Source organism: Homarus americanus, unplaced genomic scaffold (assembly GCF_018991925.1).
Source record: "Homarus americanus isolate GMGI-L3 unplaced genomic scaffold, GMGI_Hamer_2.0 scaffold22250, whole genome shotgun sequence".
Lineage (NCBI taxonomy): Eukaryota > Metazoa > Arthropoda > Malacostraca > Decapoda > Nephropidae > Homarus > Homarus americanus.
This window is the reverse complement of record NW_024741189.1, coordinates 6,655,229-6,727,317: the sequence shown is the minus strand read 5'-3', so window position 1 is coordinate 6,727,317 and position 72,089 is coordinate 6,655,229. Positions and strand designations below refer to the sequence as shown.

At 42.4% G+C, this 72,089-nt stretch overlaps 2 protein-coding genes across 3 annotated transcripts; both read left to right on the top strand.

The window, feature by feature from the left end:
- Positions 1-19,555: 19,555 nt before the first annotated feature.
- On the top strand, positions 19,556-48,477 carry LOC121875705 (nucleoplasmin-like protein ANO39). Its single transcript, XM_042380343.1, has 4 exons — positions 19,556-19,637; positions 42,485-42,701; positions 44,455-44,566; positions 46,539-48,477. Exons 1-4 carry the CDS (start codon positions 19,620-19,622, stop codon positions 47,191-47,193), a joined length of 1,002 nt encoding a protein of 333 aa, XP_042236277.1. The 5' UTR covers positions 19,556-19,619; the 3' UTR covers positions 47,194-48,477.
- A 14,560-nt stretch (positions 48,478-63,037) lies between these two features.
- On the top strand, positions 63,038-66,945 carry LOC121875756. Of its 2 annotated transcripts, none has more exons than XM_042380440.1 (2): positions 63,038-63,125; positions 65,407-66,945. In XM_042380440.1, the coding sequence occupies exon 2, from the start codon at positions 65,434-65,436 to the stop codon at positions 66,367-66,369; it is 936 nt and encodes a 311-aa protein (XP_042236374.1). In that variant the 5' UTR covers positions 63,038-63,125; positions 65,407-65,433; the 3' UTR covers positions 66,370-66,945. The 2 variants fall into 2 exon arrangements, with proteins under 2 accessions (XP_042236374.1, XP_042236375.1); XM_042380441.1 differs by having other exon boundaries at positions 63,044-63,098.
- Positions 66,946-72,089: the final 5,144 nt, after the last annotated feature.

Genomic DNA, 72,089 nt, shown 5'->3' with positions numbered 1-72,089 from the left:
TTGAGGTGCCTCCTGTATGTGACCCATGTGTCACATACAGTGGGGAGGACCACTGATCGATATACGCGCAATTTTGTCTATAATTTCTATTCCCTATAATTGAAAACACGGTGTACATTTGATCTGATGTTGAATCTCTTCATCGATATCCTCGGTGGTGGACAGGTGGGAGCCGAGATACTGAAAAGAGGGTAGTATGTTAAGCTGGATGGATGATGGAGGTGTGACTGAACCAGGGGCTGGCTGAAAGAGAAGTGTACATACGCATCTGCGTAGATGTTCAGAATATCCTGTAGGTCGCGTTCTGTGTGAGCGACGAGGGTGAGGACGTATGTATACGGAAGTTCAGTGATGGAAGCTGCCAACACCTCTATTTCTGCCTAGAGTCGATTTATGTTGAAGACACCCTACATCCGGTACTGGATGTCTACCCCGCCGGCTAAATTGGCACTGGCACGAGTAAGGAACACAGCCTAGAAGATGGATAAGAGAGTTGGTGCCAGTACGCATCCTTGTTTTACTCCCGTTTGGTTGGGGAAGAACTTAGACTGGGTGCCATTGTGCAAGACATTCCCGTTCATGCCATCATGGAGTTGCCTCACAATGGCTATGAATTTTGGGGGGCAGCTAAAACGACTGAGCGTCCGCCACAAGGCTTCCCTGTTGACCTATTCGAAGGCCTTAGTAAGGTCGATGAAGGTCATGTACAAGTCATCACACACACACACACACACACACACACACACACACACACACACACACACACCTCAGCGAACATGATCTACGTGACCTCCACTGTAAACATTAATCTGTATGTTCACTGTATGTTCCTTTACCTTTCTCTAATGAAGGCTTTTGTTAAACCACCAATGTTAATGCATGTAATAAGTCATTTATGTCCAATGTATATTTTCAGCTTTCGGCCTGCAGAACTTTCTCAATAAACCGTTAATTATTATTATTATTATTATTATTATTTTTACACACACACACACACACACACACACACACACACACACACACACACACACACACACAAATATATATGATTCCTAGTCCAAAATTCAAGGTTTATCATAAGTTAGTTGTCTTGTTCAGAAATTTAAGAACTTGGGGTCCTAAAACTCTTGCTTTAAAGCATATTAAGGCAAGTTAGTTTTTCGGTCCACAGTTCTCTTACTAAAAAGCAAATATACTTGATAATTTTTTCCAGTTTGGTATATCATCTCATTATTATTTTTAATGTTTATTTTATTTCTTATAGCATATTTATTCATAAAAAAATAATAAACAGTTTATTTGAAAGAGCATGGCAGTTACATAATTGGGGAACGGGTCACTTGATTGACAAATAATATACAAGTAACATAAATGATACAAATATGATATTTAATAAGAAAGCGGGGAGAAGGTTATATACTACAGGGAATTTCAACGTAGTAAGATTGGCTGTGTGTGAACACACTGGTTTATTTCGAGTTATTTTTAATTTTTACGTGCTTGTATTGGCTGGCTGCGGTTGTGGTATCCAGCAGCAATTCGCGGCCGAGGGATCTCTGGTGGAAGTAGCAGCCGGTATCGAGGATGGTGCAGAAGCTTCCTACCAAATTTGCAGATGCGGTCGTGGTGATGATCAGGAGAGGTTCAGGTGAGCTTGGGAAGTATGAATGTTGAGTAAGCTCTGAGGAGCTCGGGCGCAGGAACTCCTCGGGACTTAAGTCGGCGGAGAAGGTAGAGACGAAAACTGGAGGATTTGACAACTGTACGGACGTGTGTTTTCCAATTTAGTTTGTTATCTATAGTGACCGACGAGGAGCTTCATGGAGTCCACAATCTGGAGTGTGTTGGTGCCCAAAGTAATGGAGGGAGGTAGGACAAGGTCGGAGGAGTGGTTGATGTGCATAACTATGGTCTTGGTATGGTTGATGGTGACGTGGTTGTTGGTGGCCCAATTTTGAAGACTGTTCCATATATCCTGGAGGGCGGTGTAGTCGGGAGCCGAGTTGTTCACACTGATCCCAATGGTGGAGTCGTTGACATATTTCCAGTGAGCAAAGGTTTCTCTTAGGGCATCATTGATAAGCATGAGGAAGCAGAGCGGTCCCATCTTGGTGCCTTGGGGGATGCCACAGGTGAGTGACTGAAGAGTGGAGACATCCTCTCTGAAGCGTACGGCTTGGCGTCGGTTACTAAGGAAGTCTGTAAACCATAGTATAAGACTTCTTCGAAACCCGAGGTCGATAGCTTTGTTGATGATTAAATTGTGCTCAACTAGGTCAAATACTTTGGTGAATCAATGAAGGCGACAGCCACAGACGTCTTTCGTTTTTCCAGAAGGCGGGAAATGTAGTCGAGAAAGCTGACAAGACAGTGAGTGGTGGAGGAAGTTTTCATTTTGCCAAATGGCTGAGGATCTATGGCGCCTGCAATATAGCATAAGCCCAGTCAAAAACGTCATGGAATGCACCTACTGTCAGGAGCCAGCAGCCAACCCACTTGAACACTATCTCCTCGACTGCGAAATCACACAAAGCCTCCGAAACAGAACTCAAAACTCCCAAGAAGCACACACAACACCAGCGGCCACTCTAACCCGAAAGGCCCAAACAAACCACATTCACCACCTTCTCCGGGTCATCACACGATACCCACCACCCAGATAGCTTAGAAAGTATCCTCTCCCAGCAAGTGCGGACCCCAGTTCGGGGGGCGCGCCACTCCGAAACTGACCACGTCCAAGAGTTGGGGTTGGTGGTAAGCATCCACTGATCGAGGCTACGCTCACACTTGCAACCTGCAATATCCTTCCAAATCTGCAGGTAGGACCACCTCCAATCCCAATCCGGTCTGGCTGCTCCAGGAGCTCTAGCCGGAACCACCAAACGGGCCGCCTATACGCAAAGGCCCGTGTCGGACTACGGTCCGACAATCTCAACAACAACAACAACAATGAAACACTCGCAGATTAATCTGGGTATTGAGTTGATGGCAATGGGTCGTAGCTCATTTAAGGATTGTGGGCTGGTTAACTTGGGCACTGGTGATACATATGAGGTCTTCCAGTCAGCTGGGCATCTTGCTTGGCTGAGGGAAGCATTGGTGATGGAGCAGAGGAATTTAGCTAGTTTCGGGGAGAACTCCTTGTAGAGTTTCATTGGTAAGTCAATGGGGGTGGTGGAGCGCTTTAATTTAAGTTTGTCCAGACGTTTTGCTACTTCAAATTCTTCGACTAAGTCAGTGGGAAAGGGGGCAGGGAGAACGGTTGTGTCAAGTCGTCGTAGCGTCTGGCATATAGTTGCGAAATGGTTGTTTGATTGCTCAGCTGCGTCACCATTAGTGATATCATATCACTTATATAGCCATATCACTGATATGGCGAAGGAAAGGGAGGAGGTGTGTCTTATTGTTTAGTCCATAGAGTTCTTTAAGCTTACCATACCACTGAGTGATGTTGGTCTACTTCTGGTGTTGCAACTTGGTTGGGTAGTGTGACTTCTTTGCAGCGCCTATTTCACGGATGACCTGGTTGCTAAGGGACCTGTAGTGGTTGTGGTCATTGAGATAATAGGCGCTGTCTTTCTGCTGCATAAGTCTTTTGATCCGAGGTGTGATCCAAGGCAAGTCAGCTGAGTGTGATCTAACGGATTTCTCAGGGAAGAAGTGGCGGTGAGCTTCCGTTGTGGTGTAATTTATTAATTTGGTGTCCACGTCATCCACACTAAGTACTTCAGTCCAGGGATGGTGAACTATCCACTGCCCGAAAAAAAGCATTGCAGAGTCAGTAATCGACCTGTAGGTCTTGATATAGGGTGTCTGCACTTGGTTGGTAGTGGGAGCTGGAGACCAGAACACTGATAGGTGTGTGCTACACCCGATAGGAGGACTTGGTTGAGGTAGTTGGTACTGGTCCGCTAAGTCAGTTCAGATAGGGTCAAGGGAAATTTGACCGTGTGTTGGGAAGTTTACAGCTTGTGATAGTAGCAGCTGTTCCTGGATATTAGTGGTGTCAATTTCGTTATAATCCCATCATAGTACCAGCTTGGCACATGGGTACCTAACTCTGAGGTAGTTTGAGGTGGTAATGAGGTGATTGATAAGAATGTCTCTGGTCGGTGAGCGAGGTGACTGGTATGACACACAGTGTATAGGCAGTGTGGCGCAGGTGGGTACGTGGCACAACACGTACCCATAATGCCTCCATGTCACCTGGGACTAAAACATCCAGGCGTGACGGACGTGGTTCATCTTGACAGAAGAGGACAACGCCCCCTCCAAGTCCATGTGAACGAAGATGAAAGAGTTGATATCCCTCAATCTGGCAAATTTCAGGAACAATTTGCCACGTCTGGCAGATGGCAAGGATGTTGGCAGCAACTGGCTGGGCTGTGGTTGCCAGTTCGTCAGATTTATTGGCTGAAGAAGTGACATATAAGAGCAGTAAGGAGGGGAGACCGTACTATATTTGGGGAACTTCAGTGTATTGCTACAGTCTGTCAGGAGTAGGTTTCTCTGGTTTTCCATTGGAGGTGATGGCCGTAATAGGCTTCTGTTTTTGATGTCTCGTCTACGGCTACGAGCATGGAATATGTTCAGTAATTTTAGTAAGGCAATAACACTGCCATCAGGGTATCCGTTGCCTTGCTTTAAACTGTACAAGGTGCGCCTGGAGTATGTCACTGGAGGACATCTGTTGATATCTGTTGCTGTGTACGGACGCAATTGTTTGTCCGCGGTGGCCATAAACTCAATGGCGGCACTTTGAGAGCCACCAACACCGTGATAGTCCTTGCCTCATGTGTGTGTGAGGTGTGTGTTGCTGTTTGCGTGTGTGCATGCCTGTGTGTGTGTGTGTGTGTGTGTGTGCGTGTGTGTGTGTGTGTGTGTTTCTAGATGTAGATTGGTGGGACTGGTCGGGGAAGGCCGAGAACCACCATCGCCGCCGCCGCCGCCGTCACCACCACCACCACCACCTGCTCCTCCTCCTCCTCCTCCTCCTCCTCGAGAACGGGTTTTAGGTGAGAGTGATACCGATAGTGAAAACTTGCATCTCTCAATTGACTTAGCTGTGATGATATCTGTCTTGTGTAGTGTGTCACTAAAGTTCTGGTTATTAAGCTGTTTCAATTGATTTCAACTTTCTTTTGGATAGATAGATAGATAGATAGAATAAGAGAGAGCGGGAAGAATGAAGAGAAGGAGAGAAGAAGAATATCGAAGAGAGAGAGAGAGAGAGAGAGAGAGAGAGAGAGAGAGAGAGAGAGAGAGGTACTAAGGCAAATATTGGAAAAGCGAGAAAGAGAGAGGAAAGACTAATATGGAATGAGACAGACAGACAGACAGAAACAGAGACAGACCGACAGACAGACAAAAACAGAGGCAAAGACAGACAGACAGACAAAAAGAGAGACAAAGATAGACAGACAGAGAGATGAAAGACAAGGACAAAAAAAAAAAAAGATCCTTGAGGCAGATTATGATGAACAATTAACATATCAGTATGGATCAGATCAAAGTGGTTTAGTTCGGTGCCTTAGTGAAGGACGAGGATAACTGTCTGGGCTAAAGAAATATGTTGCTGGAGTTGCTGCAAGGAAAAAATATATGTTCTCGGATGTTTGGGAAAAAAAAAGGAAAAAAGGAAAAAAGTGGATAATCTGGCTTTGAGATGTTGACTTATAATAACACTTCGATATAATACGTAAGAAATAAAACAAAAATTAACAAAACTAACTCTCCCTCTTTATCTATCTGGCTGTGTTTGTCTGTTTGTCTGTGATTATCCGTCCATCCATCCATCCATCCATCCATCCATCCATCCATCCATCCATCCATCCATCCATCCATCTTAAGCACTTACCGACATGAACAGATTCAACCTCCTCCACCTTGACGTTATGTTCCCACCATTAAAATCTCCTTATCATGTTATATCAAATCTCATTATTACCTGTGATTATTACTTGTGTTAACTACTTTTTTCACTCATTATTCTAGAACCTGCTCCCCCCCCAAAAAAAAACCAATACTATTTCTGACAGTGTTATCAACGTGAGATCTGGTATGCAAAGTTAGCCATTGAGGTGATATTGTTTATTTTCATGCGTTGTTGTTTTCACGTTTAAAGTGCGCCACTGGCATTGATGTATCGCTATTTCCACATATTACTACCATACCAAGTTTGAAAGCTAAGGTGAACTGTTTAAAACCTTTTTTTATTATTTATTATTTTTTTATATAAATATATTTTTTTTTTTATACACAATAAACATCGAAGCTTCCTTATGGTATATACCGCCCCGTTTATTACAGTCGTGTTGGCGGTAGAGTGACACTCAACGGATTCGTATCTCGGGAGACGTACTTCAATATTGGGCGGAGACTTAATAACCCTTCCTCCAGCTGTGCTACGTTACCCCAGCTCATACAGCAGCCTGCCTCGCACTCTCCTTCTCACCCGAAGAAGCAATGCAGTTATGATCGTCTCTTGGAGATCTCCTATTTTATTTTATTTTATTTCGTCGTCTGTATGTACGTATTTTCGTATTCTAGGAGGTCGAGTATCCTGGCTGGTTTGGCAGGATTATGTAAATTCGCGGTTATTTTCGCTACTGGGAGTCAAGGAACAGGGTCAGAAGGTTCCCGCTGGGTCTCACGTGTTGTGTATTGTGTCTATTCCGGCCAGAAAATGATCTTTTTATTTTTATTATTATTTTCATAGTGAAACAAAGAAGACATATTATTATTATTATTATTATTATTATTATTATTATTATTATTATTATTATTATTATTATTATTATTGTTGTTATTGTTGTTGATGTTAAGCCATCAAGTATTCGTAGTATTAGGAATAGTATATTTACGATTATTTCCTCAGACTATTCACACTATACGGCTTTAATAATATAACCTTGACAACAGAAAACAATAGACCCAGTGAACACATTAAAAAAAATTTCATAACGACGAAGCCGAATTCCTGTATATGGCAAGAATCAATGATAACCATCCCAACAAGTGTATAAATATTACAGTTTTGGAAATTAAGTATGAAAGTGATTGAAATTTATTTAAAGCTTTTGCAAGGTTTGTGTGGGATGGGGAGGAGGAGGAGGGGTGGGTGGGATGGTCCGTTTAGGTTGAATCTTATTACACACACACACACACACACACACACACACACACACACACACCAAGGTTGGTGAGTTTTGAGGTGACTAAAAAGGCTGATACGGGACAGGTAGGGTCGATCACAGAAGTTGCAAAGGGCTACGTCTAGTGCGGGAGGGGCGGCGGGAGCGTCTTTCTGGCGTTGGCGCTTGTCTGACTCGTTATGCAGTCGGGCTAACTCGAAAGTATTGACATCTTTTCATGTGGGGATCCTCCAAGTGTTACTGTGTGGAGTAATCGTCTCCCAGGCGTGTGGGTCGATTTGGCTATTTTTCAGGTTTGTCTTAAGCCTATCCTTAAACCTTTTCTGTTGCCCGCCAACATTACGTTTCCTATTCGTTAGGTGACTGTAAAGTAGCTGCTTTGGTAGTCTACTGTCGTCCATGCGGGTAACATGGCCAGTCCAACGTAGTTGTTCATGGATAATGGTAGCCTCGATGCTTCTACAGTTGGTGTCAGCAAGAATACTGGCATTTGTTCCCTTGTCTTCCCAACGAAAGCGAAGGATGGAATGTAGACTATGTTGGTGAAAGTTTTCAAGTGCCTTGATGTGCCTCCTGTATGTGACCTATGTCTCGCTGCCATATAGCAAGGTGGGGAGGACCACTGCTCAATGTACGTGTAACTTTGTAGATAATTTCAGCTCCCTACAGCTGAAGACTCGGTTTCGGAGTCTGCCAAAGGCTTGTAATGCACATCTGATCCGATACTGAATCTCTTCTTCGATGTCCGCAGTGGGTAACATTAGTGATGGTAGTATCGTTAGGCTGAGTGGATGGTGGAGGCGTGGCTGAACCAAGGGCAAGCTGAAAGAGAATCTGAGTCTTACGTACATTCACCCCAAGGTCGAAGTGTGCATACGCATGTGCATAGGTGTTCAGGATCTCCTGTAGATCGCGTTCAGTGTGAGCGACATGGGTGAAGTTGTCTGCAAACTGAAGTTCAGTAATGGAAGTTGCCGACACCTTTGTTCTTGCCTGGAGTCGTCTTATGTTGAAAAAACTCTTCATCCGGTAGCGGATGTCCACCTCGCTGGCAAAATTTGCGCTGGCACGAGTCAGGAAGGCAGCCAAGAAAATGGAAAAGAGAATTGGTGCCAGTATGCACCCTTGTTTAACCCCCGTTTGGATGGGCAAGAACTCAGACTGGGTGCCATTGTGCAGGACACTGCCGTTCATGCCATCGTGGAGTTGACTCACAATGGCGATGAATTTTGGTGGGCATCCAAAACGGCTGAGGGTTCACCAGAGGGCTGCCCTGCTGACCGAGTCAAAGGCATTGGTTAGGTCGATGAAAGCCATGTACAGGTCACGACTCTGTTCTCTGCAATTTTCCTCTAACGGACGGGCAGCAAAGTTCATGTCAGTGGTGCCACATGATGGTCTAAAGCCACATTGAGAATCTGGGAGGAAGTTTTCCGCCTCGGGAAGAAGTCTGCTTGGGAGGACTCGGGTGATAATCTTGCTAGCTACGGACAGCAGTGAGATCCCGCTGTAGTTGCCACAGTCCTTTTCCAATATATTCTCCAGGAGAGACCGGATACGGCTGGTAAGCAGAGGTCCTCATGCTTTATACACCTCGGCTGGGATTCTATCAGGCCCTAAGGCTTTGTTATTTTTCATCTGTTTGATAGCAGTAGCTACCCTATCCAGGGATGGGGGATATCTGCGGTGGGTCAGCCATGGATGCTGAGGGACCTGCTAAGTAGTTAGGACCTCCACATCGGTGTTTCGGTTGAGCAGGGAATGGTAGTGCTCTTTCCAGTGTTGAAGGAGGCCTTCATCGTCTTTAATTATGGAATTACCGTCGGATTAGCGGAGGGGGGCTGTGCCACGAGTCATTGGCCCATAAAATGTTTTAGTGGAATTGAAAAATTCGTGCATCTTGTGCCGATCCTCAAATTTTTGTGTTTCACATGCTCTATTTTTAAAGCAGTCGTTCTTTAGATTGCGAAGTTTCCACTTGGCCGTCGCTTTCTTCTTGCAAAACTTATCAGCTTTGGTCCGAGACTGAGGGTTGTTCTACCATTAAGTTAAAGCAGCACGTTCATCATTGATGAGTACATTGATTGCTTGGTCATTTTCACCAATTAGTCCTGGTGTATTCTTTTGATCTGGTCGAGGGACTCTCTACAGGTTTTTGTCATGACAGTGTCGAGAGTGTTCCATTCGGCACTGGGATTTGCGTTGTTTGCTGTTGGGTTGTTTATCATCCCATTTTGGAGCTGCTCTCTGTAAGCATGTGCTATCCCTGGATCCTCCAGATGCTTCATGTTTAAACCTCTTCTGGTGTTTTTTTTGCCTTCTCCGTTTAGGGGCAACGTGAAGTGAGAGCTTGGCTCTGACCAGCTGATGATCATTATCTCACTGGTCTGAGCCACGCATGGAGCTGGTAATGGGGACATCTCGGCAATCTCTTTCTCTGACAATGATGTAGTCAATGAGATGCCAGTGTTTGGAACGTAGGTGTTGCCACGAACCCTTGAACTTGTCTGCCTGCCTAAACAATGTATTGGTGATAGTTAGGTTGTGTGCAGCACACTTGCTGAGAAGGGATTACAGTTGTCTATTCCATTTCTCCCTATGGTTCTCTGCCAAATGTCAGCAATGCTGACAACTCTGCTCTGGCATTGAAGTCACCAAGGAGCACAACCTTGTCTTCTCGAGGGATAGAGGTTAGCACTCTGACGAGGTCGGCATAAAAGGCCTCCTTGATGTCATCCTCTGCCCTCAGTGTTGGGGCGTATGCATCGACGAAAAAGGCATGACGTGAGTGATTCAGTGGGATTCGAAGCGTCATGAGGCTCTCGTTGATCCCAATAGGCATTTTGTTTACCCTGTGTAGGATGCGTTGGCGGATGGCAAAGCCAACTCCATAAATGCGGTTTCTCTTCACAGCAGGCTCACCCTTCCAGATGAAGGTATAGCCAGACCCCTGTTCTGTGAGTTGACTCTCATCAGGGAGCCGGAACTCACTAATGGCTGCTCTGTCGATGTTATATCTATCCAGCTCTTTTGTCACAAGGGCAGTTCTTCTTTCAGGATGCTCATTTGTGCCAGTATCCAAAAGGGTCCTGACATTCCATGCAGCAACCATAAGAGGTTGCATAGTTTGTTTTTAGTTGGCTCTGTGATTTTGATTGTGTTTTCGAACGCATAAGGATGACCTTACTGGGTGCGGTTGCCCAGTCAGGTTGTTCTTTTTTCTTTTTTTTAGGAAGGCAATGTTTAGGGGATCTTTTCCAGCCCCCTCCCCATGTGGGGTTGAGCAGAGTGTCTCCTCGAAAGGGCTGCTCAGTCGCACAGACAGGACCGAATTTTACTGCTGCCTAGATCCCAGTGCATAAACGACTATCTTATCTGTGCCGCCCTTGTGCAGAGTTGTGACTAGAGACTCCTGACAGTCATCTCTGCCTGTCCCTGTTGCCACTCGTCCGTCGCCGTAGGACTTTTGGGGTATAGGGGTTTTGATGATGATGAGTTGTATGATGAACTGGATGATGGCTGTGCGTGAGTTGATTTATGTGGTGAGGCAGGAGCGCAGACTGCAGCCACACATCTTTGCTCTCCCCTTTTCTTATCCAGTGGAGCAAGTGTTGCAATGACTGGGGAGAGGGAGAGTTGCAATGGACTGCTGATAGCCCAGTTTGTTAGGTTTTGCCTTAGTAGCCTGTTCATCATGCATTGCCTTTATCCGCCTGTGTAGTCCTTGGGTTCCCAGTGTGGTCACCTCTTTCGCTTATGTCACCGTTGGGGTCTTGTTGGAGCTCTGTAAGCATGTCTGTCTGATGTGGGGCTCCACCGCAGATTTTTCGTTCAGGGTTTACTCCCGTAGCCTTATACCTACCAAGGTTAATCCGCAAGGCAGCGGGGCAATGGTTGGTAGGAGTCAGAACGTGTCCACATGCCAGTGGGTCTATGTGCTGTCCCTATGGGGCCCAATGCTACTTCGAGATCTCCTGCTGGTCTAACCTGGGCCCACGAGGCACCCAGTCACCTTGTGTTGCCACGAGGAGGCACACACACACACACACACACACACACACACACACACACACTTTAACATCGTACTTATAAACATGATTATTTTAAGCTTTAACTTCTTCAGTCACGTCATTCAATGTTCCTTAAATATCCAACACTTACACACATAAGGATATAATGGTATTCTGTTCATGAGAAGGAAGCGTTTATTAGTCGCTTGTTTACAGTGCTAACACCCTGTCAGTAATGTATTGAACCCGTCTTAGTACAAGATCAATCTTCTGTACAAGTGCTTAACCTTGTGAGTAACATACATAGACCCTTGCGTACGATGCCAACCACCTAAGTAGAATAAATCAGCCTGGTGAGTAAGGTGTGAGTTAATAACACAAAGACACACTCAGTACCCTTCATGCAGATCTGTAATTAGGAAAATTACTGCGTGACCGATTATCTGTATGACGAGAGCCACACCTACCCACACACACGCACACACACACATTTACATTTACACACATGGACACACACACACAGAACGACACATTCGGATATCGACATAAACTTGAATGTCACACAAAACACACACACACACAAACACACACACGTGTACGTACATGGGTATGTGTACCCAACACAACTCCATCACAGACACGCTCAATATCGCGACGTGGTTGAGGCGACCTTGCAGCACTAAAGCACCCACATCCTGTTATACCAGACAATATAATTGGGAATAGCAACTCCACAAAGATAATGACAATAACAACCGTAATAGATGAAATATATATGTAGGCATGCCTATAAAAACACTTGTGGATACATCTGCAGGATTGATATCACTTAGCTAACAGCAGGCGATAAGGTGTTGGCTTCTCTAAGGTCACTGCGTTAAATTTCTCTTGTATAACTGGAGATTTTAGAATGCATCTGACTTATTGATATAATCTAAGACGCTATATCACATTCAAGATGGAATTAAATTTATGATGAGACTCTACCTTATCTGGATATAGTTGAGGGAAACGATTGACTCACTGTATCTTTGTAAAGCACGATTTAGAGGAACATACACACACACACACACACACACACACATACATACACACACACACACACACACACACAGTGATTAACACCTGCATACATGAGTCAAAATTGTCAATTATTTCTATTAAAGTTTTCCTTCTTATACCGTGGAGTACCAGAGAACACATCTAGTTAAGGTAATTTCTTCGGCAGTCATTGTACCGTAGCTCAGATAAAACCAGTTGAGCCTTTTTTATTGATCTTTATTATGTAAAAACACAATACGAATCCCTCATACCTGAGTACTCCAGTAGCAAGAGGTGTGACAGACATCTCATGATTTGTACGTCTGGTGGCATGTGGATCTAGTTAACACCCACTCGCAAAATACCCAAGGCTGACGAGACCTGCTCCTGTAACATTAACCGTGATCTTTCACGAAGGGTCGTTTTTGTTCCTGTCTCTTTATATAATATCTAAAATCTAGGTGTAGTAGATCAAGTCCGGTTAGCCATTTTGTTCACCTGACCAGGGTTTATTGTGTTCTATAGCGCTGGTTCTTACACTGGGGTCCACGGCAAAATGTCAAAGGGTCCCTGGCGGGCTACGATGCTGAGAAATTATCAAGAAAATCTTGGAGAGGTGAAATAAATAATGTTTTATTATTCATTTGGACTTGGCAGGGTAGAATTTACTTTCTTTCTTTTGAATTTTACTTTGTATTTGACTCTAAAAGCACTGTGGTAATGTTATTATAGTTATATAGTTATTAACTGTTGTGCTTTTGGTCTTCACAACAGAAGTGATAAGTAAATATTTTCCTCATCTACCTGATCAGAATCCTTGATTTTTCATCAGGGGGGAATTATATGAAAGAGTGGGAACCATTGATCTATGGTTTGAAATCGAAATTTAATGATATATATATATATATATATATATATATATATATATATATATATATATATATATATATATATATATATATATATATATATATATATATATATATATATATATATATCTATATATATATATATTTACGTTTGCCATATAAATGTATGTAAATCAAATATGATACTGATAGAATTTAATAATTTAGAAGGCAAGCGTTTCTCTCAGTTGAATAAAATCGTCTGGCATTAGCCAGAATAAAATCCCTAAGTACGCAGCTGCCCTCTAAAGGGTTAAAGTATATCAAGAATGCACTCGTATATATTAGTATATATGTATATTGTATTCATGTTTATGTCGGTAATTTTCATACATTAAAAACATATCAAATAACTTGCTTGCTTACTTCCTCTCACTGTTCGGTATGATCAATAAACATAGGGAGTAATCGGCTCCTTTGTGCTCACTGACCGCCATCAACTTGTTTGTGCTCACTGACCGCCATCAACTTGTTTGTGTGCGGTTTCGAGTTTCATACCGAGTCATATGACACCTGGAGGACGCTGGCTACATCTATTTTATTTCCATTCAAAATTGTAAAGCAAATTAATTCCCTGGTAAATTGTTTCTCACTTCGGGATCAATCTCTTTTTAGACTAGACACTATTGTGATCCAATGATCATATTTTTTCCGGATATATTTACTCATTGATGATCTCCTATATCGCATAAGTGTTGAACTTCTATGTACTGTATATTATCACATTTCTATGTTGTTATGTAGCTACGTAAAAATGCACAAATTAAGGTATACAGGTATATGTAGCATATTCAACTACCGTATATCTCATATTTCTCAAGCAGGTGACTCACTTAACATTTTTTTTTAAGTATATTTATTTACCTTTTTGTGTGTACGAGGTACATCTGTATATATGAACGTAAGAGTATAAACAGTCCTGTGTATGTACCATGTTCTTTTATTTCTCAAATTTCTCAAGCAGATACAATAACTTAATTATTTAACTTCTTTTTAATGTATATCCTATTTATTTATTTTTTCATACAATACTTGGAACTCAAGTCTAGAAGGTATAACTCATTCGCGATGTGTTTTACCAGGCTGAGTCAGTCGTAGGTGTGGCTGATAGGGACCTGTTTGCCTCTTGTCCTGATCAACAATGGGGAGAGTTTTTTTGTGTTAGTTAAATGCCAAGGTCTTCCCCTGAACGGTTTCACTTGCATAGTAGCTGCCAGAGGGTACCGGTACTGACTGTCCGGAAGAGAGGCAAAGAATTATGAGGGTAAGGGATGGTGCTTGTGCACACATGTCTCTGTATAGTATATGTATATAACAATAATTATAATATTAATACGAAAAATACTAATAACTTCTCCCTCGGATATTACGAAAGCTCACACAGCAACACAAATACCCAAATATCATATTCAAAACTCTATAATTATCTTCCTTTAGAAGTTTCCTGGGCATTTTTATGACATTAAATATCCGGAAGAATGTGAGCGTGTATGGGTTATATGCTATGTGTTATTTTGTATGTGTGTGTGTGTGTGTGTGTGTGTGTGTGTGTGTGTGTGTGTGTGTGTGTGTGTGTGTCTTATACCCCAACCTCACATCTCGGAAGTAATGAGGACTGACAGTATCACTCTCGCTGATTATTTTTCTCCGCTGCCATCGCCGCCGCCGTCACCACCACCAACAACATTAACATCAACAACAACAACAGCACCACTATCACCACCAACACCACCATCATCACTCTCACCACCATCACTGCCACCACCACTCTAGCTGAAACAAAAGAGATGTGGAACCTCAATTCACTTAATAGTCTTCTCACTCTCACTATTTTTCTATGGGACTCAATATCCCTTTTAATTAATGTACAGGTGATTTCAGCTTTTCATTGAACAGTGAATTCGCGAATCGAAAGCCGTCGACACACCATCCACTTATTACTTTTTATTTACACTTTTATTCCAGTTGAAAGGTCATTTATGGTGTCTGTTAACGAACTGGTAAAAATGGCCACTAAATCCTCCCTCTCTCTCTCTCTCTCTCTCTCTCATCCCTTCCCGGCTTCTGCAACTTTAATCTTCTTTTCCATCCACGTGATTGATGATTGAATTGCTATCCCACTTCCGTATAGTCCAGTCAGGTAAGGAATTCCATTTACTTAGGGATCGTTATTTCAAATCTTAAGTAGGTGCTCTTATTCAATTCGGTATTCACGATTCTAACGTTATTGCATCGGCTTGAAGAGGGGTAACAAGGTTGAAAATCTTATATTATAGACGTTCATTTATATCATATGAGAAGAACGTATAACGGCTCTTTTTAATATAGTTTTCTCGGCACGTCAATAGAATTCCATATTGAGGAAGCAGTGAGGCGGTACATTACTTAATGGAGTGTCTACAGGGTATATGTGTACTCTTTATATAGGGAAATGGGCTGTTAGGCTGAGTGATTGGTGTGTGTCGGTTGGAAGATCTGTCTATATTTGTGATAATTGGTCTTGAAAAGCATATATCTCAGTCAATTATATTCGCTACTAATTTGATTTGCTTAAAGGATTTATAAATTTAGATTTTTTTTATTATTGATAACTAGTGTACGTACTAACCAAGACTACATACAATTCTTAAAGTTTTATTTGTTAAAGTATAGTAATACATTATAACCTACAGTTGGTTATTGTATGATATTGATGTGTTTATTCCTGTCTATTTATTCATCTACCATTTTCATAACTGAAATGATATATAACATTATTTTTTCTTGTTATTGTCTCTCTCTCTCTCTCTCTCTCTCTTCTCCATCGTTTACTACTACTATTTCATCAAGGCGTCTCTATCTGTGTATCTGTCCTATGCATCTATGTCTCTTCTACCCAGCAAACTCGATTGATTTGGCCATAGAGATTTAAAATGAAATATAATACAGCTTATAACTTCATCACAATGGGTAAATATGTAAAAATAATAATATATGGAGATTTTACTCGTTCGTCACTACAACAGGATCCAGAATATTTCCCTTTTTTTCTGATAATTTATCTTGGAATATTGTAGAAGTGTTCTTGGCATTAGATATCGAAGACTGCACAAATATATTTTAGCCCGTAGTCCCCCACCATTTGATCAGCTGCGGTAAAAGATTCAGTAAAGACAGTTTTTCGTCATAATTGCTCCACAGTAAAGTTAATAAGTTCAAAAGCAAAGGAGTTAATTGCAAGAAGTGCGTGTGTGAAGAGAGATATGTTTATTCTGTGGCGACCTGTGGTGTAATGGTCAGTATGCTCGCCTCGCAAGCAAGCGGACCCGGGTTCGATCTCCAGGCAGGGTGAAACAATGGGGAAATTTCTTTGCGCCATTTGCCTCTGTCTACCCAGCAGTAATTGGGGACCGGATGTTAATCGATCTGCGAATCGTGTTCCGGGGTAATGGCTAGCCAGAGCAGTTGACGAGTTGTCCGGTCTTCTCGGACTATTCCTTGACACTGGGTCACGTAACTCGTTAACTTAGGGTGTGGTTGCTGTGTTGGCGACAGCTTCTACACCTTAAACAAGCTCACGACAAGGTGGCCCTTGGGCCGGTCATCCTCGTTACACGAGGGGCAACCCGCTGGTAGATGTCTCTTGAGTAAAGTTTGTTTTAGAAATTTAATCTGCGTTGTATCATCGCCCAGACCTACACAGCCTCAGATGACACTCAGTGAAGATGTTTACAGTTTCATCAACCAGTTAAGTTCAAGGTTGAGTGTAAGTACCACCTCACCCTGTGCCCTTCTCCTCTCCCACCCTTCTTCGGGCAGCGTCCTGCACTCTTGCCCTTCTCTTAGTAACATCATGCTGTGACCCTTTACCTATTACCACCTGGTGTAGCCACCTCGTCGCCGCTCGTTGGGTGGAGCAAAAACAATTATCCTCATTAGTTCTACCTAAGCAACAAGAGAAGGTAACTCGTAGGAGATGCCTAAAAAGTTTCCATGGGCACTTAAGCCATAGGTAGAAACCAGTTTGGTTCTAGGTGACGTTGATTACCCTGTTACCTGCTCAAGCTGAAAGGCCGGGAAGGTTTGGTTGCTGTGATGCTACCCTGGTGTTCATATTGGGTTAGTAAATATGTGTACTTCATCTACACGGTATTCCAGAAATCATATTTAACTAACAATTTTTATGTGGTTCCAGGTTTTTAGGAAAATATTTCAGGATTCGAGGCGTCAACTTACCAGCTCAACTCCTCTTTTTGTGTCTCTAGCCAACACACCGTCGATTTCCATCTTTTTACTCTGAAAATTCATCTAAGTTCAATCTTAAACTCTTTGTGTTTCCAAGCTAATGAGTGTATAGTGGTCTGGCCATATAGGTGTGTCGCCACAATAAGTGTGTTGCTACACTATTTATGTGGCCACAACAAGTGTATGGCTACAATACGTAGGTATGTAGTCACAATATGTGTTTGGCTACTATAGGTGTGTAGCCACAATTGGTGTGTGGCTATAATATTTATGTAGCCTCAACAAATGTGTGGCTACAATAGGTGTGTGGCTACAGTATGTATGTGGCCATAAAAGTGTATGACTACATTAGGTAAGTGGCCACAATAGGTGTGTGGCTACAATAGATGTGTGGTTACTAGAGATGTGTGGCCAAAATAGGTTTGTGGCGAGAAAATGTCTGAGGCCAACAAAAGTATGTGACCACGATAGGATGTGGCCATAAAAAGTGTGTCCACAATATGTGTGAGGCCTCAATAGATATGCGGCCACAATAGACGAGTGACCAAAATAGGTATGTTTCAACAATAAGTGTTTGGCCACAATAATTATGTGGCCACAATTTGTGTAGCCACAATATATGTGAGGCCACAATAGGTGTGTGACCACAATAAGCGTTGGTAATAATAGGTGTGTGGCTACAATAGATGTGCGGCCACAATAGGTGTGTGGCCACAATAGGTGTGTGGCCACAATAGGTGCGTGGCCAGAAAAGGTTTGTGGCCACAAAAGGAGTGTGGGCACAATAGAGATGTGAGCACAATAGGTGTCTGGCTACAATAGGTGTGGTCACTATAGGTGTGTGGCTACAATAGATGTGTGGCCACAGTAGATGTATGGCCACAATAGATGTGTGGCCACAATAGATGTGTGGCGACAATCGGTTTGTGGTCACAATAGGTGTGTGACCACAAATGGAGTGTGGCCACAATAGGTGTGTGGTTGCAATAGATGTGTGGCCACAATAAATGTGTGGCCATAATAGGTGTGTGGCTACAATAGGTGTGTGGATACAATAGGTGTGTGGTTACAATAGGTGTGTGGCTACAATAAGTGTGTGGCTACAATAGGTGTGAGGCCACAATAAGTGTGTGGCCATAATAGGTGTGTGGCTACAATAGGTGTGTGGCCATAATAGGTGTGTGGCTACAATAGGTGTGTGGCCATAATAGGTGTGTGGCTACAATAAGTGTGTGGCCATAATAGGTGTGTGGCTACAATAGGTGTATGGCTACAATAGGTGTGTGGCTACAATAAGTGTGTGGCCACAATAAGTGTGTGGCCATAACAGGTGTGAGGCTACACTAGGTATGTGGCCATAATAGGTGTGAAACTACAGTGTGTGGCCGAGTAAACATGTGATCGTATTATACTTATACCAATATTACTGTACACTGTTAGGACCCGTGACCAAATAAGACGTTTATCCATAGCAGACAAGTGGCCGTCGTCGACATATGGCCAGTGATAGGGTGTGGTCAGTGAAGGTCGCCGTGGGAAGGAGGGACACTACCCTTCATCCTCGGGCTAACACTACAAAAACTGAAAGGTAAGGCAAAGGTGTTTTTTTTATCTCATTAATGACCTTGGTATCGTAGTTGCGTAATTTCGGGGTCTAGAGATACGGGAAATAAAGTTTGATTTGGAAAAGTTTTTGGAATTCGTTCAAGTATAGTTGTATGTTTACGATCAAATTCTTCAATGTGAGTTATAATAATTGTTTTTGAATATAAATAGTTTCATTTCTTATAGACGAAACGACGATGGTATAAATTTAATCTGAAGTCTTATGATCAAAATTCTTTCTTGTAGAATTCCTAATTTGCTAAATCTGACGTAAATTATATTCAGAGTGATTGAATAGAAAATAAAAGCTGATGTATATTGTAAATGTTTCAACAATCTTATGCATAATGTGAATGAGACTGAGAGTAAATGATTCGTTCCATACCCGAGCGAAAACATGTGACAGACACTGCCTCACCCTCTTACTATCGGACAAACGAAAGTGAAACTTGACCAGAATCCCTTTGGGCAGCGGTCACCTGTTCCGCTCACGGTCGTACGCACGCGATCACACCTGGCTACCCTGCACGGACACACGCACGCACGTACACACACACACACACACACACACACACACACACACACACACACACACACACCCCGTCCCGTCCACGCCATTTAAGCAGTAAGGGCGGGAGAGAGTTTCGTAGTGTCTCGCTCCCCTCCTGACTGAAGACATGCGTCGTGCTCTGCAAGTAAGTCGCCCGAAACACCATGACGAGCCCCTCCCACCACCACCACCTCTATGTGGCTCCTGGTGTTCATCTATGGATTTTCATGGTGGTGGTGGTTGTGGTGGTGGAATTAATGGAAAACTAACTTGTGTTTATAGATTGTGTTTGTCTTAGGTGTGGAGACTAAACGTGATGTGGAGTGGTGAGGTGTTTGTGTGTGTGTGTTTGTGTTTTGGTGGTGTTCAGTGCTCAGCGATGATAAGTAGTGATCTTAGATTTGATGTGTGACTTCAGAATAATTATTGATCGAGTAACATTACTGACAGGATTACGTTATGTAAGATTTACGATATTCAGCCTATTTCAGTAAATTATAGTATTGATTTTATTGATTACTTTTGTTAATATTATAATACTTGACGAGGCACATATAGGATAGGAATCGAAGGAGTCTTATATCTCGATGACAAACAAACCTGATAATATATGTGTGTTTGAAATATCTTAACAAGAGCAGATTTGATACGAAATTAGATTACTGTAGACATGGTGAAATGCATGAAACTAAAAACAGAGATGTGTGTTAAGATAGTCACTTATAGGTAATTTACGTACAAGTAAACATACATTCACGTAAAAATACAGACACACACACACACACACACACACACACATACATTAAAGGGATCACACACATACTGTACATAAACACGCACAAGGGATCACACACATACATACATACGCACTACGGATTACACATATATACACACACATACATGTGCATACACTCACAAGGGATCACACATACACATACACACACACTAGGGATCACGCATACACAAGCACAAAGGATCGCACATACATACACATTCACAAAAGATCACACATATACATATACACGCACATTAGATCACACACACACACACACACACACACACACCTCCAGATATCTTAATGCGGCACCTGTCTTATTTATATGGTTTAGGAATGTTTCCTGGGCCACCGCACCCAACAACGTGGACGACGGGGCCTTCACTTACTGCCTAACACTTACTTACTTACTTACCTACAAGGCACAGTTATACACACACACACACACACACACACACACACACACACGCACACATACACACCATGTACCCTGCAATTGTTCCGTACAAACACTAAAGCGGAAGCAAATGAACACAGATTCCAGTATGATAAATGAGTATAGAGAAGACTAATGAGTTCCCAGAAAGAAGTACTTGACATAGATAATCAATTAGGTGCATAAATAGGACGAGGACAATAGTTCTACAATTCATTCAATACGGAAGCTGAGTCAATCACGAGTTCTATTGTCCTTTCCCCACCGTAAGTGGCTGTATCTGACGTGTGTGTAATAATAATAATAATAATAATAATAATAATGTGTGTGTGTGTGTGTGTATGTGTGTGTATGCGTGTGTGTCTGTGATTCAGGTAAATAGGTTACAATTCATTACAGTCAAGGTAACTCCCATTAACTGGTAGCTGTGCGTTCTAAAACACCTTTTTTGTTTATAATTGAATTCTTACATCAAATTCTGTTTTTACACTTTCAATTTCCTTACTGGAATCTAAACCATTGGCTTCTGTTCTCGTAACATCTAATAATAACCAGATCGAGTCACTTGATAGACACGTACAGTTTTTCCAAGAATGTTGCTAAAATAATGGTCTTTACCGCCCAGCTGTCATCAGGCACAAAGGCATCTATTTCCCTTACACGAAGTTCCTTGTATTAAATTATTTCATTCTGTGAGAAACTGAGGAAAATTAGTGGTATTTTTTTATTATTATTATATTTTGTTTTTGCCAAGACACAATACAAAGAATGTAAAGCTAAAATCGTGATTATATTTTTGGGGGCGTAGGTCACTGGATTGCCTTCTGTAACACTATGCTGTATCTAGTGATATGTAGTCCCATTACTCACTGTAACCTTTAACCTTTGCTGATGGTGGGCACTGTACCCACTAGACACAATCTTTATCACAGTCCTCCCTGATAAACTCTCTTTGTGGCCTCTGGTTAGTGCTGGATTACTGTGTAAGGTCAGTGAGTCAATCTTGTGTCCGTAACCTCATCTCGTTTCTTCCAAGGCTGTGCCTTGAGTATGTCTTGAGTGTGTCTTGAGTATGTTTTGAGTGCGTGTTATTGACCGAAGTGGATAAAGCTTTTATACCTGTCTAATTTGTCTTCATTTGTTTATTTTCGTATCTCTATCATATTAGGTAGATAAAAGACGAAATAGATACAGTAAATGTTGTCTAACTGGATGGATGTAAGAATATCATACACACACACATATATAGCTGAGGAAAAGTTTAGTTCACTTAAGCAATATGATGTATACAACAAAATATCTCCTCCCTGAAAAAAAGAGAAATCCATTAAGCTATGAATTCCACACAAAATCTTCCAATAAAAAAAAAATACTTGATATAATTAAGCTACGAGATACAACGATACATAAATAGTTATCTTTTCCCCTTGTAAAGTACATACCATTTCAGCTAAGCTATAAAGTACAAATATACAAAAAAAATATTTGACCACACCCTCAAAAGAACATTATATGGTTAAGCTATGAAGTGTATCAGCAACAGACAGACAGACAGACAGACAGACAGACACTCCCTCGGGCGTCCTGATCTGTAGAGGTAAGATACAGTCACTGGGAAGGTGTTAGGGGCTTAAATGTCAAGGTAGTGAGCTGGCCTTTCCCCCCCTGCTGGTGAGGAGTGTGGGGGGGGGGTGTGGCCGGAGGGAGGGAGTGAGTGTAGGAGGGTGGTTGAAGGGAGGGAGGTTGGCCGGAGGGAGGGAGAGACTATGACAGGAAGGAGGGAGCTGAGCAAATTCCCCCAGCTTCGTTGCTACCCAAGTAGTAATGTGTAAACATACCCGATGGTTGAAATTGTGGTTGTGATTGTTGTTATAAGCTCTTGGTTGTGGTAATAATTACAAGTCACTGAAGCATATTTTGAGGTTGTGTTTTGTTGTACGTCGTTGTGGTAATTCTATAAGTAGGTGTGAACTGTTATTGGTGTTATTGGGGTCATCTACATTTATTTGCTGTTGTTGTAGGCTAATTGGGACATGTGTTTATCAATACAGAAGCATTTCTATCGTTTTTACTCTCATGGTAACATCAGAAACACTCCATGTTAACATATTAATCACCAAACTGAAAGAGTGTTTGATGCCAGCGACCAGGAAATAATGTTACGAGTCTATAATTCTATTACTTTTTTACAGTTTTTTCAAAGTTCATTACTGCATTTCAACATCAAAAGACCAAAAGACAGTGAATATATACCATCGCATATATATATATATATATATATATATATATATATATATATATATATATATATATATATATATATATATATATATATATATATATATATATATATATATAAAATACACGCGTAATAACTATATATTGAAAATATATATGTAGCATCATCGAGGAATAATAACCCGATTTTAAATGGTTAAATAACAAACTCTGGATTCTAATTCGTTCACCCTTTACATTTTTCCAGACAAATATTTCAGTCAAATTCAATAATTAACTTTGATTATAGAAATAAACAGAACATTTCCGTCCATGATTTATTTCTGTTTCTAATTAATTCTTTTTATGAACAGGAAAGATAATTTTAAACTTTCAATTCAATGAAATAAATAGATTGAATAAATTCCTTTAATAAAACTACGCGATAATAATGTATTCAAGACGACACCTTTCTGAAATACTGAGAATATTTAGTATAATTATGATTTTGAGGGATATTTCTAGCAGGAGGTTACAGAGGCGCTAGTCCAATTAGTGTGGGATGAGAGGTGACTTCCCAAGCCCCCTGTACAGGTTCCTTGATTACGAGGAATTCCCCAGGATTTTCTTGGGAGGAGAGTGAGGAGTATACGTGACCAGGGCGATGTATAATGTAACAGAGGGAGACAGAGAGACAGACAAATAGACAGACAGACAGACAGACAGACTGACAGACAGACAGACAGACAGACAGACAAACAGATAGATAGATAGATAGATAGATAGATAAGTAAAAAATAAATGACAATAGCTGATCAAGAAAAGGTGAAAATAAAGGAAGAGAAGAAAGAAAAAGGAAAAAAAAGGAGAAGGAGATAAAAGGTAAACGATTATGAAAAGGCGCACCAAGAAGGGGAAATGAAGAAGGGAGACGGAGGAGAAGTAGGAGTAGGAAGTAGTAATAGAAGAAGAAGGGAATAAGAATAATAACTGATGGACCACAAGGATACAAATCGTGGCCCATAAACAACATCAGCGAGTCTATGTTTCTGACGTTAACTTGCATCATGTAACTCAGCACCACTACCTCCTGCCTGTCACCTCTCCTTAACTCTCATTGCTTAAGACCTATATATAGTGTGTGTGTGTTCTGGATAACGTCAGACCGAGTAAATTGACTTATCAACAATTTCTGACATTAAACCGGACATAGATACATACATACATGCATACATACAGTACATACATACATACATACATACATACATACATACATACATACGTACATACATACATACTTGATAAATTTCAGTAGTGGTGATGGTAAAGAGAGAATGCCCGAGGAGATTAAATTTTTGAGATGAAAGAAGAAGAATGAGGAATTTCATGAGAGGTAAAAGTTTTGACCTGACCTTCGAGTGGTAAAAAAATGAAGCAGAAAGCAAAGAAGAGAAATGACAGAAATGGAATAGAAGTAGGAGAATGAGAAGAGGACAAAGTGGAGGATAAGGAGAAGAGGACAAAGTGGAGGATAAGGAGGGGACAGAGGAGGAGGAGGACAAAATGGGGGAAAAGTAGAAAGAGCAGGAAAGGAAGTTTTAGTTTAACAAATTTATTGGCAGAGCTTGTAGTACAGTTTGCCTATTCTGAGTAATTCAGTCAGGTCTTGACACTGAGGGTGGTATCACTTCTCACTACCACGCAGGACAGAGGTTCATACACAAAGAAATACATCATATTCATTAACAGCTATAAATGTAGAGAGGTCAGATTCATATGGGTAATGTCACTGTTCACTGCCATGCAGGACAGAGGTTCGTACACAAAGAGATGCATCATATTCATTGACAGTACATATACATATATGTACACACACACACACACACATATACATACATATACATATATACATACACACATACATGTACAAATATATACCCACACAGACGGCGGAGTTGAAGGAGAAAGAGAAAGAAGAAGGTGGGAGAGAAGTAAGAAATAGATGAGGACAGTTGCCTCGTAAAGGTCAAAACTCAGTAATGACTACATTTATCCATTGGGTAATACCTTCATTCCACCTTATATTACGACGTGTAAAGTTAACTCCCAAAAAAGTAGCCACCAGCGTCGTGAGGCTGGTGTAGAGTTATCCCACGACCCGCCTCTCCCGACCAGTCTTTATCCCGACTCTCTTCAAGGAAACAGACGATGAATTACTCTCGTTTTGTTTGATCTAAGTTAATGTGTTGTGGGTGAGGTAATCTATTATTAAGCTTAAATGTCTTTCTTGTTTCCTCCTCTTCCTCCTCCTCCTACTCCTCTTCCTCCTCCTCCTACTCCTCCTCCTTCTTCTTACTCGTCCCTGTCCATTGTTTCTCTTTTCCTTTCTTCTTCACTTCATCATCTCATTTTCTTCCCTTCTTTTCCTTCCTGTTATTCACTCTATACAAGTGAGCAATAAATAGTTTGAGATTTGCAGGAGAATTACATATGTGATATACCACTTACCGTCACACATGTCAAATTAACTCTCTCTCTCTCTCTCTCTCTCTCTCTCTCTCTCTCTCTCTCTCTCCCCCTCCAAACACACACACACACACACAAAAATACAAACACGACGAGGTACACTGAGTCCAGCAGGTAAACAAATTCCTTTTATCATGTTAACCTTTGATGACTCAATAACACTGAAGAGAGAGTGATCTCAGGTGTTGCAATGTGTGGAACAGGTGTGTGGAACAGGTGTATGGGCACTATGAAATAAAACAGCTTATAGAGATGTGATGGGGGTAGTTATAGCGATAATTAACCTGTTTTTGATGATGAGTTTTACCTTGCGTTGGTTAATTTCAAGGCAGTGTGCATTTGCCATTGAACTAATCTGGATCACGTCTGTCTGTCTCTATGTCTCTCTGCATACACATATACAACATTGAATGGTTCGACCGCATTGTTTCTAAATTTCCTTCGTATTTACTCCTGATCAGAACACAACAAAACACGACGTTAACCTCCAGATCATGGTGACGTAGTGAACACAAGGTAAATAATTAACGTCACAACCTTCACACTAAAATATCTTCAAGACGGAATTAGTTTTTTCGAAGGATTCAAGAAAACAATCATTAATTTCCTTGTTATTGAGACAATCCACGCAACCCATGTACTACACCCCCCCCCCTCATGCGTCCTGACAAGCACATTCTCGCTTACGTACAGTAGACTACAAGGAGATAAAATATATGTCATTATCCACAGTCTTCTATTTATTCATATTCTTCTATGTGTAATTGTTTATTGAATAGCCATATTTGTCTGCAGCTAGTTGGTCTAATACCCGCTGTTTCTTGCTGACTCAACTGGTCGATACAATTAGGTGTGAGGGATTTATTGCTGAAGTACAGCTTAGGGCGGTTAATCAATCAATTCTTGACTACTCACGCGTGTGTGTGTTTGCATTCCTGTGATATTTATATTTAATCATGGCAACACCGCCGGGACCGTAAGAGCTCAAACACGAAATTAAAATTAAGTCTTAAAACGCGACCTTCATACCCACAATCACGAAATCGTTCTAAAGGGAAAACAAAAAACAAACAAACAAGAAGGGTGGAAGAGAAAAAAACACACACACACCAAACAGTAAACACTGTAGAAATATCTAGCGTTTCTTGTGGTGTTGGCGGTATTTTCCAGCAGTGAGTCTGACACGAGTTGATATTGGTGGCGAGTTTTTGTCCTGTTTTGTAAAGGTTAAGGAAGGCGACCCAGGGTGATGAAGGAGGGAGGTAGGCGGGCGTGGTCAGGGTGGGTCGGTGGCTGGCTGGGTGGTTGTTTCGGGTCTTGTCTGATTGCTGTGAACTGCTTACCTAATTATTAGTCTAATTTTGTACGGGGTCACGGATGATAAAGAAGGGGCATGAAAAAGATGAAAAGAAAGAATAAAGAGAGAGGAAGAAAGGGAGTGAGGGAGGAGGGGATATTTACTTGGCTCTAAGATTCTTTTGTTATGGGATCAAAATTAAGTATTAATTAATGTGTAGACAACAAAGAGAGAGAGAGAGAGAGAGAGAGAGAGAGATAATTACTAGAAGGGTGTGGTTCTAATGGTTACTGTGGCTTTCTCATCTACAAAAAATACTTTACCTTCGTGAGTTTCATTACAAAATACAAAATGGTTGGGTGTGGTTGCGGTTACCTCTGTTCTTATTACTAATACCCTTGTCCACTTAAAATTAAGTATAATGAGCATACAAATAGACAGACGACTTATGGCCACAAAATATTACTAGGAGAGAACAACAACATGTAATTTTTAACATTGTATCGTAAGGATAAACACACACACACACACACACACACACACACACACACACACACACACACTCTTACTTTACTCGAGGTTACAGGCGGTAGTGAGATGATTACCACATAGGGAAGGACCTCGGAGATGTATCGACCAACACATGTTAAGGTGCACTTCTCCATTTAACAGGGAGCCTACAGTTAAATACTTCATTATAACCTCGAGTGACAAAAAAAATCGACGTGTAAGTTGTTTTACAGAATACAGTGTCTACAGTTCATATGAGATTTCGCAGAAGGACACAAAATATTTCAATTAATGTCTTTCTTTGTGAAATTTGACAAGTTTGATCATTTAAAGGGGATTTGTTATGCATTGTAATTTCTTTGTGTGAAAACTTTGCTTCATATCTTTAATTGTAATCTTTAGGAAGAATTTGTTTACATCAATTTTGTATTTAAGACAGACTTTTTTTAATAACAGTATGATAAATTAATGTAATTTAATATTCAAAAGGAACGTAGACATGCAGAGAATCAGGAACCACTGTATATGAAGCCAAAGTGAGACGTGTTGTGGTGGCTGGTTAGTGTGTCATACAGCGGGGCAGTAGTGTTGGCTTCCCTGCTTTGATGCGTCATACATGATAATGTGGTTATAGGAAGCCCAAGGTCCTCCTCACATTTCCTCCTCTTTTTCCTTCGTCCTTTGGCTGCCAGGGTTTTATTTTGTATTACTTCTACGTTTCTTTCCTTCTCTCTCCCTCTTTATACCCATAAGTTTTTGTACTCTCCTCGTCATTTTCAGTGACAGAATATTATGCTGTCTTTATCCGTTCAACCATATGGACTTCATTTCCGAAATATATATGTCTAAATAACTTTAGAAAAATTCCTTGAACTTAAATTAGATTTGTTATGCAGCTTTCAATAATGAATATCTAAGTCGAGTTCGATAATCAAATCTTACATATATTACTTACCGGAGTTAAGTTTTCCCTTAATTGTAAATTCCCTCTCACCTTTCTTGTTCGTTTGACACAATTTTGACATCATATAACTTGAGAAACGGTGGGCAGATCAACATGAAACTTGATATACAGGTTTCTGTCTTAAATCTCTATGACGAGGTCAATTATCAGCATTTTTTATCGTTATTTACCAGAGTTATGGGTAATCTTGGACTCTGACATTTTGGTTGAGGCAAAAATTACCCCCATTGATTGTCCAGATTTGGGTTGTGTTTCTCTTGAATCCTTTCTTATCAATAATTAATTTCATCTTCTCTCTCTCTCTCTCTCTCTCTCTCTCTCTCTCTCTCTCTCTCTCTCTCTCTCTCGTCTTCTGTCTGTTTTTATCCTCCTCCTCTCCTTCTAATCCTTCTCCTCTTCCTCCTCGTTTTCCATCTCATTCCCCATCTTTTTCTCTCTCATCTCTCTCCTCTCATTTCTCTCCTCACCTTCTTATCCTCATCCTCTCATCTTTCCCTCATCCTCATATCCTCCTCCTCCCATCTCTTTCCTCTTCCTCTTATCCCTCTTCTCTCACCCCTATGTCCGTCATGTTCCGCACCCTTGCGACATCGGAACAGCGGGGTAGAGGTCTTCAAGGGTCAGGGCCTGATGAGGGGGGGTGAAGGTTGGTGAGGGAGGGGCACCGTGCACGCCACACCTAGTCTGGACGAACACGGGTCAGGGGCTGGACAGGGTGTGGGTGAGGGTAGGGGCTGGACAAGGTGTGAGTGTGGGCAGAGGAGGACAGGGTGTGGATCAAGAAACACTCACAAGTCGAAGGAGTTAAGAGTTTAAGTTATCTTGCGTCTGTTATTTCTTCATCTTTTACCCAGTCATTTTACCCAGGCACGAGCTTTCCAGTAGGTAGTTTGTGGGCTGTGGTTCGTGTCTGAGGGAAAAAAATTTAAATGTAAATCGAGACAAAAAAATATACTTAAAGAATGTTGTATTTATTTTTCGTGAGACATAAAGTTATAACACGTCGAGATAATAAGGTAATTTACCCCAGGATGAAATAATTCTTTTGACACGATTAGGTGATAAAAAACACACCTTGTAATGGGTTTTTACTCTTAGGAACGGAACTCCAGAAGGAGGTGTTCCTCTTAGTGGCCATGATATTCAGAATTAAATGGGTTGCTGTACTTGGCTGTCCGTATAAGATTTTCAGTTAAATTGCAGGATTTACCTTTTGAAGCCATTGAGAACACGCAGGTAAATGCTAAGTTTAACAATGACACTTCAGGTGTGTGTGTGTATGTGTGTGTGTGTCTTTTTTTTTGTATGCGTTGTGACTGTGTGTCGGTAAAGTTCAGGGTTTAAGCGGAACATGATCGCCTCTGGCTACCTTACGTGTGTGTGTGTGTATGTGTGACGAGATGACCGCCTCATGAACGTGGTATGCGTGTTTACAGACACACACACGCTACACATGAACGAAAGCACGGAAGCACGCACAGATACAACAATACCCACAGGTTCAAGGCACACACACACACACACACACACACACACACACCTTCAATCTAAGAAAAAGCAACACAAGTGAGGTATTCCTATAATTTTGTGTTTTTTTTTCCTTATTATTATATTACTTCCATCAATTCAATTATAAGTAACTTTTATTGTTTTGTGTGTTGGGGGGGGGGGGCATTTCCTGTGACCTTGTTTAATACCCACAACCATTTCCTCTCATCCATCCTCTGTTTACACTCTTATTGTTATGTTTATTTATAGCTTTGTTCTTCCTATATCTATCTATCTATCTATCTATCTATCTATCTATCTATCCATCTATCTATCTATCTATCTATCTATCTATCTATCTGCCTATGTATCAACCTCTATATATGCTACCTCTATGTTGATCTACCTGCTTATCTATATTATGTCCATCTATAATCCATATACACACACACACACACACACACACACACACACACACACACACCTGTCTCCTCACACCACTTCCTGTCTCACTCACCACTTCACCTGTCTCACTCACGCTTACCTGTCTCCTCACCACTTTACCTGTCTCCTCACTTCACACACTTCACCTGTCTCACTCACCACTTCACCTGTCTCACTCACCACTTCACCTGTCTCACTCACCACTTCACCTGTCTCACTCACCACTTCACCTGTCTCACTCACCACTTCACCTGTCTCACTCACCACTTTACCTGTCTCACTCACCACTTCACCTACCCCTGTCTCCTCACCACTTCACCCCTGTTTCTCACCCTTTACCTGTCTCCCTCCTGTTTCACCTGTCTCCCTCACCCTTTACCTGTCTCCTCACCACACCCCTGTCTCTCCTCACCACTTACCTGTCTCCTCTCCCTTCACCTGTCTCCTCCCACCACTTCACCTGTCTCCTCACCACTTCACCTGTTTCACTCACCGCACCTGTCTCACTCACCACTTTACCTGGCCCACTCACCATTCACCTGTCTCTCCTCACACCCCACTTCACCTAATCTCCTCCTCGCCACCTGTTTCACTCACTTCCCTTTACCATCTCCTCACCACTTCACCTGTCTCCTCACCACTTCGCCTGTCTCCTCACCACATCCACCCTGTTTCACTCACCCTTTGCCTGTCTCCACTCCTGCCCACCCTGTCTCTCACCACTTCACCCTGTCTCCTCCACCACACTTCACCTGTTTCCTCACTACTTTACCTGTCTCCTCACCACTTTACCTGTCTCACTCACCATTTCACCTGTCTCACTCACCACATACCCTGTCTCACTCACTACTACCTGTTTCACTCCGCCACTTTACCTGTCTCCTCACCACTTCACCTGTCTCCTCACCCACTTTACCTGTCTCACTCACCACTTTACCTGTCACACTCACCACTTCACCTGTCTCACTCACCACGTCACCTGTTTCACTCACCACTTTACCTGTCTCACTCACCACTTCACCTTCCCACTCACCACTAACCTCTCTCACTTGCCACCTCATCACTCTCACTTACTACAGCGCCACTTGCACTCTTACTCCGTCCCCACTACCTTCCAATCTCTTCCACCTCCTCTTCCCCTCCTCCACTCCCCCTTCCTCCTCCTCCTCCTCCACCTCCCCCTCCTCCACCTCCCCCTCCTCTCCTGCATCTTCCCCCCTCACCTACCTCTTACCATGGTTAGAGGCCATGATAAATACCCTAAAAATCTGTTGCTACCCGCAGGCGTCCTTGTCGCTGCTTCGTCATCCCTGTTCAACGATGTTCCCTCGGGGGGTACCGGATTCGGGTCGCTAGCCGGAAAAAAAAAACCGTTCCCCGGCTCAACCCGTTATCCGCTCGGTCGGTCCACCACGCCCTATTCGGATTTTCAGAGACTGTGTTCAAGCGTCACTCTCGTTTTCTGTTGGGCGGGGCAGGCTAGCGTATCCTGCCCCATCCACCCCCCCCCCTTTCCTGCTTCCCTCCCTTTTCGAAACAACGTCATGTGAGGCGATATGTGAAGGAAGAAAGGAAGAGGAGGAGAAGGAGGAGGTGATTGTGGAGGTGTGGTAACGGCGTCGGGAAGGGTGAGTGTGAGGGAGGAGTAAGGTGTAAGGAAAGGATAAGGTGTGAGGGAGGGGTGCAAGGAAGGGGTAAGGTGTGAGGGAGGGGTGGGTGGAAGGGAGGAGTTAGGTGTAAGGAAAGGATAAGGTGTGAGGGAGGGCACATGGGGACTCAGTTAATGGCAGACTTCCCCTCGAGTACGTGATGTAAGTGAGTGTGGTGTTATCTGCTCTCAAGGACACCCCACAGCTACCTTCCACTTGTCCCTTCTCCGACACTATTACCACCATCTGCCCTTTTTCCTATCACCATATTTCCCTCTCCTCACCATCACCTGTCTCTCTCCTCACCATACCTGCCTGTCTCCTCACCACACCTGTCTCTCTCAGCATCATTATCTGTCCCTCTCCTCACTATCATCTTTCCCTCTCCTTACCATCACCTGTCCCTCTCCTTACCATCACCTGTCCCTCTCAGCATCACCTGTCCCTCTCCTTACCATCACCTGTCCCTCTCAGCATCACCTGTCCCACTCCTCACCACACCTGTCTCTCTCAGCATCATTATCTGTCCCTCTCCTCACTATAATCTTTCCCTCTCCTTACCATCACCTGTCCCTCTCCTTACCATCACCTGTCCCTCTCAGCATCACCTGTCCCACTCCTCACCACACCTGTCTCTCAGCATCATTACCTGTCCCTCTCCTCAATATCACCTGTCCCACTCCTCACCATCACCTGTCCCTCTCAGAATCACCTATCCCTCTCCTCACCACACCTGTCCCTCCCCTCAACACGAGAGAAAAACTCACCTGTTCCTCTTCTTGCTGCCAGTATACCAATTAAGCTTCTCGATACACAATAATTGGCGTCTCAAGCAATAAGTTTCTAGTTTCTTGTACCATCAGTTCGACGAGTTGTTGCCTGAACACAAAGAGGCAGTTCAGAGAAAGAGGATATTGGTTAATGTATGTCCGAGAGTGTGAGACGACCTCGATAAGTTACGATTAGGTGTTTAATTCCTTGTATTCATCCAATAGTGTAATATTATGGAGTGTTTGTTTTGTTCCTGTTGCTTATGGACGTGTGTGTGTGTGTGTGTGTGTGTGTGTGTGTGTGAGTGTGTGTGTATTTTACCAAGAAGTATCTTTAATTAACATAATAAACTGAGACATGATATCCTTGGGTAGCCTGGCCACCTTTCACCTTCACTCCTCTATCTTAATTTCCATGTTTTCCATCAACTGCGTATCACCATGACACATACTCTGAATGCCCACACCTTCCATTACTTTGTCATTTTGGAGTGGAGGGAAAAGCCAGACACTGTTGATTGCTCGTGGTGGAGTTGCAATTTGTATGGTAGAATCCTAGACTGGATTAATTGACTCGAGGCCTAAAATTACTTGAAGCTCTTAGACATTGTAAATACCTTTAGCACTCATGTCATATTTATTTACTTACCTGGTAAAGAATAATTGGAACCGGTAAACAGCAATCAACAAAATTAGGTCTCGATGTTGTGTTTAGAGTTTGGGAATGGCTGTAAATGACGGGAGTTAATTTCAGAGTTTAACCCTAATACACACTGAATGAGTTTTAGGACGGCAGGCACCAATCAATGCTTTTAGAACCTTCAACGCCAAAGCCAAGTTGTGTAAATTGAGTTGGATTAACAGATATAAAAAAAGTCTTGTTGGTGAGAGAGAAGTAAAACAAAAGCTTACAGGGATATTGTCTCTTTATACCGCCAGAGGTAAAGTGTTTAATGGTGCAGTCATGTTAGAGTTATCCTTTCTGTTTATATTTCCTTCTTCATTATCAGTAGTATCATAGTGATCACTTCATCATCATCATTATCATCATCATCATCATTATTATCATCACTTTCGTCAGCACTCTCACTATCATTATACCTCCATCACTGCCACCACCACTGCCTGCCTAAATCAACACCACTATACCACTCTCCACCACCATCCTACCACTACCACCACCAACACAACCATCACTACAGTCCCACCACCAACACAACCATCATCACCACCACCACAACCATCTCCACCACCACTACTACCACGACAGTCTCTTCACAATCTCTACCAAATCCAACACAACCACCAGCATCCCCATCACCAGCACCATCCCCACCTCCCCCATCACCAGCACCATCCCCACCACCCCATCACCAACATCGTCTCATCCTCTATCTTAGTGTTAATTGCACAAGTTGCCAGATGCTAAAGACACTATGCTGGCATATTGAGCAATAAACTTCAACTTATTTCATTATTGACCATCTCTCCCTTCCCTTTCTTCCTTCTCCTTGATTTGCCTTTCCTTCCTCCCCTTCTCGTTTCTTCCCTTTTCCTCCCTCTCCTTCTCTTCCCTTTCCTCCCCTCCCTCTACTCACTTCTCCTTTCCTTCTCCTTCTCTTCCCTTCCCTTCCTTTCACACCCCTTTCCTCATTCCTCCTCCACTCATTCTCTCCCTTTTCCTCCCTCTCCTCACTTCTCCTTTGCTTCTCTTCCCTTCACATTTCCCATTTTCTCACCCCTTCTCTCCCCTGTCACCTTTCCTCATTCCTCCTCTCCTTCTTTTCCCTTCATATTTCCTTATTTCTTCACTCCTCCTCCTCTTCATGTTCCCCCTTCACATTTCCCCATTTCCTTACTCCTCCTCCTTCTTCCGCTTCACCTTCCGTCCTTCCCTGATGTGGTTCAAGGAAAAATGGATTAGGTAATGGCCTCAGTTTACGAAGACTTTCGTGGATCAATAAGCCAAACTTGACGTCGGAAATGCTCACCCAAACTCATTTCTCAGCACCTTCGGGACCTTGGCCTTTGGTGACCGCCACTGGGGGAAGGGAAAGGAAAGGCAGGGCGGAAGGAGAAGGAATGGTGAAAGTTTGCCGTCAGGAAGGAGAGGGAGGGAAGGAGGGAGAGTAGAGAGAGGAGAGAATTCCAAGAGGTAAGGGTAAGGGTGAAAGGCAAGAGAGAGAGAGAGGGAGGGGGATATCCAAGAGGACAAAGACGGGAAAAGAAAGAACAGTGAAAAGGAAAAAAAAAGGAGGAAGGAGGGAGATAAAATTTTGAGGTTGCAAATCAGAGACAAATTAATATACATAATATTAAAGACAGAGAAAGAGGGACATAGGGAGGCAAGATTAACTAACAAGGCAGAGGAGTTGTTTTGTTTTCTCTTTGTGGCCAACTTGTGTTCAGAAATAGCGAAAGTTATACATGGCGAGGATCGTAAGTTATGTCAAAGAGAAAGTTTTAGAGACAATATTAACATTAGACTTTGTAGTTTATGTAATTATAATACTGCTTATCACCCCTGGTAGGATAATCATACGCGTTATCAAACTGGATCCTGTTCATCTCACAAGTATAATAACTGTTAAACCTGGGCCGTAATACATCAACAAGCAATAACACGTAACAGAAGACATTACAGGGTTTTTTTATATCACTTCATCACAGAGAGGAAAATATTGCCAAGAAAATTGTACTGCATAATGTATGACTATTTATTAGTTTATATAATATGAAGACAAATATTCAGAGCCCGAGTCGACAAATGGTTTCATAGAAAACTGAAAACAATCTAGAAAACATATTTTATCACCTATTGGTTCTTGTGTCCCCGGGTAATGCTTGATGGTGGTGGAGGAGAGTGAGACTTCTGGTTAATCTCGGCCATTCTTACGTCTGGTTAATGTGTGGTGGTCATTCTTCTGGTTAATGTGTGGTGGTCAAACCTACCAAAAGTCGCCCTGTCCTCATCACGCTGAATCAGAGTATTTAGAAAGCTTAAAAGACTCTGTATAATACTTCAACAAGTCCCATTTTCCCCACTTGAACCAGATTTTCTGATCCAGATTGTCACCATGACAGGGTATTACCGCGCCTCCTGGGGAGGTAAAGAGGAAAAAATCACCGAATAAGCACAAACCATCTTGGAATCACAGAACCCTAATAAATCTTTAATTGAAGGGTGAGATAAGTGAGGGAAGAAATAACCTCCCCACCCTCAACCCCTTCCCACCCTCTCCACTCACCCTCTCCTTTTCATCCCAACTTGCCTCCCCCACCCTCACCACCACCCTCACCCTCCACTCTTATCTTCCACTCCTACCCTCATCCTCCACCCCACTCAACCCCTTTAATCCTCTCCCCTCTCAACTTCCACCCCATCATCACCCCCTCCACCTCCACCATCTATTACACCACCTCCTCACTCTCAAATTGCACCCCTCTCACCCTCCACCCTTCCCCCTCCCCTCCTCTCTCCTTTCTTCTCCACTCTCACCCTATTCCCTCCATCCCTCTTTTTTGCACTGTATATTAAGGTGCTGACAATAATGACAAGCCTTTTGCAAGTCTCCAACACCATCTTGATCCCCCATGTTGCAATATATTATTGGTTTGCAAGTAGTTAAGACCTCAACAAGAAGGACATTAGGAAAAAGTCTTAGCAAGAAGTGACCTAGTTGTCCTTCACCACATCCAGCCCAGACCTGTTGCTAAGGTTCTAAATCTACACACTGATCCCAACTCTCGTTTTCTTTACCCAGAATGATGGTAAAAAATGACCCCACACACACACGGAGTTAAGACTGCTATCGCTGTCAGTAGTCCTTGAGCGCGACCTCCGTGACTAGGAATGTTTTTTTTTTTTCTTTACCTTTCGGTGTTGTCTGTGATTAATTTGTGTCGTCTATTAGTCTGTTGCTTGTGAGGAATGTTTACGTTAGTTCTGTATCACTTCATGGCTGTTAAGGTATCAAAACTCTCCGATGAATGTCTTGAGTGACTAATATTCTTAAGATTAACAAATGAGGCCAAAATACATGCACACTGTAAAGTAAAATTTTTACGTGACTGCAAAAATACATACGTCAGCCTGTTAGCTAAGTCTGCTCTTGTTTTAACAGCGAAGTGCAAATATTTCACAAGGGTCGATTATTAAGTTTAAGAGCCTCTATGTTGACAGGAGCTCACACAAATACAATATCATCGTCACCGTGGCGGCCACACCCAGGTCTTATATAGTCTGTCCACGACTTTCGTTTTCCTTGCGGTGTTTGTAGCTCAGCAAAAAACTGTCTGAGATGCCAACTGTTCTCTTACGCTTCAGTTCACCTGTGTCAACCAATCTTGCTGTGTGTTTTTGATTCGTATCAACAATGGCGTTTATCATTCGTCATTTACAAAGAGGAATGTTGTCGTATTTAAGGGTGAATACTCAGTTATCCAGAGGGTTACTTGTTCTCGTCCTATCTTGTTTCTTCCATCAGTGGGGGAACGAGTTCTCACAAGGATATGGACTTATATACGTGACGACATTAACTGATCCCGTTCATTCAGAAATATCACTAGTTGTGGAAATTTAATAGACGTATTTTTTTTAACTGCTTACTAACTTGGAAACAACATGGGGTAATTTGTAAATGATTTTATAAGTCACTTAGTCACAGAAGAGGATTATTGTTCCTGCCTGAGTACCTGATCTTAATCATCTCGCTACCTGCCCCTCCCCGCCTCACTCACTCATGACCTTCCACACTTCCTCTCACTTCAGTCCACCCTCCAGTCATGACTTTCTGCCCTCCAATCGTGTGGGTCCAGATTACCTCCTCCCCCACCTCCTACCTTCCCCACGCCCACTCTCCTCCCCACTCCTATCACGCCATCACAACTAATCCCTTTGAAGCATTTAGAAGTTATTATAATTGTTTTTTGCACGATGTTAAGACTAGTAATCGGTGATCCATTACCCTGGTTGTTGAAACACCAAACTATAAGATACCAACAACCATCTCTAGTCTTACCACCCCCATTTTTTGTCCTGTCCCTCTCTCTCCCACCTCCCTTCCTCTCCTGTGTAATTGCCTTCCTACCCCCCCTTCCCACCTTCACTCTCAATACCCCTTTACCAGCCTCCTTGCTCCATCACGTGACACGTCTTCCTCCGGTATTGCCCTCATTCCTCTCCAACCCACTCTTCCACCCTCACCTTCTTCCTCCCACATCCTTCCCCCCTTTCTCTCCTATCTCCGTTAACCCCACCACACTGTTCTCACCTACCCGCCTGACCTTCTTATTCTACCTCCTTCTCCTTTCTCCCTCGTCCTTGTTCTACCTGCGCCATCCCACCCCCTCGACCGTTCTCACTCTTTCTCTCTGCCACAACTAAACCTCCACCACCTCTCGCCCTTTCTCCATCCCAGCCTTTCTCCCTGACACACCCCCACCTGGGTGATCACCTCGCCTCCCGCACAGTGCTGGGGGTGACAAGTGGGTGATTCAGCTTCAGCAAAAAAAAGTAATGAACAGATGTTCTCAAATAATCATATTTACATAACAGAATAATGAATATATGCATGACGCGCATTTATATTTGCAAATATGACTACTTATTTGCATATTTATTTATGCACCTGAAGAAACTAACCCGATATCTAAACGTGCACATGTGTATTTTTCATAAGAGTACATATACACACTTCACTCACGCACACATGGCCTTCTTGCACATGACTGCATACATGATATTATACGTATATGTTTGATATGTACACAACATATAATTATGCATATATATATATATATATATATATATATATATATATATATATATATATATATATATATATATATGATTACTTTATGACCTATATGATGGTAATGTGTCATCTCACCTTGGTGTTGACATCAAATGGTAGGTGTTGTCATCTGGTGTCATTGATGTTGTTATTGGGAGCATAAGTGAGTTACGTCATGGAAGAGATTATGTAGTAAATGTTTCAAATGAGAGTGTTCCGGTTGTGTGTTTTATTCATAATTAATTTCCTCCACTTGCTTCCATTGTACACCGGGATTTCTCATTGTTAGTTTTTCCCGTCATATCTACTTAAAATCCTGTTTTTCCCCTAGCCCCCCCCCCTCATCCCTACACACATTAACTCTTGGCCTTATTTTTTCCTGAATTTTTTCCCTACCATCTCATGTTTTTAAGATTTTTTATTTATTTTTTCTATTCCCAATTACCCTCGACTTGTTGCTCTGTCGACTAGGCAACACGATCTCTTAGCTGAACACACCACAAACTTCTCCGTCACACACCTGTTACCCTCCACCACCATCAACACCACACACATCATACTGCCCTCCACCACCACACACTACCTGTACTACCTTCCTCCACCACCACCATACACACCTGTACTGCCCTTCACCACCACCACACACACCCTGTACTACTTTCCACCACCACCACCACCATACACATCCTGTATTGTCCTCCACACACACACCCTGTACTGCCCTTCACCACCACACACACCACCACCACACACACCCCTGACCTTCCCTTCCACCACCACCACACACATACTGCCCTCCACCACCACACACTACCTGTACCTTCCTCCACCACCACACACACCCCTGTACTGCTCTTCACCACCACCACACACTACCTGTCACCACCACCACCACACACCTGTACCTTCCACCACCACCACCACACACCCTTACCCACCCCACCACCACACACACCCTGTACGACCTTCCACCACCACCACACACATCCTGTACTACCTTCCACCACCACCACCACCACACATCCAGTACTGCCCTTCACCATCACCACCACCACCACCACACACACACCCTGTCAGACCTTCCTCCACCACCACACAAACCCTGTACGACCTTCCACCACCACCACACACATCCTGTACCACCTTCCTCCACCACCACCACCCACACACATCCAGTACTGCCCTCACCACCACCCCACATACCCTGTACTGCCCTTCACCACCACCACACACACCCCAGCTTGTCCTCCACCACACACACCCTGTACTACCTTCCTCCACCACCACACACCCTGTAATGACCTTCCTCCACCACCACACACACACCCTGTAATGACCTTCCACCACCACCACACACACCCTGTACGACCTTCCTCCACCACCACACCACATCATACCTCCACCACCACCACACACACCCTGTACGACCTTCCTCCACCACCACCACACACACCCCTGTACTGCTCTTCACCACCACCACCACACACACCCTGTACTACCTTCCTCCACCACCACCACACACACCCTGTACTGCTCTTCACCACCACCACCACCACCACACACACCCTGTACTACGTTCCTCCACCACCACCACACACACCCTGTATTGTCCTCCACCACACACACCCTGTAACTGCCCTTCCTCTACCACACCACACACACCCTGCATGACTTTCCCACCACCACCACCACACACACCCTGTACTGCCCTTCACCACCACCACACACACACCTGTACTTCCCTCCACCACCACCACACACATCCTGTATGACCTTCCCACACACCACACACACCCTGTTCTGCCCTCCACCACCACCACTACCACAAGCACCCTTTAATGCCCCGTCCCCCTCACAGCCTGCCCTCACCCCTCACAGCCTAACCTCTCCACTCACAGCCTCTACTTGACTCCTCATAGCCTGCTCTCATCACTCACAACTTGCCCTCACCTCTCACAGCGTACTCTTCCCCTTCACAACCTTTCCTCACCCCTCACAGCCTATTCTCACCCCTCACAGCCTATCTCCCCTCACAGAATATCCTTACCCCTCATAGCTTACCCTCACCCCTCACAGCCTACAATTACCCCTCACGCCTACCCTCTCTCACAGCCTCCCTCCCATCCTCACAGCCTACCCTCCCCACAGCCTACCTCCCCTCACAGCCTACCCTCCCCTCCAGCCCATCCTCCCCTCACAGCCTCCCTCCTCCCACAGCGTACCTCCCCACAGCCTCCACCCTCACAGCCCATATCCTCCCCTGCACAGCCCACCTCCCTCACACAGCCTCACCACTCCATCTCGCCAGGCTCCGCAGGTCTCTGGTCAACTTACCACTTACATCGCTGACAAAACCCATGACCCTTCAGGCTTTTACGTCCTTAATGCATGAGTCATAAAGGCACACATGAACTCCGCATGCTTCCCAGATGGGCGCTGTAAACGCTTCTGCGCTTCACCTTGCACAGGATGTAAAGGGGTGCCCAATAAACCTGCCCCCTCCCCTCGTGGGCAATCTAAAAATCTAAAAAATCTGATTTAACTCAGCATATGGCCACGTTTCCTCTTCCTTGTAAGTCCTGTCGACACTTAAGCCTCCCCTCAACTTCCTCCTTGCTTCCCGCTGATAGAAAAACTGGGCCACACCCATCCAGACTCACAATAAAAGCTCGTTTACCTTCAACGAGAGTGGCGGCGTGGTCCGTCTTGGGTACCGCTCATGGCTTGTAATATCTTGTTATGTCATAATATATATATATATATATATATATATATATATATATATATATATATATATATATATATATACACACACACTAAAAGAAATGGGTAATATGAACACACATCCGTACTACATAATCGCACTATAAGTTTACATAGTGTGTGTGTGTGTGTGTGTGTGTGTGTGTGTGTGTGTGTGTGTGTGTGTGTGTGTGTGTGTGTGTGTGTGTGAAAGAGAGAGCGAATTAAATGACTGTTGTCTGAAAACGTGAAATTAACTGAAGCAGAAATGTTAGATTCTGAATTCCACAATATCTGTTCTCCCTCGGTCTGACCATGACCGTGTCAACCAACACTACATTAAACTAATGCTGTCCACCAGCTCAACACTATGTAATGGGACTACTATAGACTCTTCAATTCACTGTTCTTCCTACTTGTACCAAATCTAGTGCAGTATTAGGGAGATGAGGAACTACGATTAAGTTATATGTTTCGTCAATACTTTTTTCGAACTTTAATATCGTTCCAAATTTCAGACTTCTGAGTTTCACAGTTCAGAATTTCACAAGTCCTGAGTTTTATCTTCGCAGTCCTTCAGGTTAGATCTTAGCTAAACCTATTTTTCCCTCAAGTCTTCAATTCAGGACTGAAAACACTCACTCATTCTGAGGGAGAAACACGTCAAAGCCTTTTACATAACGACTTACAGTAGTGAACAATTTCAAAACAAGTAATATATATTACACAAAGGCCAGAGAGCGAGTAATGCCCTCTGTACATCTCTGCGACCTTCCTCGACCACCTACCTAAGATTACTAGCGTCCTTCTCAAGGTTAACCACCCCCCCACGCACAGGGAGGGTCTCTTTAGGTGATTGCTTCTACGTGTATTTGCACTGTTATATGGGAGGGGAGGAGGAAGGTGGAGGGAGGGGGTTGATGTACAAAAGCGAAATGAGGTTTCAATAGGTATGGGGTGAACGATCATATTCAATCATATCTTATCTTCGTATTATCAACTCAGACTACATCGTTTCCTTCCATCTCATAGTTGAAGTAGTCTCAGATATTTTATACTTCACGATTGTGTTACGATATGGGAGGCAATTGTCCTCTGTCCAAAGCCTATGGTGAAGGTTCAGTGTTAAGAACTATCTCATCACTTACCTGTGTGCAAGAGCTTGATACTGTGACCTGTGCGCTCAGATACAAATACAATTAGGAATATTTCATATATCGTAGAGGAAAGCACTTGTGAAATGAAAACCTGTAAGATATATATTTCAAAATCTAGATCAAACAGGTATTGGTTATATCGGTATATAAAGTATGTGAATGTGTTAGTGGTTCATTTGTCACACCATCACAGACTAACTCTTCCATCTCTCACTTCTTCAGGTACTGTTGGTGGCTACGGCGGCGGTGTTGGTGCTGGAGAATGGACGACTGGTGGCAGAGGCAGCGCCTAGAGGCACGTATTCTTACTCCAACGTTCACAAGACCGTGCCGAGCGCTGCTTACTCCTTCTCCACCATACACAGGTCTAGCTCCAGGGGCAGCAACGCCGTAGCATCGCCCACAGTACAGAGAACAGCAGCAGACACATACAGGCAAGGTGAGTCACGTACGGGTATTTCTTGGCTACGTACAGGTATGTCTTTGGTACTTACAGGTAAGATGAGTCACGTACATGCATTTCTTGGTAATGTACAGACAATACGAGTCAAAAACGGGTAGTTTTTTGGGTACGTACAGGTAAGATTAGTCACGTCCGGATATATATAGGGTACGTACAGGTAAAAACTGGATTTTACACACAAGACTTAACACACATCAGTAAGATAATATAACCGAGGTGAGGTGAATCTGTTTATTATGCTGCCTCACATACACCAGGACCCAAGAGCCCCAAACACTCTACGAAACGTTACCTTGATTTATTAAATTTTCCAATTCGCTTTTGTTGTACTTACCAACGAACCAATCGTATAGCAGTCGATACTCTTGGTTATTTTGAATTTCTAATGTAATGTGAAATTTTGAATTTGATTAAGTTTATCATATTATCTCAGTAAGAGGTATAAAATTATGAGCTATATTCATTCGGTGCGTCACTGAGCTTACTGAGGTCACGAACAAACTAGGTCGTCTAGATATATGGCACTAGAGGCATTAAGTCCATATCATAAATACAACGCCAGTACGGGCATTCATCCGCCAGGCACTGTGTTATCTGTTGCCCCTCAGCTTCTACCAATGACAGGTATATGAATTAATAAACAAATAAATCAATAAATATGTATAAACTAAGTATATTCTAGTTTGTACATGTATTGCCATGAGATTAATATACGAAGGGTTTCATTTCATATTTTTATCAGTGGTAATATTAGACACTAAGTATCAACGTGGACCTGACACATCTGCCAGGAGATCAAAGGCATTTAGACAATAATACATATTTTTCAGTGCATGGCGCCACACCCAGCTTTCTGCCCCGCTTCACCCCCATAAACTTCTGTGAACTATTGATTCCGAGTAACGTAGGCGCCCGCGCGCGCGCGAGTATGTGTGTGTGTGTGTGTGTGTAGTAATAATAATAATAATAATACTAATAATACACGGTTTATTAATAGAGTTGCAGCCGGTGGCTGAAAATATACAGACTTACATTTGATTTAGACATAATGATATATGTGTGTGTGTGTGTGTGTGTGTGTGTGTGTGTGTGTGTGTGTGTGTGTGTGTGTGTCGGGCTAAAATTGGTATACACGACACAATAATTAATGACTAAAGCTGAAGTGTCATTCCGAGGGACGTCAACTGTAACCAAATGCGCCACGAGGCGGATATAGACAGTAAGGGGAGGGGCAAAGAATGTGTACCAGGAGACTGTAGAATGATGAGAGTTATGAGACACAATAGGGATAGGAAATGGCAAGGACAGATACAGAAGGATGTGTGTTGAAGTCATTCCAGAGAAGCATGAGAATTGATGGTGTATTATGAGCTAAATAATCCTATCGAAGAAAATAAAAAGTCAACTGAATAATTTAAATAGAGAAATATATCAAGTATAACGTTTAAAGGTTCATCAGTTTGACAACACTTGCTGCTTGCGAAGGCATCAAAAATTTTTTATTTCTGTTTATATATTTTTCTGAGTTGATGTTTACAGTTTTCCGTTTTCTATTGTTAGTTATAAAATCTTACGAATTTTAAACATTGTGTAATTATCTTATTCCTATTGAGTCATAAAACTACGAAAATACATATTAATAGTTCATAAATAAATTAACCAAATATTCATTATAAACCTCATAGTTTGTAATGTATTGACGGAGTTGTGTTTTTGTTTTCATTTACAGCAGGTCGTCAGCAGGTAACCGACCATAGGCAATACTTGGTTCCCGTCCAGAACACCCCGGAGGTGAAGAAGGCCCGCCAGGAGTTCTTCAGGCTCTACGCAAAGCAAGCCAGGTGAGTCTCAGGTGTTTTCCACTAATTAAGAAACTTTATAGTGTTTTAGTTTGTTTGTTTGCGCGGGGGGGGGGGTTCCCTTCATCCCCCCACGGACACATTCATTCCCCCCTGTTTGTCCTCTCATCCCCAGGGCTACCATCTTCTTCCCCTTCAATTTGTCCCCACGCAATCATGGTCACTCTTCTTCCCCCATTTACTCTCCCCCACGTTCTCAGAGGCCACACAAAGATTCCCTTTACCACTATCATAAAATTACTACCGACGCAAATGCATAAAATTCAGTTATTTAAATCCACGGGAACTGGTTTGTTTGTAATGGGCTTCACGATTCACCCACGAGTGACCAGGACGGAGTGAAAGAGTCCCTTTGACCAGTTGCAAATGGACAGCCAGAGACAAACACTGATAGACACCGACTCTAATAATAATAAATTTTCATATCCAAGTTCTTCCTTACACAACAAAATGTAACTTTAGAGGTGTACTAGTCTCTCTCTCTCTCTCTCTCTCTCTCTCTCTCTCTCTCTCTCTCTCTCTCTCTCTCTCTCTCTCTCTCTCTCTCTCTCTCTCTCTCTCTCGTATCTAATAAAGAAAGAGAATATTGTCACTATGATCATGAACCTCAGGGTCGTGAGCTAGAGGGAAAAACATCAGTACTTTTAACTTTATGATTAGCTTGCAATACTTATGTCTTTCAGTGCCTATTTACAGTGTATCTATTTACCCCGTCTTATACAGTATATATCGGGTAATTATGACAACTGTACAGTAGACATCATTACGGTACATATTATAGTGTATAAGCAAGAAGAGGAAGGTTGCAATCCATTTTGATTTTTTTGCAATAGTAATTCAATACTTAATTTTTAGTTAATTTTGTTGTCTTTGGGGAGTTTTCTGGAGTATACTGTATATGGATCCTTGAAGCTTTTTAAGGAGGAGTGTTAAAGTTTCTTCTCATAGAAGTCTCTTACTTTATCAAGGGTATTGACTCTTTTCTATTCTGTACATAAAACATACTTGAGTTTTGATTTACAGTAAAAGTCTCACAAAGACGTTTTCACATGTCACAACTTTTGGCTCCTCTCCAGGATAGTTCACCTTAACTGTACGCCTAAAGGTATACTCGTACAGAGAGGTGTACTTCCTTCTCGTGCTATTATTTACGATTTTGTTTAATATTTCAAAAACAAAAACAAATTATAAACTGTTTTGGAAGGTTAAATAAATAGGCTATGACTTGATGTGGTATACAATGTTCTCTCAAATAAGACTATTAAGCTCCAGAGATATTGGACAACACGGGAGTGAGCCCTAAGAATGTCTATTCTCATAATGTATCGTCCAATTTCAGCTTAACATCATCCTTCTCCCATCCCTTACTTAATTTTCTTAATTTTCTCTAAATATAAACTTTTTTAATTAAGGGTCTAATATAAAAAAAAACTATAACACCAATTTACCACAAGAGGTTATTAAGTATCCGTAACTTAAAGACATGCCAGGCAGTCTATCCTTCAGCTCGTATGTCCAGTTTAAAATTAGAAAAACGACAGAATTCTTTGATAACTTGATTAAGGCAGCCCCTCGTAGCTCATTAAGATCGGCTCAATAAGATAAATTTAGCATGTTCCTTTCGTAGGTAAAGTAGGTCATAGTCTCAGTGTCTCGACCCAGGGCTCACAGTGACCAGCTCAGAGGGATCGATCAAAGAGTTGCTTATGGACGACGTGTGTGGTGCGTAATGATCAGGAACCAAGGACCACAGGTTTCAAGTGGCTATATGGCACTCTTATATCTTATTGCGTCGTGTAAGTCCGTATTTCAGGACACTTAGGAATGAATATTAAGGATTTATCAAGTGCATAGTACAAGAAGCCTACGATATTCAAGAAGATAAATAATAGGGTTTATAGATTTGAGTTCCTGTGATTTAAGTGTTGATTTTGGTTTTGTTTATCTCCGACAGGTTGGCCGCCGAAGCGCCTGATACTGATGTGGTCGGCAGCCAGAGATACACGCAGGCGATGATCGGGAGCCGAGCCTATAGCGACGACGACCAGACCAACGTCCTTTACCGATACTCCACTGACGACTCCGAAGAGGAGGAGGAGACCGAAGAAGGTGACGGAGAAGATGAAGAGGAGGAAGAGAGAGAGGAAGAGGAGGATGATGAAGAGGAGGACGAGGAGGAAGAGGGTGATGATGAATATTCTGACGAAGAGGATTCCAGTGACGAAAGCGAGGATTCCAGTGACGAAGGCGAGGATTCCAGCGAAGAAGGTGAGGATTCTTCCTCATCCGAAGAAGATTACTTCGGGGACTCCTCCTCTAGCGAGGAGGATGAAGGAGACGAAGATAGCTCCTCGGAGGAAGGTTCTTCCTCGGAGGAGGGTGAAGACTCGTCTTCCTCCTCTGAGGAAGATGGATCCAGGTCCATGATCTGGGGTAGGAACGGGTGGGAGTACGAGAACAGAATGGCCAACGCCCTCACCCCGAAGAGACTCAACCTGGTCACTCTAACGCCCGTGACTGACACCCTAGAAGTCCAACTGGCCAAGAAGAAGTTCTTCGAACTTTACAAAGCTCAGGCTGAGCTGGCCCACAACGCTCCCGACCACTGACCTCTGACCCAAGGCGACGAGGACATTGGTGACCCCTGTTAGTGGACTGACCCTTGACTCTTGATTCACCAAACTCGCCTTCCATTATTAACTACAGGAATACCGATAAATACATTACGAGGTGCTAAAAACATTCATCTAAGAGTCCCCAGGATTCTCTCCTCATACTTGCCCCAATAACCAAGCAGTACTCAGTTTCTGCTTGTCATAGTGTAGAAGGCGAGGTATTGTATTGGGTGAACAGGGTACTCAGGCTACTGCAGAAGTCGGTGATGATATTTTTGTAAGCTTAAGGCATTAAGGCTGTTAAGGAAGGGTTTCTTCCCGTTTAGTTTCGTAATAGAAGATTTATATGTCAAAACTAGCGTAGGTTGAAGGCTCACACACATATGGTCTTGTCGGGGAAGTAATTTAAGATGAACAATTTGGGAACAAGTGAACTGGACCACAAAATTTGGCCACAAGCGAAAATCTAAAATTCAATTTACATTTATTGGCTGTGTTTTGTCAGTATTCTGAAATTGGCAGAAAACAATATTTACCGATTATTTTCTCCCTACTCCCCCCGACGCCTCACTGTGAGTTAGCCCAAAGATGCTCTGAAAGTCAAAAGTATATATTTTTAAGTATGATGTGCAGGGTGAATGTGTGACGCTCAGCAGAAACTTCATAATCATCATCGCAAACTTCTCCGCATTATTATCATAGTCTCTCTCTCTCTCTCTCTCTCTCTCTCTCTCTCTCTCTCTCTCTCTCTTTATTTTTCTCTCTTTCTTTTACACACATACAGTCGCTTTTGCCTCTACCGCTGTCCAAAGGAAGAAGTTGAAATGCCAGTCCAACATAGTCTGCATTTTTAAATCTGAGTAAAGTACTGTACTTGGTCAGTTCTTCCTTCACTTCCGTATCAAGTCAATGAATCTTCTCTCAAAACATCTCACGAAATAAAGTATCAAATTATCACAAGTAGAGTTGAAACTTGACTACCACGGCTATGAACTATACGTCATTGACAACAAAGAAAACGGAAGTCCTTGACACTCACGTCCATGGACATCCTTGACAACCACGAACGTTAATCTCAGCTGGTGACTAATTAAAAAATACTTATCGGAATCCTCGTCCTCGTAATGTTGGACAATAAACAGCTGATGCAAAAGTGCCTCTTCCTTTTTTGTACAATAAACATCGGTTATATTGTTGTGTGTATACCTCATATGACAGTTTTATCGCTGCGTAAACTACAATAGATATAACGTGTAATAAAGTTATGTTCTGCAGTAATTTTGGAGTTTAATTTTGTGATGCTATAATTCCTACAAAGAAGTTTCAACATCTTGTAAATTTTTTTTTTTTTTTACAATTTTAATTTTCAACAAATATCTTGCAACAATATTAATTTTACCTCCTCTTTCTATAGGTTATTTTTCTTCATGTTATGTCTGATAAGTCACATCGTGTATAGAACTAAACCGATACCTACCTGAGTTAAAGATGAATCATGGATGTATGTAATAATGATAAACATTTTATTGACAAGTACAACAGCCATAGTCTAAACATATACAGCGACTAGTTTATAGAGCATCCCACACACAACCTGTGAGCAGTAGCGCAAAAGGTTTACAGAGTAGAGGTCACAAAAGGTGCGTATAACAGACCCCAGTGGTCAGGACAATACGTCTTTGAATGTAATAAAGTATTTCAAATATACATGTTTTGTTCTGTACTTATTCGCAACCACGTGAGTACAGCAGTGTGAGGCAATATGTCTGGCCGCGCGCTTTGTTATTCACATTAATTGTGTGAGAGGTACTGGGTGTTAAAAATGGATACAATCTTAATGTCAACTATATCTAACCATTAGAGATAATCAGCCGCTTTCTTAGTCGTTCCGAAAGGCGTTTAAGAAACCCATTCATGTGTGGTGAGCGAGCTCCCGAACGACTAAAAGAACGGCTGAAAGTGCTATGCCAGTATACACAAAGTGTACTTGGACATGTCCCTAAAAAGTTCTATTTTCTCACAGTCAAGGACGTATTGTTCGAGTGTGTGGCCATATGTCTGCCGAGAACGATCCGGTCATTGGTGTGACACATGCAGCTGGTTAGTGATATGGAACGAAAGGAATCAGGATGTCCTGGTTTCGGTATTGGTACAACAATACTTTTGGTCCATGATGTGGGTAGTTGACCTGCGGCATGCATTATATTGTATAATGTGAATAAAAGGTTGCCCGGCACACGCCTGAGTAGTCTAACGATATTGCAGGCGATTCCATTCTTACCAGGGACAGTGGATCTACCCCTGGCGAGGGCGGCGTCAAGCTCCCACTCAGTATATGGAAACATCACACTCATCGTGCTGTTTGCCCAGCATAAAGTTAATGAGATTACTTCTCTCCACAGAGCTCTTGAACACATACACACCCTACAGAATGGTGATAATATCACACAGACCATCTACACCAGGGGTCACCAAACTTTTTTCACAGTGGGCCGGATAACTGAAAGAATGACGAGCGTGGGCCGCATAATCATTCTGTTCAATACTTGCAAGCCAGAACGAAAGCTCTAGGAAAAAAGACGAAAAACTAAGTTTAGCATTCCATGTTAATCATGGGTGAGTGGCGTGCAATGCACAAAAAACAAAGACAACCAACATATTTATTTACTAAAAAGTTATCAAAGAAGGCGACGTTAGCAAAAAGATAGTTACATCAGACCTAGTGTGCACATATCCGAATATCACAAACTAAGCAGCAAAAAAGGTTAGTGAGATTTGTGAAACTGACGTTTCACTGACGTCGGCGGGCCTGATGAACTGACGTCGCGGGGCGGATCCGGCCCGCGGGCCGTAGTTTGGTGACCCCTGATCTACACTGATGGATCTCTTAGCATCGCCTGTGGGAGGGCTGGAAGTTCTATCGTTGTGACTCAACCTAACGGTAATACAATTGAAAAAGGAGTTACAATTAACAACTGGTCCTCCACTCTACAAACTGAAATAGTTGCCATACTCACAGCTATAAAATTTATTTAAACCACTGTCACTGACAGTCTCATCATCACTGATTTTCTGTCCTCACTACTTGCTCTTGACCCCCTTAACTTAAGTTGTCACGCGCTTGTTTCTGAAGCCAGACACAAATATGTGTACCTATTTGACCGGGGTGTATGGATCAAACAGTTGTGGATCCACTCTCACATAGACCTCAAAGGACATGACAGAGTTGATGCCCTCGCCAAACTTGCGTTTAGCAAAAACACTTTTGAATACAACCAGGGTCTGCCAAAAGGAACCCTTAAAACTGTAATTAGAAAGGAACTTACTGATGAATTTAACGGAACCAGACAAATGCAAACAGTCACTAATCGATCCATTATTTACCTTAATGAGATGTATCAAGTGAAATATGTATATAGAGCAAGTAACAAAATCACTAGATTACAAGATGTTGTAACCGCTAGACTAAGGTTAGGATATCAGTACCTCTGGCAGTATATCCCTCAAGCGGTTGTGAACAAAACGAAATGTAAAGTGTCTGGCCAGACATATGGCCACACACTCGAACACTACCTCCTCGACTGTGTGAAGATAGAACCTTTTAGGGACAGGTCCAAGCACACTATGTGTGAAATGACACAACACTTTATCTCTAATGGCAAAATAGCCGACATATTAAGATTGTATGCACTTTTTTTACATTTAGTAGCTATATCAGTTCCCATGTTTAGAACCAAACACACAATATGCTTGAATACCTCTCACGGAAATGAGAATGACAAAGTGTGCGGCTAGACATATTGCCTCACACTCCTGTACTCACGCAGTTCCGAATAAGTTACCCTTTATGTACAGAACTAAACAAATAATTTATTTGAAATACTCTGTAACATTCAATGCCATAATATCCTGACCACCGGGTTAGTTATACAGACCGTTTGTGAACTCTACTCTGTCATCCTTTTGCGCTACCGCTCACAGGATGAGTATGGAGTGCACAATAAACTAGCTGCTGTAAGTGGCAAAATAAAATAAAATAAATTAATTCCCGCGTCGGTGGTCTGGGCTGTGAGGGTCGTCCAGGAGCTTGTCCCACACCTTCTTCCCTAGGCGATGGAACCTGACGTTGAGAGCCCTGTTTTATTTCTCAAGTGGATGGTTTTCACTGTTTCCTGGTAGGGTGGCGCTTGGCTACTGGCGGACCTCAGACACTTGTTTTGGAAACTCTGTAGTTGTTGTAGTCTAGTCTTCCCGAGCGTGACGAGTGGTACGTGTGGGTACTCCAATACGGGCCTCACCAGCGCCTTGTACAGGTGGACTTGTATCTTCTCAGGCATCAGTTTAAAATGTTTTAATTTGGCGGCGGCGACTTTGGCTTTCCTTAGTCAGTCCTTCTCGTGGGAAGTAATGAGGCCAAGCAACCTGCCTTGCTTGGAGTACTCAATCTCTTCGTCGTCGATCATCAGTGAGTCCGCCTTGAATTTGGCTTTGGGAATGACCTCAAATTTTGTTTTGTTTGTTTTATGTTCCTTTTTTTTATACCCCGAGATATCCTGTATTGCCCGAGCAATGAGTCGCGCCATCCTTGCCGTGGACCTTCCTGGGCAGGTGACGATCTGTGTCACATCGTCGGCATACATGACGTACTCGCTGTCGATAATTGGGGGTGGCAGGTCACCAGTGTAGAGCGTGAAAAGGGCTGGTGAGAGACAAGAACCTGAGGCACGCCGCTCGAGAGTAAGAATTCGTCCCCACAATGTTCTTGCATCTTGATTTTGGCTCTGCGGTCAGTAATGAAGTTGCACAGCAGGAGCGTCAGGTTTTCGGGTAGCCCCAGTTGTATGATCTTATACTGCAGCCCCGCGTGCCAAACCTTATCAAACGCCGTGCTGACTCCCCTCAGCATTACGTTGCACTGCAGGTGGTCAGTCATGGCGTTAGCGATCTGCTCGTAGGCCTGAGCTATGGCGGTGGATGTGCCTTGGTTCTGGCGGAACCCGAACTGACGGGGATTATGAACGTCTTTGTCCGGGTGTTTACTATTCTTTCGAGGATTGTGGCTGGTTCAGTTGCGGAAATGTGTTTCTACGCCTCCTGTGATAACCCGTGCCTCCAAACGACGGACGTGATTGGTGGATAGGTTTGCTATAGGTCATATAGGTTGACCGTTTGGAGACACATTTCCGCAACTGTACCTCCAGTAGCGAAATCGTTCGAAAGTTTTCGACTTAGTTTGGAGGCTTCCCTGCTTTTGGTATGAGACGTATAACGGCGATTTTGAACATCTTAAGGAAGTATCCAGAGGCAAGGCAGGCATTGCATATATGAGCAAGCCTCTCTACCATGTTGTCGGGGAGTTGGGCCAGGATCTTTTTGTTAATATAGCTTTGCCAAGATGACTTGTTTTTGAAACCTTTTATGACGGATGACAAATGTGCAGGAACTATGCGCTCTGTCGGGTAGCTGTCGTCAGTCAGTCTAGTGAAATCAGTCCGTGTGAGCGGCTGCAGCAGGTGCTATTGATTCTGCAACTGACCACAAATGTTCTTTCAAACTCCTTGTCGAAGCCCTCGTTCTCCTGTTCACTAATGGTAAACATCATCCGTAAATATCGCCGATGTAATTGTTCTTGGTTTTCCCTCTCGGATACTTTCTCTTTGTTTTGGTCGAGCAGGTAAGGGATCGTTTTAGAGGTGGAACCCATCAGTCGCTTGATCCCCTTACAGAAGGCAGCAGAGTCGCGGTAGTTGTTGGCTTCCTCCCACACCAAGTCGGCTCACTTTTGTTCATGTAGACGTTTGCTCTCATGCTGGATGTCCGTCTGTAGCTCTCAGTACCGGTCTCTCAGCTCTTGCGTCCATCCGCGAATACTGGCTAGCTGCCTCACGTGATCGTACTGGACACTGAGCTGCCTCAGCTAGTGACTAGTGTGAGGGTGGGGAATGGTCTTGTGGGTGGTGGTCGGGATGGTGTTGTCCATATCCATCTTCACATCAGTGTACCATTGCTCGACCGCGTCGTCGATGTCACTGGGGCTGGCCTTTTCCAGGTTCCTCCCCTGTTTGAAGGAGTTCCAGTCTGCCAGTTTGAGATTTGACCCGATTTTGGTGTGGATCATGATGGGTTTGGATGAGAGCGTCACGACGACTGGCAGGTGGTCGCTGGTACTGATGGGACCGGCGGTAACGTGCTTGTTCAGGACGGCCTCGTTATTAGAGAGGATTATGTCGGGTGTTGTTGCACTGGCACGTATGATCAGTCTCGGGAAATCTGGCCCAAGGTGTTGCAGTTTTCCCCTGTTGGTGTTGTCAAACAGTGCCACACCGACGTTGTTCTCATTACTGTGTCCAAGTATGGCGTGGCGCGCAATTATCTTGTAAGTCCCTTAGGATTTATGTTGATTTTCTGTGGCGTAGCAGTTGGTTGAGCTCTTGTTCGGCTAAATAAGGACGTCTGGGAGGTAGGTACATCGTGCATATGATAACGGTCTCCTGGTGGTCTCTACCTGCAGTCCTAGAACTGAATCCGCGAAGTCTAGCAACATTCTGTGACCCAGCCGTGACCTGGTGGCCACAGTGACACTGTTAAGTACCACAGCGCTGACATCTGTTGACAGCTGAGAGTTGACGTCGAGATGAGCGAAATTCCCTTGAGCGTTTTACCTCCCCTCCCAGACTGCGAGTATTTATATCGAGTTTTATCAGTTATATAAATAATTTGAGGTAAATCCAGCCATACAAACTGTAGTACATTACCGATTCTATTATATGTTTGGTACCATTTGTTTCTGTTGGCTTTATGTTTGGTGCAAAACAAATACATAATGAAAAGACTTCATTCAAAAGCGAATTTCATCTTTGACTTTGACCTTTTATGACAAATATTTAAATAAATCTAACATCCTCTCGGAAGTGCTGATGCCTTGAAATCATTTGCATTTTGATAGTCCAGATATTTAACATTATTTTAGAGAATAACAGGTCTGATTATCAATTGTGAACATATTTAGTTTGAATAAATTGACAGCTCACGAACGTTTTATTGGAACCAATCAACTATTTTTATAGAAGAGGGGCGTGGCTAACGGGCCAGGTTAGCTGGAAATACTTATAGTTGGTAACATGTCATGGCTACAGACAAGAGCACCTTTTGTTATTTGCTCATTCTTTTTTCGCAGCTGGTTTTGACCTCTGCGTTTATGACCCTCCAGGCTTTGCTGGGGGGAGTATGTTGATTCAAGCTGTTGACGTATGTCTTCCATGCGTTTTGGCAGAGTTCGTCCACATATTCCCTGTCGACAGCAGGGGAGGATAGATTTCTTTATCTACCTCTCAGTTTGGGGTCATCATAGCACTGCTGTGGTCTGTTCATGTTAAGCTGACAGCGTTTCCTCCTTTTTTTTCTTCTTAGGGACATTGTTCGTCAAGATAAATGTACAATATAATGAAGGCATCAAAAGCGGTTTGATTTTTATTATGCAATACGTGTAGCATTGCGTCATCTAAGTGTATTATATCCTTTAACAAATTTTCATGGCTAACCAAAGCTGATACCCTCCTCAAGAAGAAAGTGACAGCCCAGCGGGAACTTTGCAATCTAAAGAACAATTGGCTTAAAAATAAAGTATGTGAAGCACAAAAAGTTGCAGATCAGCACAAGATGCGCGAATTTTTCATTTTCACAAACACATTTTATGGGCCAGTCATTCATAGCGAAGCACCCCGTCCGCTCATCTGACGGTAACTTCATAATTAAAGACGATGAAGGCCTCCTTCAGCGCTGAAAGAGCTCTACTATTCTTTGCTCAACCGAAATACCGATGTGGATGTCCTGACTACCCAGCAGGTCCCTCACTATCCAGAGCTGACCCACCTCAGCTATCCTCCATCACTGGATGAGGTTGCTACTGCCATCAAACAGCTGAAAAATAGTGAAGCCTCAGGGCCTGATGGAATTCTAGCAGAGGTGTATAAAGCAGGAGGACCAATGCTTACCAGCCGTCTCCACTCTCTCCTGCAGAATATATGGGAAAAGGAGGAAATCCCCCAAGCTCTTAAATACGTCCTCATTGTTAATATTTATAAGAACAAAGGAGACCTGTCAGACTGTGGCAACTACCGTGGGATCTCGCTGCTCTCCGTAGCTGGCAAGATTATCACCTGAGTCCTCCTAAACAGACTTCTTCCTGAGGCGGAAAACTTCATCCCAGAATCTCAATGTGTCTTTAGGCCATCATGTGGCACCACTGACATGATCTTTGCTGCCCGTCAGCAGAGAACAGCGTCGTGACCTGTACATGGCTTTCATCGATCTAACCAAGGCCTTCGACTCGGTCAACAGGGAAACCCTCTGGTGAACCCTCAGCCGTTTTGGCTGCCCACCAAAATTCATGGCCGTTGTGAGTCAACTCCACGATGGCAGGAACAGCAGTGTTCTGCACAATGGCACCCAGTCTGAGTTCTTCCCCATCCAAACGGGGGTTAAACAAGGGTGTGTACTTGCACCAACTCTCTTTTCCATTTTCTTGGCTTGCAGGAGCACCACTCGAGAAGGTGTCAATACTTTCGACTTAGCCTGACTGCATAATGAGGTAGAGAAGCACCAACACCGGAAAGACGCTGCCGCCGCCCATCCCGCACCAAATATAGCCCACCACATGTGCAACATCTATGATCCGTCCTGCCGGTCCCGTATCGGCCTCTTTAGTCGCCTCAGAACTCATCAACCTGGGTGACATCCTTAATAACTCATATCATTGTCTCATAGCTGGACGATCGTCATACTTTATTCCTAGTGACAGCAAAGTAGTAGTAGTAATAGTGTGTGTGTGTGTGTGTGTGTGTGTGTGTGTGTGTGTTTGTGTGTGTGTGTGTGTGTGTATGTTAAGAATGTGAATATGTAAAGGGGGTGAGGTAACGGCCACTCAATATAGATCAGAGAATCGCTCTGTAAAGAAGTGACTGTCAACAGGAAAATCTCATCTCCCGCAACCTTCAATGTCCTCAACAGCACATCACCGGATAAAGTTTGCAGGGTGCAGGACATATTCAGATTATGTTATGGGTGTTTTTCCTCTAAGATAAATGTTATTTTAAGCTTTCCACTTATTACTGAGGATTGTGGCATCACATAAGAGTCTGGTTGTAGAGTTATAGGTTATAGGGTTTTAACCTAACCTAACCTAACTTAACCTAACCTTCAGTCACGTAAGTTTGTATACAGTAAATCTTTAGTACAGTGTTTGCATACAGAAGCTTTATTATAAAAGTTGTTACATAAGTTAGAGTATCACAGAATCTTCACTACAACATATTTTTATTAATTCTCCATCATATAGTCTATAGCAAGTGATGGCGGAGTGAATCTTTATTACGAGTAAGCAAATAGTAAACCATTAGCATCAGTATACAAATGGTAAACCTCCAGTACGTATTTATGCATAATGAAACCTGTCCTGAAATAAGTTTGTACGTATTTAATCTTCAGTACAAATGGTGACCTTTACACAGAATTACATAGAGACGAGGAAGGTGAGAGAACCACAGTAACAGTTAAGAAAAATATATAGTTTTATTAATTCCGTTATTTTTACACTCACGATGGAGGTTTTGTTTAGGTACAGTATATGCTCGAAGACTTATATCAGGACTACAAAGTGTTTTATCTGTTTACCTATCTCCTATTCTCTTTCTGACCAAATTTTGGCCCGGGTAAGAACAAAGGAAACATACAATCCAAGAAAGGAAAGAATGAACATAAAAACATAAAAATGGAGGAGACTACAGCGGACCTATTGACTCATACTGGGTAGTCCCATGTACACCCAACCCCTATTGCTCATATATCCATCCAACCTAAGTTTGAAGCTATCCAGCGTATTGGAGTTAATGATGATGTATGGTAACTTGTTCCACTCATCCACTATTACTATTTCCAAACCAATGTTTACCTATCTCGTGCCTAAATCTAAATTTGTCTATTTTAAAACGATTGCTACGAGTTCGCTCCTGGTTGGATTATTTGAGAACCTTTGTAACGTCACCTTTGTTTAGTCCTGATTTCCATTTATGCACCTCGATCATATCGCCCTCTCACTCTACATTTCTCGAGGGAGTGCAAATTAAGATGCTTTAACCTGTCTCTGTACTCAAGGTTCCTAATGCCCGGGATTAGTCTTGTCATTCTCCTCTGAATTCGTTCTAGGGATTCGAAATCCATTCTGTAGTACGGTGGCCAGAACTGAATTGGGTAATCCAAGTTAGGTCTCACAAGCGCAATATATAGTTTTAGGATTACCTCGCTAGTCTTGTAACTAACACTTCTTTGTATGAGCCCAAGTAACTTGTTAGGGAGATAGATGAAAGTTAAGTATAGAGAATGGCAGGCCAATTCTATAACTACAAGTTTAAATATTCACCAGCTAAAGTTAATTTTACTCAGGAATATCTGCACACACATGACGATTATACTGTATGTACAAGTATATGCGTACTGTACGCGCATACCCAGATACACTTGTGTGTATGAATGTGAAACTAGTTGATATGTTCCTAACTTTGTACAAGGGATTCCGCTTCACAAGTGGAAAATATTTTTTTCGCGAAAAGCTGGATCTTTTTTTACTTGTTTTTCGTTCAGATTTATGGTTTAGTAGTATAGGGTTTTAAATTTTGGAATTCAGAGAGAAAGATTAAAATATTAACGCAACACAATATTTTAAAGTATAATAAAAATGAAAATAGTAGTATTTTGTTCGGCACCTTAGCTTTCGTCTTTATTCAAGACATCTTCAGATCAACTGAATTACACGGACAGAGAGATGCTTAAGTACACATTGTTTCCCTTTGCCCTGTGTGATTTCATCAAGATTTATCTTATCCACGTTTTCATTGTGGATCTACATGATATATATATATATATTTATATATATATATATATATATATATATATATATATATATATATATATATATGGTAAGAATCTATTAAAGGGTTGAGTAACGTAATGGACACCATGTATATGCATGTATATTTTTGTGTATGCTTATACATACGCAAACATAAATACGTATGAGTCGACTACCTCACCCCACTAACGCCCCCCCCCCCTCCCCCGCCCTCCTACCTCCCACACAGTTTCAGTCTTCCTCTGTCGCCATGATTGACTTGACCTTTGTGACAAATCAACTTATTCAGCTCCTGCCCTTCTTGCTCTCAGTAATTATCACCCTAATCATGACGCTGACAGCTTTAGTGAACTGTAATACTTACTAACTACATGTTACCTTTGTGGATCCTACAGATAAAGTGAACTATAAGAACCCAATTAACTGAAACAGTGAAATATTCCTCTGACACAACACGCCTTTATATTTGAGATACCTATTATATAACACGAATTCATGTTTGAGTTATTAAAAATATAACATGAATTTAAAGTACCTAAGATATAACACGTAAATATGCTTGATTTACCTGTAATAAAAGAATTATATGTAGTTACCTAAAATATAACACGTATTTATTCTTGAGTTATTAGAAATATAACACGTATTTATGTTTAAGTTACCCAAAATATAACACGTATTTATATATGAGTTATCGAGGCTACAACTCGTATTTATGGTTGAGTTTATTAGGAATATACTGTAAGTCACACTGGATACTGAGTTATCCTGGATAGTTTGTTAGTGTAATTATAACCAAAAGACGTTACATTAGTCGTAGTATTATTGTTTTGTATTCATTTGGCTGAAATTACATGATAATGATCACTACGGTTGGCCAGATAGAGTGACGATCAACCTCTTAGTGTTTGTGTAGCGACATAATAGTTCAGGGAAAACCTTTGACAACCTTCCAGGGAGTAAACATATGCATGAGACAACATCAGGCTCAAGTGGTCTTCATAAGACTTGACTGACACAGGGAAGACAGTTACTCTCACCCAGCACGTGCACGGCGCCATAGCGAGAAACGCTTTGCAGGGTTTGAAATGCAGTGATCAGGAGTAAGTAGCTGAAGTGATACTCGAAGTTGGAGGAGTAGCTGTGTTTCCTTTTCTACCGAGGAATGGGGTGAGTTTATGCACCAGGGGAGACATAATCATCCATCATCGGGACAAGCCTCCGGAAGTGCCTCCCTTGTCGCTGTCCTCCCGTGTTGAGGGTAACGCAGACTTTGATCTCCGCATGAAGAGAACTCGGGAAAACATCCGTTGGGTACGTTTCGATTTCAAAGCTCTTGTCGCATTTTCGTGTGGAATGAAAATTTTCCCACTAGACGACCCATATGTCCACAACTACAGAGAGAGAACTAGTCTTTTGCTTCATTGAGATCAGCTGATACAGGGATCAATGAGGTACTGTACTAATAACACACTTAAAGCCTGTCATCATTATCATAAACATCATCATCATCGTTATCATCAGCATCATCCTCATCATCATCATCATAACAACAACAATAACAACAATACTACTACTACTACTACTACTACTTCTACTACTACTACTACTTCTACTACTACTACTACTACTTCTACTTTTTTTAAATGGCCTCCATCCTCCCCCTATAGCCACACCTTCGCCGCCATTTTATAACCTTAAAATTAAATATCCTAATACATAAGTAACTATCCTAGCTGTGTTGAGTTAGTTGAGCCAGAAATCTATGCGGCATTCACTGACTGTTGCCTCATAGTCAATATCTGCAACTGTTGTCGGCTTTGGGGCCGATGCTCTCGTTCCCCTGAGGCAGAGCAAAGCCGCCTAAGGAGAGAGAAGGACTGTCGTCATCTCATCCAGGCTGTAACATAACTTCTGGGCTGCTGTTTCTGTTCGGATACTTTTACCTCCTGGTCTGGCGTGAAGCACATCTTGCGCGGATGCATCACCAGAGGTTGTGAACACTAGAAAGTGAAGCTGCCTTGACTGGCGTTCTGTGATTCTCTCATATACATATCTTGTCGTTCTCGTTCCTCTGTGTTGCAGCATCGGGAAACTAAGTTACAGTGACATGCGGCCATGGGATAAAGTCTGATGTCGAAGGGCTCAGCACTGTCCCGTCTGAATCCTCGAGCTTTGCTGACGTCCTTTACGGGCTTCGTTGGATGTGTTTGAAGTCCTATGTTGCAAATTCTGACCCTCCAATGGAAGGGGAGTCGGTTCTACCCTGACATCACGGCAGATTTCCTTCAACATATTTGCTGTGAGATCCCTTACTTCGTCATGCCTCATGCATATGAAGCCCCCTTTCTTGCACACCATGGCGTGATCGCCGTCATAGGAAGAGCCACACACGCATTGGGAGGGCAAACCTTCTACTGGCCTACCGTGCCTTAGAGCATTGGCATCTTGTAAATTCTTGTTTATTGAGACTGAAACCATTTGCCTACTACTTCTTCTACTACTATTATTACTACTACTACTACTACTACTACTACTACTACTACTAATAATAATAATAATAATAATAATAATAATAATAATATACCAATAACAATAATAAGGATGATTATAATAACAAAACATAATTACATATACCTGTATATAAATGAAGAAACAAAATATACAGTACTTCCAAACACCATACAGCAGTTGCCGTGCGTCATGAAAAGACAATTATATTTCCTTTAGGGAAATTCCCCACCTTGTCGAGCTTCTCCCTGTCCTTAATACTCTTAACACACTTTTCTACATGAATATTTATGAAGGTTTGCCGTGCTCGTATTACCCGGCTCGTTTCCCCACCTCACTAAGAACGCATACTGACGCTGGCAGCGGCAAGCAAAGAACCTATTAACATGGACTCAGAAAAGCCCATCAAGGGAAATCGTCAGCGTGGAGGTAATTTGTGTATGTGTGTCAACAGAGTGAGATGTTTAGAAGCATACACGGGGTGGGGCTTACGTAGGAGGACCTTAGTGACGTGGGTGAGGGCTAGCAGGCGCTTCCTACCAGAATGTCTTGCTAGCAGCTTTTAGTTCACGACACTCTCTCTCTCTCTCTCTCTCTCTCTCTCTCTCTCTCTCTCTCTCTCTCTCTCTCTCTCTCTCTCTCATATCTTTATCTTTTTCTTCCTTCTTACTTTTTAAGTCAAGACGCACTTACGACGCACCCTCCTCCATAAAACTTGACAGAGTTGATGCCCTCGCCAAATTCGCGTCTAACAAAGACACCGTTGAATACAATTTGGGTCTGTCAAAAAGAACCCTTAAAACTGTAATTAGGAAAGAACTTATTGATGAATTTGACGCAAGTAGACAAGTGCAAACAGGCACTCGTCGGTCCATAGTTTACTATGATGAGATGTATCAAGTGAAACGTGTATATGGAGCAAGTAAAAAGATCACACGATGTTGTAACCGCTAGATTAAGGTTAGGATATAAGTACCTCTGGCAGTATGTTCCTCAAGCAGATGTAAACAAGACTAAATGTAAAGTGCGTGGCCAGACATATAGCCACACACTTGAACACTACGTCCTCGCCTGTGTGAAAATAGAACCTTTTAGGTACAGGTCCAAGCACACTGTGTGTGAAATGGCACGAAACACCTCATCTCTAATGGCAAGATAGCTGACATATTAAGATTGTATCCACTTTTTTGCACTTAGTAACTATATCAGTTCTCATGTATAGAACCAAATACACAATGTGCTTGAATACTTCTCACGCAAATGTGAATACCAAAGTGTGCGGCCAGACATACTGCCTCACACGCCTGTACTTTATGTATAGAACTAAACAAATAATGTAATTGAAATACTGTGTAACATTCAGTGCCATAATATCGTGACAACGGGGGTTAATTATTATAACCTGTTGTAAACTCTACTCTGTAATCCTTTTGCGCTACCTCTCACAGGATGAGTGTGGGGTGCACAATAAAGTAGCCGCTGTAAGCCGCAAAAAAAAAAAAAATCCTCCACACTGACTCACCTATGACGCACCATCTTCCTTCGTATTGACTCAGAGCACTAGAAAAATGACGCATCACACACACACACACACACACACTCACACACACACACACACACACACATATATGCACGCACGCACACATACCAGATAGAGAGAAGGAAAAACAAACCGTGTGTCACTTGGTGCTGGATGGGGCTCTCATCTGGCCTGCATCTTCAGGTTTGGCACAGTCCGATAGGTGGGCGTGGCATTTATGATAGTGGGTAGATGGGGGGCCGAAATGACCTGAAGGAGAGATCGGGGAGGAAAGAAAGGGGGGGGGTGCGAGGGAAGGAGTAAACAAACGAGGGTAGGGATACGGGAAACAAAGGGAAGGGGATAAGTTGCGAGGGATGGGTGGACTTCGTTTGAGGATTAGAAGGAGGGAAGGAGAAAGGGGGGAAATGACGGGAAGGGATTAAGAGGGGAGAAGGGAGAAAAGGTAGGGAGGGAGGTTGGGAGGGAGTATCCACATGGGGGATAGAGGGGCGATTTTTCCTTGGGGTGGAAGGAAGGAAGCAGGGAAGAAGCGCTTTTCACTGAGAGAGGAGGCTTGAGAGGGAGGGAGGCGCCTTAAGAGAGGGAGGAATTAAAGGGATAATTTTCATTTTGGGTTGAGGGAGGAAAAGGTCCTCTTTCTATGGAGGAAAGGAAATAGAAGGGAAGAGGAAAGGAGGATGTGTGTTCAGTATTTAAGGTACACGGTTATTCTTCACTTGGAGGTGGAGGGGGAGGAGAGGGGGGAGGGGGTTCGACACTTGACGGAAGGGGTGGTGTTCAATAAAAGGAGTGGGAGGCGGGGGAGGAAGAGGAGGGTCTTGATACAAGAGGCGTGGCACGTAAGAGGGGGACGTCCTTCAATATAGTCTGTAACACACTGTGGCAGGAGGGAATATCTGGACACGTCTGGTAGCGAACACATCTACAGGGGCTCCTCAGATCACCGCTCGTGTACTCTTTATATGTGTGTGTGTCTGTGTCTCCTTGTGCCGTGTGTCTGAGTTACCTTAATTATGGTGCTTTACTAGTCGTCTGTGAATCTTTTATATGGAAATAATTGCTTCCCAGACCTTCAGCAAGTTTTTTGAAGACCATTCACCTGTGAACTTAATTAAGAGTTCTCAATATCTTTCTTTGAAGTTATGTTGTAAACTCTTCTTACGTCACTGCGACTGTCAGGTTGTAGAAATATATTAAATTTGACTTTATTTTTTTATCTCAATATTTTCATTCCGTGGCACTGAAGTCTACATCTTCTGTCAGAAAACAATTCGTGGAGACTTCATATAATATCCTGAAATGTATTCTTACTAGAACTGTATTTAACGTATTTCTACTGTATATTATTTTCAGTATTTATTTTCGTGTTAGATATCATAGAAAACATTGATTCTCACTAGTGAATTCAGTATTTTTAGACCAATGTATGTTATCCCTGACGCATATTAGAACATGTGTATCGGACTTCAATTTCCGTGCGCAAGAAACCAATATTCAATCGGTTTCCAAGCTTTCACGGTACATGCAGAAAAATACTGAAGAGATATGTGTGGAGGGAAAATGTAAATACGTGTATATATTTCCTTATTCGAGTGAAGAAAATATGAATTCAAATATTAAATTTAAATTATTTATTTAGAAACAACAGGGAAGTGGAGTACTTTTCATAAGATAGCGGCATCGTAATATACCTTCACAAACCCGAAATAACGACCTGTTCTTATATTTGAGTAAAGATCATCGAATAGATTCATTTTGCCTTCTAACAATAATATATATGTCCCTTATATGTGTGTTTATAGGTTTTATATGTAATGTTGTGGAATATGTTTACTGAATGTTAAGAGCAAATGCCTGAGATTTTTCATCGGAATGTTACTATTAAACTGTGAGACTTAACGAAGGGATTTACATAGTCTATGATTTATCAACCAGAGTAAAGATTGTTTAGGGTCGAGTATTGCTAAGTGACGGGTGCGGTGGCCGAGTACATACAGCACTCGCCTCTTATCCTAAGGGTCGCTGGGTAGATCTCAAGGAACCTCTACTCGATCAAGCTGTGAACATGTACCTAGCTGTACATTTTGAGACTTAAAGGAGGTCTAGTACATGTCTAAAAATAAAATCTCATTACACAGAATTAAACTTTTGCTCGAATAACACCAGAAGTGTAACCAAAGTGTAACTGATGTGATACCATGTACACAATAAATTTATAAATGCAATTGATGAAGACTCTATAGACACATAGACACTTCACTAATAATCAACAAGACAAAACAAAGTTAATTTCTGTTTCATTTAATATTACCTGTGGTAACACCTGGTATACACTGGTCGTCTGTGTGTTAGGAACCAGCAGTTATATTTAGAAAACGAGAGTAGTGAGCTGTGAAGTACCTGAGGTCAGCACTTCAGGTCAGGGTGCCATGTGCTGATGTGCTGACGTCATCCTTCCTATTGACTCGCATTTTTCTCTCACGTGTCTTATGTCTCACTAGAAATGTCTCTCGTCTCGTACAAAATCTTGTGCATGGGTTATATATGTCTCACCAAAACTTCATTGTCTCACACAAATATCTAACGCTGTTTTGGGCTCTTTAAAACTCCTGCAGATTCATATATAATTGTTAGAAATGTTTTATAAAAAACAACTAGTGCTGCATTTAGGAAAATATTCTGTGGACTGAAGTCAATTCTGTAATAATCCTGTGCCGTCTTAGATTCTTGTAATTTTCATGGTGCATTAAATATACTCTTGTTAATAAGACTTGTGATAATATTCATATGAAATTATATAAATTATCCATGATATAGATATATTAATTATAGAACTGAGCGGTTTACAATATTAGATTCTGAAGTTGTTATAATTTATCATCATATTTCACGATCACGGGAGCTGAATCTCGTAGGTTCCCTGACCATAAGTATACTAACGATTCTTAAAAGGCTGGTCTCTTACTGGACACGCAAAGACACTCCTCTGTTGATCTGAATCTATGAAGAGGCAGAAGCAGTCAGTCACGTCTATCCGACACTTCTATTTCTCAGAGAGTCAGTGTACGATACCTCAATACACCGGCCACATGACCCAGTAATTCGTCATCTGTCTAAGATAATTATATTAATTTTATTATATGAGCAAAAAGAAACACCACACACAGTACAACTAATAACGTTCTAATTACTTATTACTCTAAATTCTTTCACTGGTTGTTAAAGTGACCATAATTTTTCCTTTCAGAGTTAAGGTTCTGTGAGAGCTGTAAAGATGCACGCCCAACGATGTCCGGTGGCGAAGTTCCGGGCAGCCAGCCAACAGAACTCTGAGGCCCTCGGTCAGGTCACTAAACACCGAAGTACCAAGACCAGCATCCTGCCCTCGGTCATCGGCGGAGTCACGGAGAGCAAAAAGAAGCAAGAAAAGACCCGTCGAGGTCAACGAAGCCAGTCAGCCAAGAGTCAAGAGAGGCCTTCGTTCTTTCAGAAGCTTCACGGGGACGCCGCTCCCCTTCTGCCACCTCGTCCTCAAATGTACAGTGACGAGACTTGGAAAAGTCAACACAGCACAGTGCCGCCAGTGACTCACCAGGTGTACTACAACGAGGCCGCTCACAAGTTAATGATGAAGAAGTCTGGCAACCAAACTCTCATATACAACGAGAACTGCGCCATCCACGGCCGCAACACTTCTCGTCAATACGGTATATCCAAGAGTGTGAGTTGCCCATCTACGTCCCGCCCACAGTCCAGACAGAACGTCAGTGGTGAGCGGCTGAAAAACTGGCGTCGTAACTCTATGACCTTCACAGCGACAAGTCAGGGACATAGTGACAGAACCGTCGGTAATATGGCCACACATCGGACTATTTCATCTGGACAAAACTTACAAAGTCTGGTCCCAGTACCCAACCAGAAAAGTGGGCCCCACACACGAACGCCATCCTCCATGAGCTCCAGCTTGTCCTCGGCCAACCCGTCCTCCATCTCGTTAGTTAAGAGCAATACGGCCTTTGACGACGCCCAGAACCGACGATCGCAGTTCCGTCGGGCATGGTCTCTGTTCTCCATCGGCTGCGACGAGGTAGAGAAAGAGAAGCTTCCTCCCCAAAGAATCCTTCGACAACCAACGCGCTACGTATATCGCCGAGGCATCTCTGGATTACCCATAGAGTGCACCAACAGACATCTTGGAATCGCCTTCTGACGTCAACGGTGCCAAGGTCATCAGACAGGCTTGAGGGAGGAAGTGCCTATCAGCTGGATGGTCTATCAAGGGATTACTGACTACGTGGTTGAAAAATCCACCCAGTCAGTGAGGATCTCTTCCTTTATTCAGCAAGCCTTGTACACTACACTGAGGCTCTCATCTCAGTGCTCCTCCATCCTGTTTGACGAATCACCAGAAGAAGAGAGCATTGACGTGTGAGTAGCTAGTTACTGCCGTGGAGCGACGTTTATCAGTGTACCGAATATCCATTGCAGACAAAATTTTGTGTACATCAGTATTGAAGCTACCCAGTAACGTGAAAGTTAATTGTTAGTTTTCCTCCTTTAAATTGTCACTCATGAAAATGTCGACACCTCATCCACGTCATATGTAACATGAGTCAATCCTGTTTTACGAAACTCTGGTGCACTTAACCTTGGTGGGAATTTTTTCTTAATCTTTCTACTTATGTGTACACTCGCACCAAAAAGTATCGGTGCAGGGTGAGATCGACGAGTTCCGAAACGATACGTATATACTGTGATATGTCGGGAAGGTTGGTAAGTGTATCCTCATAACCCCCCCCCCCTCCACTAGGTGTTGCCATATGGCTGACAATCAGTGTGTTTGTTTCCTCTTTTCGGATTGCTGCTTTGTGTCGACTGAATGATGAGCGAGGGTTCGGTCTCGGTGAACGTGGGTATAAAACAGAGGCAATATGAAGCAGTAGAGATCTACACATGCCAGACGACATGGAAACCTCAGAGGGAACACGAGGAGCTATTAATGCCCTTCATAACGAAGGGTTCGGCGTCACAGATATTAGCCGGCGGGTTGGTGTCCACAGGAACACCGCTGCACGATGGATTCGGCGATACCTCGAAACTGGTGCTACAGACGACAGGTCTCGGAGCGGCCGACCACGCTGCACCACCCCTCAGGACGACCAGATTGAGGGGCTTATTTGGTAGCATAAATTAATGCGGCAATATTCACACTATCACAAATAATTTTGTTAACAGAGAGCTCTTCATATTTCATACTGTCTGTTTATCACTTCCCGACCTTATTTATAACGGTTTGTTTCATTTGACCAGGCCATAGTATCTGCTTGTGATGCAGCTCAGCAGGATTACAGGGCTGCCAACATACGGCTGGAAAAACTCGCCTTTCCCAAAACCTATCGTCACTGGTCTCAAATTGTTCACACTACAGTATGCACGGATACTTTTTGTTGCGAGTGTACATGTATACACCATTTCAAAGTCTGTAGAATTTAAATTTACTCCAGATATTACATTATTTAGCTCGTAGTGTTTTTTCTGACTCTTCCTCTTTAAGGTGTTGAGGATAATCTATTACTGAGTCTAGTTCTGTACAGTGTGAAAAAACAGCGAGTTTCTGTAACACCTCAGGACACTCGGTGGGCGCGGATGATTCTCCACCTGTAGTCAGTTTTATTTAATCAGTAAACTCTCGTTAGTGGGGATGTGTTCTGACTCAGTGTGAGAATTTATTATTCGATGTTCATTTGAAAGGAATTATTGACCGTAATTGTTTCACTTTATAACAAAATGTTTGAGTTTTGATACTTACGTAAAACAAGCAAACAAACACACACACACACACACACACTCACTCAAAAGTTCATCATAATTATAAACACATTCACATCCAAACGTAAATTTATAAACATGTTGCTTCCTACAGTGACTTGTTGCAAACATTACTCGTGTTATTCTTTATGACACTGAAGAGTCAGAATGATATGTAATCATAAATATATTATATATATTTTATTATCCAGCTTCATAAGTAGCTTCTTTCTCCGTCATCTCTAATGATTACTTTAATAAACAGTATTACTGATTATATATATATATATATATATATATATATATATATATATATATATATATATATATATATATATATATATATATATATATATATATATATATATATATATATATATATATATATATATATATATATATACACTGTACCTACAGTCGTTGTATATGATAGTATACAACTTCTTAGATATTGACTTTATAACTTTTGCTCTATATAACGTTATCACTTAGGTGGGCGAACTTTATAATTATTTCATATAGAATAAAACTCTCAGATCATCTCATTATAAAGGTTGTTAATATATTTCTTAACTTCATAATTTCGGAATAGCGGCTTATTGTACAATGCTATTCAATAATATTTTTTAACTATTACATGTATTTTATGTATACCTACTTCATGTTCTCTGTGTTATGTTATGGCTGATACTTGCTACAAACTTTTCCATAAGATGATTTAGTATGACCATATTAATTGGCAACTTCGGACTCAAGTTGCCCTTGTCTATTAAAACATCTTATCTCCTTCCTCAAGACAGAGACTGTGACGTAATATTCAAATTAGTCTCTGTGATTGGCTGAATCAGTTCTGGGATGACGAAAGGACTGAGTGTGAGGGAGATAAAGTAGTCTGTGATGATCAGTTTAAATTATCGTAGCTACAAGTCCTTCTAGCTCGCCTGTCTGGGTACAAGGAAGGTAAACAGACTGAAACATGACGCTGTACATTAGGGGCAGGAAACACTTTATTTGAGTTGCAGGCTGCACTTTCAGGCATCGTTTGTATGGCTGACAAACACTGTCAAAATTTCATGCCATTTCATGCATCTTACCCTCTGCCGCATCGCGAAACGACTTTTGTCAACTTTGGTGTATACCAAAATTTAGGTGTCATTTAATGTTTCCAGAATAATGATAAATTTTACATGGGTGACATCGATTTAATTCATGTTATTTTACAGGTACACCGTATAGAAATCATTACAAGTTCATATTGGAAATTCTTTTGTGTGGAACCTTGTATTTTCCTGGAGCAATAATCTTTTGCCTAATATATCCATCTCGATTCGTATCCGTCTCACTTCCATTGCAAGCTTCAGTCATCACTTTTATGCCTCTCTCGACCGCCTGAGTGCTGTTTGGCCGCAGGCACACTAATGGTGTCTCAAGAATGTCATTAACCTGTAGATTTGACAGAAGCAATGTAGGAGAGGCTTTCAGTCTTGAGTTCATTCCTCCAGTTAATCATCATGGAATGATAGTTTTTGCTGCCACTTTAGTTTCAGGTCACTACCTTTCTCATGTTGACTGGGAGGCACATCCTCATTCCCATCTCCATCTTTACCCTCCTCATCAGTATAGTTTAACAAATTTATAAATCAACAGCAGCATCAGAACTTCTCCTCCTCTTCCAGATCTGCAGTGCATTCTTCCTTTGCTGATTCTCCTCTAATTTTTCTCATCATTGGAACGCTTTTCTCTAACAGTCATGTCCTCATCTGCACACATACCAAGAAGTTGATCTGTGTGGGCAGAAATATGCATTTTCTCTGGACAGCCTTCTTCACTATCGTCTCCTCCCTCACTATTCAGGTGTTTCTACATATACTAGCAAAGGGACTGGAGCCGTTCCTTGAGCCCAGTAGTGTTACGTAAGGGTGTATCTTGATGTAAACCACATTGGAGCACTGAACTTTGTGTGTAATAGCAATTCTTTTCAGCAGCTCATGGATGGGTCTTGATGTTGCTACACTTTTACAGCCTGAGGATTCTACTCCACAAAGGGTGTTCCCTGCCTTGACTTTAGGGAGGACCCGCAAAGCTCAATAGCAGCCAAAGTCATCTTCAACAACACCTGTGATAACTCCTTTACAAATCTGCAAGGTATTTCTGATCCCAGGACAGATCTTTCTCCACTTCTTCATCATTAAACACAGGGAAATCAGGGAAACTGACTGGCTGGAAGGCGACAACTGGAAGCTCAGACAAAGACTCCTTGATCTGCTTTCCGATGGAACCACGCCAATGCTCAGGACCACTTGGTTTACCATCATAGTGATAAAAAACTGCGCGGAAAGGCAGCTCATTTCCGTGAAGCTGACATATGAAATAATGGAGCGGGTGACCAAGTAACATTTCAGGATGATGAATGACTCCATTTTCTGATCCTACATTTACATTGGTTCCATTACAACCAACACACACAATGGGCTGCTGGGTTAGATTTTTCTCCACCAGAAACTCGTGAATAGTTTTGGCAATCTGCTTTCCGTGTCCAGTCTTGGGAGTCACATGTGTGAGATATTCATTGCCAGGCTCAACCATGATGACATAATGATCTTTCACCATCATCCTCGAACTCCATTTCTCGGTCTTCTCATTCTTTATCATCACACGAGTGGCGGTCTTCTTACCATCAAAATAGAGTGACGTCAAATTATCTAAACTAGCCATCTCAATTTCTTGCCTCTTAAATCGGTATTTTTGTCTCGCATCCCGCAGCTTATGTGGTCCAATAACCTGACTCTTGTCATCCTTTGTGATAATGCCATAGTCAGTTAAGGTGGCAGTAGCAATGGCAGCTCCAGCATAATCACTAATCAAGTATCGGTCACAAGCGGCAGCCAGTGTAGGGAGTCTTGTCCGGTTCTGTGAACTGGTGTCTGTCAGACCCCTTGGATCAGGGACAAAATCAGCATCAGTATTGACGAGAGGAATATCTCTTGAATCATCTGAATTATCCTCAACATAAGGAATATCTCCAGCTACCAGATATCTATGTTTTTGCTCAAGCTGTCTCCTAACTCTGTCCGCATCATGCTTCTCTCTTGCCGTCACTCTGTCCCACATCTTCGTCACTTTCATGTCAACCCCTGCAATCTTCATCTTCCTATCACTTCGCTGGTCAAGGAGAAACTGCACCTCACGTTTGGGAACTTTTATAACACAATTACATGCCAGGTGATATCCGTCACACTCCTTAACTATGCACCTCACATCCTGACAGGAGGCAAGGGGACAATAACAGCTACAGATATCAAACAACTCTTTCAATATGAAAAAAGTTGATAAACGAACAGAACATACCCACAGCAGCTGTTTACTAGTACTGAGGTAAATTTAAAATTTCAGTAGAAAATGCGGCAGACTAAACCTCGACATATCAGCTTCAAATTTGGCATGAGTCTTAGATATGAAGAACAATGCCTGAGGTGGCGAGCAAATTTCCTACTGTACATGTAGCAAATATTTCCATAAATTGTTATAAGCTGCCGACTATATACCAGTGTTATAAGGATGCAGTGAACCGTGAGCACTTCCTCAGACTAATGTTCATGTTTATCCTTCCATTATATATTGTATTCTAAAATAACCTCCAGTTTTTTCCCCTCCTGCCTCTTAGCTATACTCGAGCCATACATCCCACACACACACACACACACACACACACACACACACACACACACACACACACACACACACACACACACACACACACACACACACACACACACACACACACACCTCCACTTTTCCAACAACGCCTCAACACCACAGTTGAGTCTTGTATAAAATTTAACAAAACTCCTCACGTGCTTGGGATGAAGAGTTCACTAAACTTTAGAACCAATTATCCAAAAGTATGTTGTTCCACTATCGTTCAAGTGTTAAGGTTTCTTTCCTCAGGTCAATTGTATGAAGCATCGAAGGAACAAGTTTTCCTCGATAAACAGGTAGACAATTCACTGAAAGTTAAAACTAGTCGACAAGAAATAGTTTTTTAATCGACAGCTACTCAATGGCCAGGTCCTAGTGGACACGCTGGTGTGCACTACGGCTGAAGGTCGATACTGGGTAGAA

What these genes read in the sequence shown, in the direction of transcription:
- LOC121875705 (XM_042380343.1), top strand. An exon ending in AGCAGACACATACAGGCAAG is followed by an intron (nt 42,702 to 44,454) that starts GTGAGTCACGTA and finishes TTTCATTTACAG; the next exon opens with CAGGTCGTCAGCAGGTAACC. An exon ending in CTCTACGCAAAGCAAGCCAG is followed by an intron (nt 44,567 to 46,538) that starts GTGAGTCTCAGG and finishes TATCTCCGACAG; the next exon opens with GTTGGCCGCCGAAGCGCCTG.
- LOC121875756 (XM_042380440.1), top strand. Translation starts at nt 65,434, where the DNA reads ATGCACGCCCAACGATGTCCGGTGGCGAAGTTCCGGGCAGCCAGCCAA.